Genomic DNA, 67,504 nt, shown 5'->3' with positions numbered 1-67,504 from the left:
AGGTGCCGTGCCAGCCCCAGCCCACCGCCGCAGGCATCGCACGCCCACGGGGGCTCCTCCAGGCTGGCACCGGGACCCTGCTCGTCCCCGAGCACCGAGTGACAGCAGCCGCAGCGCTTATTTCTGTGCGACAGCAAGAGGCTGCAGACAACATTTTTGGGAGATCGCCAGTGTCCAAGTGCCACCATTTCTCCGTCCCCGAGTGGGGCTGGGGGCGTCCGACTCCTCTGCGCTGCCATCCGCAGCGGGGCCAGGTGCCGGGCAGAGCACGTGGGCACAAGCCCCAGGGAAGGAGGTCAGCAGCCACCTCCACCTTTAGTAGCTGAAGGCATTAGGATGGCCCCGAACACGTAGAGGAAACGCTGCCCCTCATCACAGGCTGCTTGCTGTCAGGTCCGTGGGCCAGTACCGGTCATCCATGTACTGGTTGCTGTCTGTGGTGGGGTCTGTGAGGGGGCTGGGGGGCCGCGGGGGCAGGGTCCGAGCCAGCTCTGTCTCCCACTGCACCTCCACCAGTCTGTACAGCTCCATGGCCGTCTGAGCATCCTCCACCGACGAGTGCCCTTTGCAGCCGTCCTGAGCAAAGGCAGAAAAGCCTCATTAGAAAAAGGGTTTGGCAAAAATCCAACAGGTCACCTTGTCTGCTTGCTCGGAAGGACACAAGTGCTGGGGGTTTTGGAGACGGCAAAGGTTCGATGCAGCCCAGGAGATACATGCATCTCAAGCACTTTCTGGAGGGCACAGGTCCTGTCCCTGCTTTACTGAGTCACTTAATGGTCAGCTTCGGAGGTCCTGGGCTCCCCCAGCTTGATCATAGCTAGGAGCACAGGATGAACAAAGTTCATCTCCATCTCACAGAGAGCACCCACAGAGATGGGGGGACCAGGCTGACCACACAGGCTTGTAGCAAACCCAGGAACTGCTCCCCATCTCAAGGTTCTTGGTGCTTACCTGGATCTTTTTCCGGAGCAGGTGCCTGGCCAAGCTCTTGAGGGAGACGCTGGCCCTGACAGGCAGCCCTGCCCTCTGTTTCAGCACAGGGATCTGGCTGGTGTCCCGGGTCCTGTCTTTCGGGTGGAAGTACTTCAGGGCTTGGAAGTCATTGTGGATGGCGTGTCCTACCACAATCTTGTCTTTCAAGATCTTCAGGATCTGGAAGCGTCAGAAAGGGTTAGACAGGCGGCACAGCAAAAGAAACACTAATTAAGCATAAAATAAATCATTTTGTGTTAAATTCAGTTCCTTCAGTTCTAGTTTTTTAGGTTCCCAGAACAGAGCAGTAACAAGCAAACCAACCCACTGCATGGCTTTGGAGGCTCCCCGTCCTGTGCCCGTGTCTCTGCCTCAGAGCAGCTCAGCACAGGCCGCCAAATGTCCCAATTTGTGGCCGGCAGATAACACACAGCCTTTATTTATTTTTTTTTTAATCTCTCTCTTTTTCCTCACCTCCGCCTGGGCAGCCTTGAAGGGAATCGCGCCCTTCATGTGCTGCTTGGTGATGCCACTCCAACGCGTCCGGTAGTCCACGATGGGGAGCTCGGGCTGGACATACTTGTCGTAGATGATGTCCCCCTCGTAGTTCACCACGGAGCACCGCGCCAGCTCGCTCAGCCTGCCCCGAGGACCGGTGCCCACCATCTCGCAGTCGATGGCCACGTATTTGCCTGGGCGCAGGAGTGGGGAGGACGTCTGCACCCCCTTGGAGCTGCCATTCCCCTGGGACAGCAGCACGGAGTGGTGCCTGGCTATGCTCTCCGGAGAGGCGGATGGGGACAGGGATGGGGAGATGACTTGTTTGGGCTTGGGGACCTTCCCGCAGCGCGGTGCTGTGGTGCCATCCGCCTTGGTGACCGTGCTGCATGCCTCTGGCCCCACCACGGGGGCCTGGCTGCCCAGGCGCCGGTGGGGGCTCAGCAGCCCCTTCTGCTCCAGCAGTGCCCGACGCTCCATGAACCGCTGGTGCTTGCGGCTCTTCTTCTTGCTGCGACCCTGCGGCGTGCCGGGACTCTCCGGGGGCTGAGCGCAGTCCCCCGCAGCGGGGCCATGGGTGCCCTGCGGGGCGGGCACGGAGACCTTCGGGGCGGGCTGCAGCGGAGTCATCTGCCCCTTGCCAGGCGGCATCCCTGCTGGAGCGGGCACAGGGGGCATGAGTGCCATGCAGCCCCCGTGCCCCCCTGTCAAAAGGGACCCACATACCCCACAGCACATCCCCCCCCCCCCCCCGCAACATACCCCCCCCCCTCGTGGCGTGGGCAGGCACAGGCAGTCCAGGCAGAAGCCACGGGGCAGGGGAAGGGGGGGACACGGACACATTGTCACACCCTGTCCCCACGCCCTTGCCCCCTCATTGCCCCCGCCTGCCCCATTCCCGGTCCCAGGGCCCTGCCCACCCCTTTACCGATCCGCAGCCCCTGTTCAACCCCCCCCGCCTGCCCCTACGGCCCTGTCCGCCCATCACCCGGGCCCCCTCTGCCTCCCCCCCGGCCCCAGTCCCCTGCCCGCCCCACTGACCACCCCCAAGCCCCTGCCCGCCCCCGGACCCACCGCTCCCCGCCCCGACCCGGCGCGGCTCCCACGTGTCTCGCCCGGAAGCTGCCGCGCTCACATGTCCGGGCAAGTCCCGCCGTGGCCACGCCCCCTGTCTCCCTATTGGCTGTGTCGGAAGGGAGATTTGCATGCAGGGGGCGGTGCCGACAGCCGCGGCAGGGCAGGGCGGGTCTGCCGCCGCCTCGCTATAAGGCGCTTCTCGGCTATAGCGCGGGGGGCTCTTTTGGCTGGTGCTGGTGCTGGTGCTGGTGCTGGTGCTGGTGCTGGTGCTGGTGCTGGTGCTGGTGCTGGTGCTGGTGCAGCACATCACATCACATCACATCACATCACATCTGATGCTTGCATCCCAGACCTGGGTGCTGCTCAGGGACCTTTGGCCCTGACGGGAGGGGACCTTTCTGGGTGGTGGGTTTGGGGTGGGGATGCACCTCCAGTCCCACGCCCTGGAGCTCAGCCCAGCATCAACGTGCTGTGGTTTTGCTGTGCGTTCGCTGGGGTGCAGTGCTGACCCTGTGGGCATCCCTTCTCCTGCTGGGGACCCTCGGGCTGCTGGCTGGGGCAGCACCGCGCCTGCGGGGTGAGCTGAGGCACCGCAACGTGGGGTTTGCATCCTCCAGGCTCTCCCGTGGTGCTCACCAGGGTCGTGGGGGGCAGCTCTGGCCGGGGCACGGATGCAGACGGGGTTTCAGACTGGCCTCTCGTTGCTTTGCTCTCAAGGCTCACAAAAGCAACGGCCGAGGTGGTCAGAAGCAGAGAAAGGCCATGGCCACTGGCTTGTCCCCACACCTGCAGCATCGCCGGAGAGGCCGTGCACCCTAGGGCAGACTGTGACTTGTTGTGGTGGGATGAGCCATACAACAACAAAATCACTAGTCTTCCAGAGGGAGCCAGGCACCACGTCCATCCTTGTCCCACGGGGGGGCATTGAGCATCCCCTCTCCCCGCCACCGAGGGGGCTCGTGGGGACACAGGACAAGTGTTTTCACACTCCATCATTCCCCCTTTTTGCCTGGTCAGAATGAAAAGATTTAGATCACCCTGTGATTTATTTTTCTTCTATTACTTTTATGGTTTTCTTCTGGCTAGTAAACTTCTTCCTTAAATCTGTTGTTCTGTGTTTTGCATCTATTGCTTCTGTCCCTGCTGTTTGGCTAATTAATTCCCCCTAATGAGAGTAGTTCAAGTGTCCCACAATAACTTGCTAGAGAGCCCTGGCAGGTCTCTATGAAGAAATTTGTACCCTTTTCTGGTGTTTTTGGTGAAACTGTGCATTACAGCTCTTGGGGATGGTTCATTTGGGGTTCCTGGGCCTCTTAGCCCCGTTTTTGTCCCTGTAAGCGAGGTGTGAGCTGACTGTCACCACACGAGTGACAGCAAACTCGAGCCCTGATGAGAGGGAAATGGGCTTGCATTGCTGGTGGCATTTCTCCACCAGCTCTGTGTGGGCAAGGAGGTGGCATCACTGGCTGCTCTTCTCCCTCACACCTTGCGGTGGGACAGGAGGTTCAAGCACCTCAACCATTCAGGGCTTCTTCGTTGATAGCTTCTCCCCGGACACATTGCTGTTGCACTCGTGGGTCTTGTCAGTCTTGGCTTGTCCACAACAAACCCATCTATCTCCTCTCCTCTTTGCTCAATGACTCCTTCCTTCCCAGGCTGTATGTTTTGCAAGAGGCATGTTATTCTCTTTGGCAGTGCGGAGTTTTAGCTGTACCCTCGTGGTTAAAAAGAAACCTCGGACAGGAGAAATTATGGGCACGTGGGGAGGAAGGGAAAAACTTTTTCCGGTTTCCCAAGGCCACGATAGCCCAGGCTGCAAGAAATGGTGTCATTTTTCTCCCCTACCCCAGATGTAAGGATGGAAGTGGAAAAAATGTCAAAATAGCTTTGAATGGGTCCATCAGTGTACTGTGGCCTCCTCTGATCCCACTGACCTCCGGGTCATCAGTAGATGGTTCTCCCATGGTAGATGGTTCTCCCTTCAGTAGAAGCCTTGTGCTGAACAGGGATGCCTCATCTCCACAAGGTCCTGTGGCCTGGCAGGGATGGAGGGTTTGGCACCAGATGGTAGAAATCCCGTTTCAGATGTGGCAGATGAGCCGAGAGCCGAGATGAAGGCAGAGCGCGCCAGAGCCCGGGAGAGGTTTCTGCGGTGTTTGCACAATTTGAAATAATAATGAAATCTGTAAAACTCTGGGTAGAGCACGACTAGAATAACAGGCTAAATTTGTCGGATGAATAATTTACTAGAAGTGATTGGCCCTGCTCCAAGCGAGATGAGCGCGAGCCTGATCTCAGGCTGAGCAGCCTGGGTGGCTCTGTCCTCGGCCGGGAGCTGGTCCCTCTCCTGCCACCTGGTCATTGCTCCTGCAATAAAAGCTGGTCTCCAGCCGAGGTGCCTGTCCCCAGGTCATCACTGCCCAGGGCTGCAGAACTTCCTGCAGAGCTCCTGGTCCCCTCGAGAAGGTGTCTGCAGTTTATTTTCAAGGCGCTGTTTTGCAGAGCGGAGGTGGTGGCAGTGGGTGTCTGTCACCAGCTCCAGGCTCGTGGACTCACCCATCCTTTGCCTCTTTCCCTTCTCCAACCGCTTCTCCATCCTCGGCCGCGGTGCCGAGCGGATGGAGGAACAGACACATCTTGATGTTTGGGATGGGAAGGGAGATGAAGTCCCAGCGCTGGGAGGAGACGGCGACTGCGGCCGCAGCAGCCAATTAACGTGATCATGTTTATGAATGCGGATCAGTAATTCCAGGTAAACTCCCCGAGAGCAGTGCTGCGGGTGAACAAAGCCTCCCGCCTGCCCAGGAGCCTGCCGGCGGCCAGCGGTCCCCGACAGCGCCAGCACGTTCCTGCTGTGACTCTAAACCGCCTCATTTCCCGGTCCCAGCCGGGACACGACTCATTTTGTCTCCTATTACTGCAACGCTGGAGCTCGAGCTCATCTTTGCAGGGCAGGTTGCACCCATGTTCCCCTGGACCTCTCTGTCCCCTCTCTGCCATGGGGGACAGCTGGTGGGAATGAGGAGCTCAGGGATAAGGTAACTTGGAGAAGACAGCAAAGACCCAGCTTTGCCTCCAAGTGTGATAAGCTTGGAGGATGACCCCCAGACAGCTTCACTGTCCTGGGCTTTGCTGGCTGCGTGGTGCCTCCCCATCACCCAGCCACCCACCCATGGGTTGGGGCACCCCACGAGAGCTCCCTCAGGCTGCTCCCATCACTCCAATAGGCTTGTGGCAGGGCTGGTTTGTGTCCCTCTGTAGCTGGGGAGCTACAGAAGCAGGTCAGGGCAGTGACCAGTCCCTTGCTGGACCTGGTTTCCTTTGAGAAAGAAAGTCTCATCATGAAGGGAACACCTGGAAACGCCACCACCATCCTTCGGTGCAAGGGACCGGCTCGGACGGCCGATGCTCCTGGCTGCAGATGTCACCAGCTGCTGGTCTGAGGTCACCAGCATGAGGACATCAGAACAGATAGGCACCGCGGTGCTCTCTGGCCTTTGCCACGATGCACCTCGGAGCACTGCAGCCCTCTTGCTCTGTAGCAGAGGTCCAGAACAGGGATCCCCGTGGGACCTCTCCTTTGCCATGCCTCAGTTCCCTCTGAAGAGGGCAAAGCGGTTCATCCTCCAACACTTGGCCAGTCCTTGGCTTCTCTACTCAGCAGAGCTGGGCTGGGACTGGACATGTGTTTCAGGCTTGTGCTCAACCACCTTAAACCTGAAGGGCAGGAAGGCAAGAAATGTGTGGATGTTAACATTGGCTGCAGAAGCCTTGGCTTCTGCATCAGCGAGGACCTTTGTGAAGCAGTGAGGAGTCTCCGTAGGGTCTTGGTCGATGAGTGCTTTTCTCATTCCTTTGATGCTTCAGCTGTAGCTGCTCTTTGAGTTCCCCATCCTGAGCCGACTTGTGCAAAAAATCCAGGAGACCGTTACCCCTCCTGGCTAAGGACACAGATGGACTGGGCGCAACAGCACCCACCCAGCCTTGAAGAATACTCAGTGCTTGGAAGGCAGAAAACCTTTTCCTTTCCCTTGGAGCACCAACAGCCTCCCTCTTCCCCTGACAGCTCCTCCACCGCTCCGTGGGAATTGCCTGTATCCCTCCAACACAGACAGACCTCCTCCTTAACCATGTCCTGGTGGGTGCCGGCGCTCCGGGGATGCTGCCGGGGATAAGAAGGGATGCTCCCAAAGCAGGAGGTGAGGGCAGCTGATGCTGCCATACAGCTCCCCCCTCGCTCCCTGATTTCTGACTCGCCCCCAGGAGAGCAGTAAGCAATTACGGGCCACGCGGAAGCTTCATTATCGCCCTGTCGTGGCCTCATTTGATGAGACGTTTTATTGCCAAACTTATTAAAAGTGAAACTTGCAGTTTCTGCGCAGCAATTTCCTGTCTGCAGCGATAAGCCGGGCCCTGCCCGCTGTGTAATAAACAGTTATTTTTATGTACGGCCCTGGCTGGGGCGGCGAGGAGGAGAGAGGGCCCGGCTCGTGTTAATTGCGATGCTTAATGAGATCTATTTTGGGAGCGATGTGCGAGGAGGTGCGCGCCCTCCCCCTGCCACCGCTCTGTGGGGGAGGTGGCCTCCGGTGGCTTCGTGCTCTGGGTGCTGGCAGCGGGGACCGAGCAGGGTCTGCTCCCCATGGCGCACAGGGACAGCACACCCAGAGGGGGATTAGTCCAAAAACCCCTCACCTGCCTCGTCACAGCCCTTTGTCACAGCCGGGAGCAAACGAGAAACCTGCTGCGCACCCCCACGGCGTGAGACCCCCTCCCCTGCAAGGGCTGCCCCCGAACTCCACTGATCCCACCCCTGCGTGATGCTGGAGGGAGCCCCAAGACCCGGGGGCTTCGCTTCAGCCTCCCCAAATCCTCCTGTCTGCCCGAGAACCACCCCGTCTGCAGCGGCATTTGCAGGCGATGACGGTGGCCAAAGCCTGGGGCATCCATCACGTCGCCTCCCCGTCGTCTCTCCTCGGGCGCCTGCAGCAGGCGGGTGCTGGAGCGGCGACGGCAGGAGCAATGAATTCAAAAGGCCCTCTAATGTCACAGAAAACCTGTGTGGCTGCTGGGCTGGGACCAGCAACAATCTGATAAATATCAGCAAAGCTGATAAATATTGTTTCATTTTGTCAGAAACAAAATGTCATCGTTAGGTGTGCGGTCTGTATTTTGGTTTAATTATATCTTTTTAATACGTTTTGAAAGGAAACGGCTTTTTTTAAATGCAACATATCAAAATTGCATTTATAAAAATCCTGATTGCTTTTTTTTTTCCCATACCTGGCCAAAGCTATTAGCTGAATTCAACCTGAAACTGCATAACTTTTCCCAATAAAAAATTTGTTAGAAAAATTCTTCTTGGCTCTGGGAGCCCTGTTAGTTATTTGTCAGCAGTCAAAACCCTGTTGGGTATTTCCCATCTGACTTCTTTTCTTAACAGCATCTTTATTGGTCTGGGAATTAATGGCGGAAGATGCGATACTTGCTATTCATTGCAGTCATCCCAAATGCCACTCATTTCATCAGACCACGACTCCGCAAAGCAAAAGCCCTGCTCCTTCCTCCGATGCACCTTTTTTTTTGCAACTGTGGGGTATTTTACCCTCAATTTGCTCCCTGCATCCTCCCGACCCCGCAGCGTGCACTGCTATCCCCAGGCTTCGAGCCACATCAGGTCCCCCCATCCCTGTCCCCCCCATCCCCATCCCTGCTGCCTGGCTCAGCCCCTCGCTGGGTAAACTCCCTCCATCGCCAGCCTGGGCCCTCGTTAATTTGTATTGCAGCGTGTGTCGCGGGCTGACGTGTAATTAGAGCTCCTGAAGCCTGTCTCATGCTGTAATTGCCATGACAAGGGCCACAGCATATCCGCTTGTTAATTAGTAAACCACAATATCCCGGGGGCTCGTTGAGAGCTGCCTTAATTGTATTTCAGCTGGAACAGAGGGATAATTACCCTTCGCTAGCGCCGCCACTTTTTAATTCTTTAAAAAAAAAAAAAAAAAAGAAATAAAACCCCAACTTGAGCTCCTCTTCCTCTGGGTGGCCACTGCCTCTCCTCTCGGCTGCCCAGGGACCTGATTTTGTCCCCGGGTTGAAGGGGAAGGGCCGTGGAGCTCAGCGGCGTGGGGACAGGATGCCAAAAGCTTTGCATGGGGACATGCTCTTGGTCCATCCTTCAAACTGTGGTGGCTGAGCTGTCCCTGCTCAGAGAGTCCTTCTGTGTCCCTGCACATGGGATTCCACCGGGAACCCCGTTTGCGGATGCAGGTTGGCTTGCTGGGAGTCCCGTTTGCTGGGAATCCCATCTTGGCTGGCGGGCAGACCCCGGGCATCACCACTGGGCACTGCCTGGGCTCCCGGCACAGCTGGTTCGGAGGAACAGCCTGTGTCCAGGGAGGAGCGAGCCAAGGTCTCCAGACTTCCCACTGGACAGAGGGGCTGAATTCTCCTCAAAATGCAAGTGGAAGCTGCCGCGGGCTGCAAGGAGGCGGCTGCGGATCTAGCAGGGCTCGGTGCGTAACCGTGCGTTGCTGTCAAGAGCACTCTTGTATTTCACATCCCCAGCACAGCACCAGCATCGATTGGGACCTCAGCATGCTCGGTGCTGGAGGTCTCTGCTCTAGCAAACCCCATGGCAGCAGGGCCCCAGCCCGCTTGGCTTTGATGGACCCCAGAGGTGGGTCATCTTCCTTCTCGATTCCCTTCTTGGCAAACCTCACCTCACCGGGCAAACGGGAGTCTTCTGGGACCTGGTTAAAAGCTTTTCCCTCCATGGGAAGGATGTCCCTGCACGTATGAGTGTATCTGCATCTCTGGTAGTGGTCATGGGGGAACCACGGAGCTTTGGTGTGAGATGAAGGAGGAGCTGAGGCTCAGCATCACCCTTCTGCGGGCACCGCAGGCTCCAGAGCCCCTCTCTGCAGCGCTGCAGGGGAGCTATTAGGTGGTCCAGGATCTTGGGGGAAGGTTAACCTGGGAAGAGATGCTAACGCACAACATCCATCCCTTTTCCTATGCTTCTCCCCGAACTGACACAAAGAGCTTGGCCGCCATTAGCCCTGCTGATTCCTACTGTTCGAAAAATCTTATAATGGACAACTGGCCTTCAGGAGCTGGTTTGAGAATTGGTTTAAATAACAGGCCTGGCTCTCTCCTGGGAAGCTACACGGAGGTCAGCCTTGGAGAAAAGATCAGTACAGTAGCTCCAAGCATTAGCAAGAAGAAATAACTGAAGCAAAGAGCCTTGAACATAATTACAACTTAAGAGCTACGGTGGGAACTTGGCGACCTGAACCCATCTTTTGGACTTTAGTGCAATCAACAGATTGACACTGCTGGGTCCTGAAGGCTGGTTTTTGGAAGCCATGCACCAGGGTTGAATGCCAGAGCAGGCGGAGAAGCAGCACAGGTGCTCGTTCCAAAGGTTGGAGCTAGAAAGTGTCTCAAATGACATGGAAGAACCAGATGGAGGCAACCACTGGAACGCTCTGTGCGTAATTGAGGGCACCTTCAAGGGTGAGCGCGAGGTGGCTGCCCACCTCCAGGACGCTCTCTGCTGCTGCCATGCAAGTCACTGTCATTAGAGCTGGGGATGGAGTTTATAGCTGAGTAACCACAACAACTTCGCACAAATTAAACAACATACTGCAGGTTAATTAGATTTCTTACTGCTGCCTCCATTAACTTAGCCCTGTCATCTGCCATCAGAAGTGGATGGGACCCCTTTGAAATTCACAGGCATTATCACTCGGAGATGTGGATGGCTAAACCTCTCCCTGGGCAACCATACCAGTGTGGGCATGGGTGGGAGATGCCACCTTCTCTGCTTGGAAGCCCCTTGGTGCAGCAGATGAGACCGAGCAGGGACTCAGTTGTCCTCCACCAGCGCAGGGGCCGGGCTGGATTTCCCCAGCTGGCATTTCAAACCCACCTTCACATAAGATGATCTTGAAGAAAAATAGGTATTTTTGCAGCAGAGTCGCGCTCTCATTATTCCATGGGGCGCCGTGTGAATACAAATAAACAAAAGAGCCCCCTTTGACAACATCTGAGAATGCGGCTTCATATTTTTAAACCAATTTCCTTCGACCGTGTCAGGGCCTGTTTTGTGTTTGCTAGACAATTATGTGGCTAATGAGGACAGCCACGGTTACATCAGGCGGGATTAGGAAGAATAAGGCTACAAATGTTGCAGTGCTTAAGACAACCACTAACTAATGGGGGCTCGGAGGGCAGGCCCCAGGGGCAGGCGGCTCCTCGCAGGGCTCCTGGTGCTGTTTTGAAGGAGCTGGGGCAGGCAGCGGGCAGCGGGCAGCGGGCAGTGGGCAGCGGGCAGCGGGCAGCAGGCAGCGGGCAGCGGGCAGGCTGGCCAGGAGGTGAGGGAGACTCCTGGTCCCTGCATGGCAGCCGTGCCCATGGGAAATGAGGAAGTTTGATGGTAATTAGGAATATTTAAGGAAAACCATACCAAGCGCGTGACCCTGAGGTTGTCCCATGGAGGCAGAGACACAAGCCCTCCGATGGAGCAGGAGGCACCAGCCCCGCGAGGCTCAGCAAAATGGGTTCAAAAGCAATGGGGGAACTGAGCCTTGCAACGGAGATGACCGAGAAACTGGTATTTTAGCTGAAGCCATCCCGTCCCGACTCTCTTACGGTTAGCACGGAGCTTTGTGCGGTGTTTCTGCAGGGCTACGGTTGTCTCCCACCCCTCTGAAGAGGGCAAGGAAGGAAAGCAGGGAGGATGCCTGGTACTGCAGCGAGATTCCGCTCCCCGGGTCACCCGGGGTGACGCGAGCAGCCAGCCATGGCCTTCAGATGCCTCCTCCCAGCTGCCTCTTCCATCAGCTCTCTGACCGCCTGCTCCGCCACGCACCGGCTCTCCCATCGATCAGCCGTCCAGACTTTCCCTCGCCCGCCGGACGGCTCTGCCGGTGCTCCCTGCAGGTGCCGCAAGTCGTGTTCAAAGAATTCCTACAACCACAGCATCCCGCGCCACTCCACCGGGGGAGCAGCCTGGGCGGCCGTGCTGCTGCCCAGAGGGGTTTTGCTTTTTCCCCTTCAGACCCTCGTCCTCCTGAACCCTATCCCACATTTCGGCTGCATCTTCTACAAAAGCCTCTCGGCTAAAGCAAACCAGGACAGGTTCGCCTGCAGGCAGATGGATGCGCAGCCACGACCGCAGCAGGAGTGCCGCCACATGTCCATCTTAAGACCTGAGCAGGAGACTGTCCAGACCCAGCAACTGAGATGTCAACCATCCTTAAAACCACATTTCTGTGCCAGCCCTCCGATGCGCCCTCAGGTCGGATGCTTTCACAGCAGGGCACAGAGCCGAGCATCTCATCCTCAGATCCCTCTTCCTCCCCAATCAGCGCCATCAGGGAGCTCCTGCCTTTCCTCCTTGGCACGTGGGCTCGGGACAGTCGGGCACAGCCACCCTCCAAGGCTGGAGGAATCCCCTCTCCTCTCTCAGCTTTCCTGCTGGAAAGCAAAGGTGGGTGGTGAGGACCCTGCAGAAAGGGAGCAGCCAGCTCCTTGCTCTTCCTCCCACCCTTTCTGTTGCCATTTTGCTGCCATTTGCAGATTCCCAATGCTTAGTCTCGGCGTCCAGCTGACCACTGAGTCATGCCAAGGTCCAGCGGCCAAGGAGAAGCACGCACAGCTCATGGAGACACCCTAAACCCTCTTGCTGACTCTGCTCCGTGCCTGGTCCTGGGGTCCCAGCCCACCCCCACGCTGTTACCACCAGTCGCAGACCTTGGTGCCGCAAGGACCCTGCTTGCCCTTTCCCTGTCCCCGCCGCAGCCACCCCTCCTGTGCTTGCCACCCGCCTTCCTGGAAGAAGATGGCACGTGTGCTGAAGAGCCTCCCTTGAGCACAGCCACTGAATCGCACTCCAGATGACTAATTTGCGCCCTAATTGGTGTGGAAACGAATGCCAGAAAGCACTGGAATACCGAGAAGTGAAGCTCTCCATCTTGGCTTCCTTCAGGGAAATGGTCTTAATTAAGAGTCTGTCTTGCAAAGAGAGATAATTTCCAGCTGCGTGTTGAAACAGGAGCCAAGGTGGAGGTTGTCACTGAGACTGGCGTCTTCTCCTCGCTGGGTCCACTTGGCCATTGTAAAGCAGATCTGGGGTGCAGGTTCCTCAGACCTCTGCATGTCCAGGGCTTAGCCAGCCCTACCTAGACCTGCAGGACATCCCCATGGTGCTTGCACCTCCATTGGTGTTCCTCAGCCCCAAGAGCACCTTCCCATTTTTGTCCGCACATTGGGCCCCACCAGAAGCAGCTTCCGTCAGAAGTGGCCGTATTGGTTGCAGGAGGCCATTTTACCAGCCTGGGCTGTACTGGCTCCAGCGGTGTTGACTCCACGCCTATAATCTCCACCAGTATTTGCATTACAGTTGTTCAAACTTCATGTCACTCATTGATTGCCCTTGAGCTCTCCGTTGAGGCTTTTCCCTGGTGTATTTGCTCTGGACAAGCAGTCACATCCCCGCTCCCCTTGGCGGGTGGTCCTGGCCATCCCCCACATCTGGCACCCCTTCCTACCCTGGCCGACGGGAACATGCCAGGAGTGGTTGCACATGGCAAGCAAACTGGAGTGGCCTCGTGTTGCTTTGCTGGGTGTGCTGGAGCCCACGGCACCACGCCAGCACCGTGGGAGATACCCGGTGAGCCCTGGCACCGGTGGGAAAGGGATACAGGCTGCCATGGAGAGCTGCTGGACCTGGCGCTGCTGCCTTCAGAGCACGGCTGGCATTGAGACGCCCCAGCCCCTTCCCCATGGCCTCGCCGTGCACAGCTGTTCCCTTAGAAATAGCTGTTGCCATGGTTTTTCCAAAGAAAACACATCTCTCCCCCCCTTCCCCACCACCACCACTCCCCACCTCCTTAACCTTGTGACAGCAGTGATGACGCGGCTCCCTGAGAAAGGCCACTTCATGTAACTATGGTAACAATTAGCTTTCTCTTGATTTTACCTCGGGGGTGATGCTAGGGAGAGGGACCCAGAGCTGCTCTCCCGCAGCGGGTGCTTCCCCCAGCCTCGCACCCAGAGCTGCGGCTGGCACGAGCCAGCTTGCCGCTGCAGCATCCTGGGCAGATGCCTCACTAGGACTAGGGATGTCTGCAATCCCCCTTTATCTCGGGTGGCAGGGACATGCCCTCCATGTCCTTTGTAGTGGGATGTGCCCCGGGATCCTACGCAAGCCCTAAGCATCTCAGCAGGGCTCCGCCAGCCTCCTGCAGCGGCCGGTGTGGGGAACTGGCCAGGGGAGCATCCCCCAGGCACGAGGAATGGTGGGAGCATCTGCATCCCCCAGGCTCACCCCAGAAGTGTGGGGGAAGGAAAGGGGGAAGAAGCCGGGTGTGCCGGAGAAGGGCTGGGAGCCAACTGGGATTTCGGCGCTGGGGCACGTTGGGGACATCCGTAGCCTGGATGAGCGGTCTGCAACGGTGCCTCTGCTCCCAGCAGCGGGCGGGTAAACACGGTGCGAAGCTGCTCCTTGGGTACATCAGAGTCACAGCTGCCGACTGCAGCAACTAAAATAAGCGTTTGCCTGCTTTTTATTCCTCCGAGCCCAGCAGAGCCCACTCAGCGCCAGGAGCGGAGCTGGAGTCTATTCTTAGCCCTGCAGGGAAGGGAGCGGGAGTCCCTGCGCTGCCGCCGCGCAGGGCGGGGGGCTGCCAGGTCCCATCCCCTCCCGGTCCCCAGGAGCCTGGCCCGACCCCAGGGGGACACCGAGGCAGGAGGGACTGCACCCCGAGGGGGACAAAGTCCTACTTTTTGGTCGAGGAGGAGTTGGGGAGACAGCGGGAGGGAGGGATGCCCCAGCACCTCTCTCAGCATCGCTGCAGGATTCAGCGTCTCCGGGGAGTGGCTGCAATGCAGGCAGCTTTGGAAGGGGTCCCCGCTCCTGCAGAGCTGCTTTTCTGCCTGGGCATGGGGGAGAGTGGGGGACCTGGAGTCACAGCTCCTGCTGCCTCCAGGGAGAGGAGGTTTAAGGGGAGTTAAGGGGTCTGAGCTGAGAGTCACCCCTCACCCCATGCTGTGCCAGGATCAGACCTGCTTTGCCCAGACCCAGCCATGAGGTGCTGCTGCCTGCCCCAACGGGTTTCGATGTGTGCTGCAGCCCATGGTGGCTGGGGAGCCACCAGCCGCTAGCATCACCCCATCCCCGCATTGCACTGGGGGGCCTGCTCAGCAATGCAAGGAGATTTGAGGTGACCCCCAAACTGGTCCGGTGGAGCAGCGGGCACAGTACAGTGAGCAAAACACCCACGGTCAGGCACACCGCAGCCAGCCCAGCGCTTGGCTCCACTCTCCATCCCAGACCTGAGAGGACGAGGGCAGGGTGGGGGGCAGGCAGGGATGCAGCTGTGCACGGAGGGCCGGGGGGCCACGGGGAAGAAGCCCTGGCTCCATAGCAACAGGTACTTGCCACGTAATGGAGTCCTTTCCGCTCGGCCTCCGCAGCCGCCAGCCTTATTCGCATGGCCATAAATAATTCAATTTTCTCATTCACACACATGAATGCTGCGGGCCGGGGCTCCGGGTACGCTCAGCCTCCATCTGTCCAGGGGGGAAGGGGGAGGCAGGGCCTGATAATAGACTCCAGCATTTGTTTAACATGGATGAGTGTGGCCAGATGGCCTGGGGACGGGAGGTGGGGATGGGGAGGTGGGAGGTGAGGGATGCTCCAGGGTGCTCCTGGCACCCTGAGCTTCCCCTGGATGAGGAGGGGAGGAGAGCAGGGGACTGGTGCAGGGGTGAGCTCTGGCACCTCCAGATCAACCCTGGCACCTCCAAATCAGCCTTGGAGACATGGACTTTTGGGCTGGGAGTGGGTTAGGTGAGGCAGCCCTTCTTTGCACCGTGCCTTTGGTGCCTTCCTGACCGGGATGGGAGAAGTGCTGGGCTGTGCTGAGGATCACCCCAGTCTCTGGTGAGACCCCGTCTCGGTGTGAGCTGGGAGCAGGGGAGTCAGTCCAGAACTGAGTTAATTTGACTGGAGGTGCCAAAGGGGAAGGGGCAAGGGGTGCTGCCACTCACCACCCCGTCCCGCACTGCCGGGCAAGGGCCAGCAGCCCCCAAAACCACCCCAGAGAATAACATTCCCGGTGACGGAGAGACACATTGCAGCTCGCTAGCGCAATTAGCAGGCTCTGGGCCACCCCCTGGCAGGAACGCGGGGGGCTGGCAAGAGAAAACAAGGGAATTAGCGGGGTTAAGAGGCTGCGCTTGAAAAGCCTGCGATCGCTGCCGAGGAGCCGGCGCCCGCTGCGTGCACACGCTGAGCCGGGCTGGGAGGCGAGGGATGCTGGCTACTGCCCGATGGCATCGGTTCCTCACATTCCCCGCTGCGGCTTGGGCACAATCCAGCCCAAAGCGTGCCGAGGGCGGCGTGAAAGCCAGCACCTTCCTCCCCTCTCGGTGTCTGACCAGAGGGAGCTGTCGCTCTGGCACACGGCGACAGCCTGAGCCTTGGGTGGGCTCGGACCCCGATGAGAAAATACAGACCAGGGAGGAGCCTTGAAGGTGGAATTGGTCACTTCGCCTTAACTCTGCCTCTCATGGGCTCCTCGCCACCAGACCAAGGTCCCGACCTCATTCACTACCCGGAGAAATCCCCGTTGGAGACCCCATCCCTGCTCAAGACAGTGGCGAGCAGGCGCTTAGCCTCGAGCTCAGACGCCGTCTCGAATTGAAGCCTACAAAGCCGGCAAAGGAAATTCGGATGCTGCCAGAAGGAGGGTCAAGAGAGGAGCCCGCGCTCCGGCGGTGTTATCCGTCACCAGCATTGGAAGAGTTTCCCCCGTGGGAATGGGGGGAGGTGGAAGCGCCTGCCGGGGGGAGCTGGGAGTGTAACCAGCTCGCACGCTGGCATTCCCGAGTGCCGCGACGTATTTGGGTACGACACGTGTGTATGTATGTATATTTGGGTGCCTTCACGCAGAGCCATGAATTCTCTTCTGGTTACACGCTCTCGCAGAATTCTGAAGCAGTAAAAGAGGATCAGCTAGATAGCGCATCCCCGGCCCATCGGGCACGGCCAGACACTACTCCACAACTCCTCCCGCGTGTTGTACGTCCCCTGCCTGCTCCGTGTGTCCATCCGCACGGACCAGAGCCAGACCCCATGCCCCGGGTCTGTTCAGCTGGACTCGCACCTTTTAGCACCGCTGGAACAACAGGCAATCCACACTCATGCTCATGTAGTATTAAATTAACTCCTGCTTGCCGTGGCTGCTGCTCAAGCAGCCCCTGCCCCACGCACAGTGCAGGGAGGGGATGAGCACGACTGCATGCCTGGGAGCCAACCCCCCGGCAGCTCTCCGCCATGGACCCTGCACCCTGCTCCGAGCACCCCCCCGGGAGCTGCCCATGGAGCAGCAGCCTCAGCCTCCCCAAAGCCCCCCCTGAAGCAAGTCCCCCCAAAGCACCCCGAAGCACTACATGCTGGGGTGCAGAGCGCAGCCGGAGCTCCCCAGCTGATGGGCTGTGCCCATGGGATGCACTCACGGCAGCGAGGGGGGCAAAGGTGGTAGAGCATCGCAGGGGACCGTGGGCACTCCCCCCAAATCTCCCAGGCACAGCCGGGAGGCACAGGCTGTGCCCCTGCACTTTGGCTGCTGCCAGGTTGGGTAAATGCCAAGGCCACCCAGACAGAGATTTCCACCCATCAGACAATTTGCATTTTGCCTTTTCCACCCAAAAACCAGGCCCAGCCCAAGCCCTCTGCATCTTTTGAGGGATGGATGGCAGAAACGTGCCGCTGCTTATTCCTTCAGCTCCCAGCACTGCAGGAGCGGGACGCGGAGAGCCCAGCTCCGGCAGGCTCCTCTCTCCCAGGATGCCAGGGGCAGCTGCATTCTCAGGTCCTCAAGGATGGAGCTGCTGGAGCATGGTCCCCTTCCCCGCCTGCCCCACGTCCTCATGCCACCTGCCCCTGGGAAGGCTGCAGAGGCAACCCAGGCTACTAGCCATGGAGTTTGCCCCAGTTGCCTTGCTCCCATCACGGCTGCCGGTGTGACCAGCGGCTCTGTAGCTGCTGGGAGCCCACGCAGGCTCCAGTGGATCTGGATCTGCAGGCAGCTGTGGGCTCGGGAAGACCTGCACGGGCTGCCCAGTGAGAGGCGCCGGGGAGTTTGGTGACTTGCACGGTCACCGCTGGGATATGTCCCATAGGAAGGGACGTAGCCTTCCTCTCACCAGGAACGCACACGCCAATCCTTACACGTACATCTCCACCCTGCTCTTCTCCGAGCCTCTGCCAGGTCCCAGACCCTTTTTCTACCCCGCTCCTTACCCGCACATCTGAGAGACACCGAACGGAGGCACTTACCTGCCACTCGCCCCATCAGAGCTGGAAGGACAATGGGACAAAGCCCTGGGGACCTGGCAGAGATGGTCCTTCTCCCCCCAAGATGAGGAGGGCAGCTCCTCTCCCCCTGCCCCTGCCTGCTCCTACAACGTGCACCACAGCTCCTGGCATCACCCATGGCTCCTGGCATCACCCCTGGCCCCTTGGGTTGGGTGGGTTTCATGAGGGTCCCCTTGATGAGGACCACAGCAGGGACAAGGAGATGCCCAAGGCATCTGTCCAAAGGGGTTCGAGGTGGTCTGGAAATGCCGGCTGGCAGGGGATGAAGACCCTGTAGACCCCCAAACCTCGGTGCTACCCCAGGTGGGAGCATCCCACCCCCTTTATGGGAGCAGGGACTTGCCACCCCAGGGGTTTTGTTATCCCAGGGGTTTTCCTGTCTTCTGGAATAATCCCTGTGTCCTACCTGGAGGTATGGGGAAGGTGGCAGGGTCACAGTGGAGGACAGAAGTGACCGGTTGCAGGTGGGGGTGCCCCGTCCGGTGTTTGGATTCCCGGGGGACCCTGGCGGGCTGCAGCCCCGAACGCCGCCGGCGGCGTTCGGGGCTGCAGCCCGCCGGGGTCCCCAGTGGGATGGGGGGGTCATGGAGCGCGTCCTTACCTTGGAGGAGCCTCTACGGGGAAGGGATGCTGGACCTGGCTTGGGGTACCCCGGTCCCGGGAGAGCTGCGGCAGCGGAAGCGGGGATGGAGTGGGATGGGATGGGATGGGATGGATGGGATGAGATTGGGTGGGATGGATGGGTGAGATGGGTGGGATGGGGTGGGTGGGATGGATGGGTGGGTGGTCTGGGGGCTGCAGGTCCCCCCGCTCTCAGGTGCGGAGACAATAGCCAGGGCTCCTGTTGCAGCTGCAGACTGTCTCTTTAAACCCCTCACCAGCCCACAGGTGGCCCTGTCACCACCGTGGTCATCCATGACGTCATCGGGAGGGAGGGAAGGGGAGGAGGAGGAGGAGGGGGGAGAAACGCGATCCCCCTCCACAGCAAAAGTCCCCGAGCGCCCATGGCAACAGATTGCAAATGTCACTGCGCATCAGCCGGGAGGAGGCTGCCGGGCTGCCCCCCCCCACGGGTGACACGGGGGGAACAGGATTGTCACGCCTCGGGTGGCATGGGGGGGACAGGCCTGTCGTATCACGGGTGGCCTGGGGGACACACAGGGCTATCACTCCCATGGGTGACACGGGGGTAACAGGGCTGTCACGCCACAGGTGGTACGGGGGGGGACGACAGGGCTGTCATCCTATGGGTGGCAGGGGGGGACAGGGCTGTCATCCTGTGATGGGTGCATGGTAGGGTATAGGGCTGTCACCCCATGGGTGGCACAGGGGCAGACAGGGCTGTCACCCACATGGGTGGCACAGGGGCAGACAGAGCTGTCACCCACATGGGTGGCACAGGAGGGACAGGGCTGTCATCCTATGGTGGGTGCATGGGAGGGGACAGGGCTGTCACCCCACGCAGGGAGCTGGCTGTGGGCTGAGCAGGAGGGCAGGTCCAGCTCTCTCCACGGGATGTGGAGCAGCTGGGTGCCCCCCCCCCCGCCCAGACACCCTGCTGCAGGGGTGGGTGCTGGTCCCTGCCTGTCCCCTGCGCTTAGGGGATCCCCATTAGCCAGCGGTGGCACCCAGCCCCAGCCATCCCCATGGGCACCCCGGGAGGACCAGGCACCCCAGTGAGCCCCCAGCCCCTGGGGTCCCACCTGGGCTCTGCCCCTGCAGCAGGGTGTTTTGCAAAGGCCAGGAGAGTTTTGGAAGGTGTTTAAAGCAGATCTTGCCTTCAGGCAGAGACAAGACAACCCCGGGAGCAAGAAAAGGGGGACCCAGCCCCGCACCCACCGAGCCGCAGACCACATCCCAATGGTGATGGTGATCCCATTAACAGCCTCCAAAACTCACCCAGTTCCACTTCAAACGGAGCCTCTGGCACCAGTTAAAACCAGAGCAAGGGACGCTTTGATGGCAAAGAAAGGTTTCCTTAGTGCTGTGAAGGCCCACGGGTGTTGCAACCTGCAAACTTGGTTTTGACGGAGCCCCATCCCCATGAGACCTGCCCCTGGGGAGAGGGACCACAGCTCCCACGGGGTTTTGGTGGGGCTGGGGAGCCACGAGTCCTGGCCATGGTGGACGGGACCTTTCCATCCCCTTTATAAAATGGTGTGTGAGTGTGTACGTGGATGCCCATGCAAGGGGAGCCCAAAACTCTGCGAACATGAATGAAGTCACCCCCCAAGCTTGGGGAAGAACTAAATATTGGATTACATCCTTTTTTTTCTTGGAAAAATTAGAGACATCCACAGTCTCCCTCTGCTCCCTTTGCTCTTTTCTCATGCCAGCAAGGGTTTCCTCGACCGAAGTTTGTCGCTGCCATCACTAGGATGCTTCAGCCTAAAAAAAACCCCACGGAGGCAGCCGGCTCCCGCAGAGCGGCCGCACTCAGCCCCACACACGCCAAGGCTCGGGAGGACTGAGGCATCGCTCGGGGCCGGAGCGTTCCTCTCCATGCCAGGCTCTTGTGCAAACTTCACCCTCCCTTTTTTATATATAAAAAAAAAAGAATTGGTTTATTTTTTTTCCCCACCCTTGGCACAACGGGAAAGTCAACAGCGACCAAGCTCGGCGGCCGTGGGAGGTGGAGGGCCATGCTCAGGACCTGGAGGGCTTTCTTCCTCCATGAGCATCCCTGCGAGAAGATGGTCCAGCTTTTCCCTGCAGCAGTTTCGTGCTGGGGTTGTATCTGGCTGGTGGGGCAGGCAGGATTGGGAGCAGCCCGCCCCTGCGATCTCCCCAGCGCTGTCCTCCTTGCACACCCTTTCTAATCCCGGGAAAGCAGCCATGGGATCCAGAGCCGGGAGGCTCTTGGTAAACAGCCAAAGCAAGAACAGCAGAAGGGTCCTTGCTTCAGGAATGGGAGAAATCATCCAAACCAGCCCAAACGGGCTACAATATATATATTTTTTTTTTTAACCCACCTGCTGGCTCTTGAGAAACAGGCTGGAGATGGATGTGGCACTGGCAGGGTGGTGGTGGGGTTGGTGATGCTGCTCCGGCACCGGGGCCCGCCGTGAAGGCACGGAGCATCCCGCTCCTCGGCACGCTGCTGAAGCCTAGGTAAGGGACTGTCCCCCCCGGGAGGAATCCCTCATTTCTGGAGGAAGGGACACACTCGAGGCCATTTGGGGTGGGACAGGGGGATGTGCACAGGGGAGCAGCTGGAGCAGGGAGCTGAGATCTGGACGAGGGATGAATTGGGCGAGGGACACCCCTGACCACCCCGGCTGCCCGGCTGCGGGCTCTGACCTGGGGAGAGCAGGGCTCCTCTTTAGACACCGCTTCTTCCACCAAAACCAGCCCAATGAGACCCAAAGCCATGGACCCGCAGCTGCTCTGTGAGGCTGGAGGAGCCCAGCAACCCCCTGGACCAGCCCCCAGTAACCTCCGTACCCATTCCCAGTAACTTCCATACCCATTCCCGGTAACCTCTGTACCAGCCCCCAGTAACCCCAGCGCTCTGGGCTCTGGGCTGGGGCTTGCCATCTCCCCCTGGCCTGGGGACGTGCAGATGGGCACCCCACCTCCCTGCTGTCCCCCAGCAGATAAGGATGGCGTCAGCCACGTGTCCCCCAGTGCTGGACCCCCGAGGGGCGGCATGAAACGCTGCGGGAGGTGGGAAATCGCAGCCGGTGAAACATTCCAGGAGCCCTGAGCCGTCAGCATCCACCCGGGGGGGATTCTGGCCCCGCAACCCCCCCACATCCCGCCTCCCCCGGGACCAAAATAAGTGGGGAGTAACTTTGCCCCCAGCCTTGTGCCCATGATGAGATTTATTGCACAGGATGCAAATCCCTGGCGATGGATGACACCACTCCAGCGAGGGTCCCCCGACCCCCTCCCCAGCACAGGGGGGGCTGCGGCCGTGGAAAGATTGCGGTGATGAAGTTATTAGCTCCGGAAGCACTAATTGCTGCTGTATTAATGGCTCTTTTGTCCGGTGAGCTGTTTTTTGGTGTATGTGTGCCGGGCGGTTGTTTTTCTGCCAGCTGCTGTGTGGTTGGATGCTCTTTGGTATTTAGTTTGATCCTATTAAGGTGGATCTCAATTAATTAGGCAGGAGGCAGAGAGACAAAGAGAGACGCTGGGGCCATTCATTTTAGTCTTGTCATCGCGCCTTCCGCAACCGGGAGGCAGCGGGGAGAGCGGGAAGGGACACGGGATGTGGCTGCTGGCCATGAAACCACTGGGAGATGGGAACAGGGCGGGCAGGTGGGGTGGCAGCGGGGTCCCCCCAAGGGTCCCCTGGTCCCCCAGGGTCCCCTGCCCGCTGCACAGGAGTGCCAGACAGGCTGCCTTCCCAAGGCGGCTGGAGCCACCCAGGTCCCATCCGCTGGGGCAGTGGGGTCCTGCTCCACCCCGCTGCCGATGGGACCCTAAAGCGTCCCCCAAAACACACAGAGGATCCCTGAGAATTTCAACGGCGAGACGTTTGGCGCAGCGGGAGCATCCCCCCTCCATCCCGGTGCGACGCCGGCTGGGTACCACTGCCGCATCCCTGCAGTGCCACCCACCCCGTGGGAATGGGGTGCGCCTCGGCGGGCTCTCCAGCACCCCGGTTTGAGCATCCTGCCCCGCGCCCCCCACTCAGGGCTCCCACGCCCGCCGGTGGAATGGCTCCAAGTGCCGGCGCAGCGGCTCGGCCTCGGCGAGAGGCCGACAAATGGATCTCAAGGGCCCCCCTGACATTCCTCCTTCCTTCCCTTTGAAGGACAAGTGCCCCTCGGAGCTGCCCTCGCCGCTAATGCACGGGGCGGGAGGGGGGATGCTGCTAAAAGCCCGGGCGAGGAAAAAGCTTTCAAGCCCCTTGGAAAGCCCAAAGGGGTGCCCAGGGGTGATCCCAATCTCTGCCGCCGGTGCCGGGGTTGAGGTGTCAGGGTGCACCCCGATACGCTGGCTGGCAGCAGGTGTGAAGTCCCCCGGGGTGTCCCCGCATGGGGACTTGGGGTGCAGGGGGTGCCTGGGGTTGGAGGGGTCTGGGATGGTCAAGGTGCAGGGGGTTCAGGGGGTGTTTGGGGTGCGGGGAAGGGGGTGCAGGATGGTGCGGGGGGCTTGGGGGTGGTTGGATTGGGGTGTTGGGGGTGCTAGGATGGGGTGGCTGGGGTGCAGGATGGGTGCAGGGAGTGCTGGGATAGGGTGAAAGGTTTCATGGGGTGCCTGGGGTGCCCGAGGTGCAGGGAGAGAGGGGAAGAATGGGTGCAGGGGGTGCTGGGATAGGGTGCGCGGGGTGTACGGAGTGCAGGATGGGTGCTGAAGGTGCAGGGTGAGTGCAGGATGGGTGCAGAGTTTCAGGGTTGCCGGTTAGGTGCATGGAGTGCAGGGTTTCAGGGGGTGCACGATGGCTGCAGGGCTGCAGGGGGTGCCGGATGGGTGCAGGGTGGGTGCAGGGTTTCAGGGGGTGCAGGGGGTGCCCGGGCGCGCCCCGCAGCGCTCCCTCCCCCCGCCAGGGGGCGCGGGCGCCCCGGTCTGTTGACAGTCTGGCCCGCCTCGGCCCGCCTCACTGGCCCGGCAGCCGGAAGCGGAAGTCGGGGGCGTGATACCCTCTGGCCGCCGCCGTCGCGGCGCGTCGTCGTGCGGTGGCGGGAAGATGGCGGCGACCATAGAGTGAACGGCGGTGGCGGGACCCAGCGCCGGGCCCGAGCGGTGAGCGCAGCCGCGGCCTCCTCCCGCCCTGCGCCCGGCCCCACCGGGTCCTTGCCTGGCTAGGAGGCCATCGCGGCCCCCGGTCCCCCCGTGTCCCCTCACCCTCCGGGCCGGCGAGAGAGCAGCTGGGCAGGCGGGCCCGCAGCTTCCCCTAGGCTTCTCCTGGAGCCCAGAGTCCCTCCACAACCCCCGGGTACCCGGGGCTCCCTGCGGCTCCCCTCGGCAGGCCGCCCCTTTCCTCCCGGTGACCCCTCCTGTGCTTCTCCGCCGCCAGCTCCCTCCGTTCTTTCCAAGCTGCCCCCCTGTGCCAGCCTGTCAGCGAGCACGTCTGCGGATTCTCCCCAGCACCCCGGACTTCCTCCCCGGTGCCTGGGGGCTCCCTCCATTCCCTTGGTGCCCACCTGTGCCTGCCCCCCCTCCCCGGCTCCCTCCATCCCCCCCCCCGTGTCTCCCTCTTCAGCAGACAGACCTGCAGATCCTGTCACCCCTCAGCACACTGGGATCCCCTCTGGGCTCCCCCCGTTTTCCCTGGTACCTCCCACCGAGGTCTCTCTCCCAGTCCCTCCACCACTCCCCAGTGTCCTCCCCCCCTTCCAAAGGCATGTCTGCACCTTTCAGCTGACTGCACTGCTCCCTGGGTGCTACGGGGCTTTCCCCAGCCCCATCTTTGCAAGCAGGTCCCTCAGTACCCTGAATTCTGCTCCCCGTCTCTGTGTGGTCCCAGGGCACCTGTGTGCTCTCTCCCCGGCAGGGTGAAGATGAAGTAGAGCTCTTACCATGGACCATGACGCCCCCACAATCAGGCCCCGCCGCATCCAGAACCAGAATGTCATCCACCGCCTGGAGCGCCGCCGGATCAGCTCAGGCAAAGCCGGCACTCACTGGCACCAAGTCCGTGTTTTCCACCAGAATGTCTTCCCCAACTTCACCGTGGTCAATGTGGAGAAGCCACCCTGCTTCTTGCGCAAGTTCTCCCCCGATGGCCGCTACTTCATTGCCTTCTCCTCTGACCAGACCTCTCTGGAGATCTACGAATATCAAGGCTGCCAGGCGGCAGAAGATCTCCTGCAGGGCTACGAGGGAGAGATCCTGGCCAACGGCAATGACCAAAGATCTGTCAACATCCGGGGGCGGCTCTTTGAACGCTTCTTTGTCCTGCTCCACATCACCAACGTGGCCTCCAACGGGGAGCACTTGAACCGCGAGTGCAGCTTGTTCACCGACGACTGTCGGTATGTGATCGTCGGCTCTGCCGCGTACCTGCCCGAGGAGCCTCACCCTCCCTTCTTCGAGGTTTACCGCAACAGCGAGTCAGTGACCCCTAATCCCCGGTCCCCCTTGGAGGATTATTCCTTGCATATCATAGACCTCCACACGGGTAGACTTTGTGACACACGGACTTTCAAATGTGACAAAGTCATCCTGTCTCACAACCAGGGGCTGTACCTCTATAAGAACATCTTGGCCATTCTCTCTGTGCAGCAACAGACTATTCATGTCTTTCAAGTAACACCCGAGGGTACGTTCATCGACGTACGGACTATCGGCCGCTTCTGCTACGAGGACGATCTCCTGACTCTGTCTGCGGTGTATCCCGAGGTGCAGCGGGACACTCAGACGGGGATGGCCAACCCCTACAAAGAGCCCTTCATAAACTCTTTGAAGCACAGGCTGCTGGTGTACCTGTGGAGAAGGGCGGAGCAGGACGGAAGCGCTATAGCAAAAAGAAGGTTCTTCCAGTACTTTGATCAGTTGAGGCAGCTCCGCATGTGGAAGATGCAGCTTTTGGATGAGAACCATCTATTTATCAAATACACTAGTGAAGACGTGGTCACGCTGCGGGTGACGGATCCATCCCAGGTACTGCCTGCCTCCTCGGGCTGCTCGTTGCTTTGGGGCAAGTGCTCACGCAGGTGCAATGCTGTGAGCTGCGTTTCTTAGCTGAGCCTGTGAATGTTGTTTAGGATCCCCGGTACTTCATTCTTTTGTGAACATTTGACGCCTCTGATACTGAATAACTTTCGTATCTTTTGCTCTCATAATTACATTGCTTCCTTCTCAACTAAAAATGAGAAAGAAAAGATCTGACGTGATTATTGAGTCCCTTTCTCCAGGGAGTGGTCCCCGTGCTCATAGATGCTGTACAACCCTCTTCCCCTCCCAGATCCCCAGCTGATTTTTTTTTAGCTGGTATTTCATATAGTACACTTACATTGTAGAGGTAGTTTCTCCCTTTTCTCATGTATCTTCAAGCATGTTTTTCAAATATAATAGTCTTCATTTTTCCCCAGTAGAATTACCTTTTGTGCTCTGCCTACATACTTATTCTTCCAAGCTTCAGTGAGAGATGGTATTTATGATCTCTCCAAATTGGCGTAGCAGCTCTTAGATCTAGCTAATGTGCCAATTGCTTCTCCTTTCAATTTAGTACTAAAGAAGTCAAATTAGAGCAAATGTAGCTCAGTCAGTGCTGGGTACCTCCGGACGTTTCACCATCCCACAGGTTGATCGTCTCTTTTCAGTACTGTTAGAGTGGTGGTCAGGTTTTGAGCTCTGTGAAACTGAGAAGGTATTTTTTAACCTGTTCTATTCCTTTAATCCACTTGTTTTTTATTCTGTTGAAAGTATTTAGCAAGAATTTGTAATAAATCTCCAGTGTTGCATGTAGGTCTGATTGTTCCCTAGACATTCGTTTTTCTTTCATACCCTTCTCTTCCTCCCTGTCTGCCTGATCCAGGACTTAGATCCTGGAAGAAATGAACAGTAGTTCTTTGTGCTGCCTTAGTCTAATTCTTCCTGGAAGATAACTCTAGTTTATTTTTTTCTTATGTGGTGTTTGTTTGGGGGAGTTACTGGGAGGGAATAGGTGAGGCTTAATCTAATGAATTTTACCCATTTGTGTAAAATTGAGTGACTGTCTCAAAAACATTAAAGCTTTGTGGAAGTGGCCTGCAGCGTTCTGCTCGTTGCTGGTATCTGGAATGGTGCTCCTGACCCTGATGTAAATATTTGTGGTAGGCTCGGCTCCGCGCTCTGCTGTGGTTACCAAGGCCTGGTTTGCTGCAGCGTGCTCTTGATTCGCTTCACTCGAGGGTTACTTTTAAGATGCAGGTTGTGGTTTGTTTGCGGCGTTCCTCAGGCGGTGTGTTTTCTGCTGGAGGAAAAGCATCTCATTTTTGTGTTCTTTCAGGAGATAATTCCAGATGTGGAGCAGTCTCCGCAGACCTGCCTGAATGTAGGCTTTGTGTTAGGGCTTCCTGAAGAAAACTCGACTCACAAAATACCTAAAGCTCTGATTTTTCTTTTGTCTGTCAGAGAGGAACATGAGATTTCATCCAATTTCAGGCTCCTCTCTCCTCTCTGGCTTCTCTGTCAGGAAGGTTGAGGAAGTTGCTGTTCGTGCTTGTGTGTTGCTTGTATGTTGTCAGGGTCTGCGCTGAATCCTTCAAGATTTTTAATCGCGCGCTGTGTATATGTAGCTTGGGGTTTGTTGTTGTTGTTCTAGGCTTGTGTTGATAGACTTGACAGCTTTGCTGCATGATTTCTGTGACACTTGACTTCCGCCACCCATGCTGTGATGATGTTTTGCCTGTGTTACAGGTGCTGCTAAAAAGCAGTGAGGGTAGTTTCTCTGGTCAGGGGCATCCTGTAGATGGGTCTGTGTGTTAACCTGGCAAAAGAACTTTTTTATTTAAGGTTGGAGGATACTCCCTGCAATCTTCAATGATGTAAATAGTTTTTCCTTCTGCTGTCTCCTCTTATTTTCCCTCTGCTCCAACCCTGTATTTCAGAAGGGCTTCCCTTTCCTTAGGCAGTAGTCTAGTGAGTAACCTCATCTAGCGCGCTTCATTTTGACATGTGGGGGCTGGATTGTATTATCACAATTTATTTTGGGGCTGTAAAACAAACAAACCTTGTGATATTTGCAGGTGGGTGGGGTGGGCAGAGTGCCTGCTGTCATCCCTGAGCATCGTTTCGGAGCGGGAGGTGAAGCTTTTAGAAATTGTCTTTATTGACAGAAGATGTAACCAGATACGTGCGTATACCACGGGAATTAGTTACCTTTGAAGTAGGGGCAGGTTTTTACTTTGGGGTGCTGGGGTGTTAGCACTCCTGTCTCTTAACGGAAGCTGCCTTTGATGACCAAGGATTGAATCTGCCCTTTCCCAATGGGATGGGAACGTCGTCTCCTTTTGATGTAGCTGACACAATGTTACCTTTTTCCCGATTTCTTGCTTGTTCATGCCATGAAATACTGCCATTGCCAATCCACAGTGCGGTACCTGGGCCTTCTTGCACAAGAATGTCGGCATTAAAAAGAAATTAATGTCTTTCAGATTTTTATTTTTGTGCTGGCAGGGTACCTGGAGGGCACAACTTTTTGTGGGCAGTGGTGTAGTGCACAGTACACTAAAAAGGCTCATCTCTGTGTGATGGAAATATTAAGAAGGGGAAGAAAATAATGTCTCTACGCAAAGGAAAAAATAATTTGTGGCCAGCTAGCACTGGATTTAAAATCATTTTGTCAGCAGGAATGAAAATTAAATTTGGCACTTCAGAAAGTGTTTTGGATTTGGTGGAGGGCAGAGAGGAAGAGAAAACAGAAATACTGACATCCAGTTTGAGTTGAAAAATTGGAAACCCTTTAAGTTTTCTTCATAAATAGTCACAGTTAAGAGATGGATTATTTGGTACCTGTTGAGGCATTTGAATAGTGGAATGGGTTAGTGTGAGGATGTGGGGTTCTCCTGCGCTGCAGAGAAATTTGGATAAGGTCTGCGGTATCGTGTGGGGCAGAAGCAGGGGGAGAAGGACGGGACAGCTTCCCCACCTGTGCTCTCCTGGATAACCTCTGCCTCTCTCCCCAGCCTTCGTTCTTCGTCGTGTACAACATGGTGACCACAGAGGTTATTGCCGTATTTGAGAATACGTCGGATGAGCTGCTGGAGCTGTTTGAGAATTTCTGTGACCTCTTCAGGAATGCCACCCTGCACAGTGAGGCGGTCCAGTTCCCCTGCTCAGCTTCCAGCAACAACTTTGCCAGGCAGATCCAGCGCCGGTGAGCCATTCGGAGCATGCTTTATACTGTATAGACACACGCTCGGCCCCGTCAGCTGAAGGCTAGTATCAAATAACGGCAACCCTGAGAAAACCAGTTCCTTTAGTCTCTGGGTGATGCAAGGGTCTGGCTTGTACGTGGTTCATCGTGCAGCCTCATGCATCTCATTTTATATTCCACAGCATCTGTCTTGTTACAGGAAGGAACAAGGCAGTGGCAATCCAGTGCTTAGAAGAAGGAAAAGGAATTTTGAGGGAAAGAGATGTTTCTGGCTCTCCTTGAGCAGTAACTCTTCTGGAGGTTATTGAGGTGTTACTGCCCAGTAGCTTAGGTCCCTGAAGATAAGATTTGTCAAGATGCTAGCGTCATCTAATTGGACATATTTTGCCAAGTTGCATTCTCTGAATATAGTGTGTATCAAACTGTGTTCTGTAGCATTTTCTCCAACATCAGTCACAAGCTTGTGGTTCTTGTCAAACTGTGCTAGGAGAAAGAAAACTCATCTGCCTAGACCTATTGTGAAAGCTGAACAAAATATCAAAATAACCTGGGTTTCTAGAATGTGCTTTAACAGTCAAATGTGGTTTTAATGAGGCAGTGTGTTATTTCTCTTGGAATATATTTTTATGTGACTCAGGGTGTTTTGTTCTTCCAGTGACTTGTTTCACATCATCCAAAGTACTTGGCAATCACTTATGGGCATGAAGCTTCTGTTGATTTTAGGTTGACGTCACGTAAGTAAGAGGAAGTTGACTGTGTCTGTAACTCTCTAGAGCTGTCTGTCAGGAAATCCATAATGCTTGGTGGGAGAGAGGATGAGAGAGCTCACCGCAGACACCTGAAGAACAACTCCTGCCTTGTCTTAAAGTAGAGAAGGGAATCTCTTCATCCCCTTGGCTACAAGGGCCTGTAACTGGAGTGTTTAACTTCCATAGCAAAGTATAATAGAGCATAATCCACAGCGACCTGGCTTTTGGCTGAGTGTTTCTGGTCAAATGGAAATGTTTTACACTCCTTGATGTATGACATCCATGCAACTGATCTGACTGTTCTTGCACATGGAAAGCTCAAATTTTACTTGGAAAGAGAAATCCAGCCTGTGTTAATCTCTCTGCCAGGAAGAACTTTTTCAGCTCACTGTAGTTTCTGAAGAGCTTTAGGCTTCTTGTCAGGGTTCTTTCTCATCTAAGGTTTCTCCCTTTACGCATTTAAAACAGCGGCTAGAGAGAGGGGGATTCTCAAGTCAACATTAAGGGCTCAACTGTTACTGTGAAACCCTCTGGCTTTTGCTTATGCTGTTTCCAGGCTTCATGGTAAAACTTGGATTGACTGATAAGCTGCTAATCCATCTCTCCCGGTTTCTGATCCTGTTCATTTCCTGTGCTGCAGAGCAGCTGGGGCCAGACCTTGTGGGTAGGCACAGTCTTGTCCTTCTGTCAGCTTGGACTTTTAGAGCAGAAACAGTAACGATGAGGGAGGATAAAAAGGTCACCAGAACTGGTTGATGCTTGAATCACTGTGATACGTCTTTGGAAATGAGCTGGTTTAGTTCTTACACTGCTGCTGTTTTTCTTTCCCTATCAGTTTTCCTCCTTAGTTTATTTAAGCTGTGCTGTTCACCTGTGGCCTTTGTGAATAAAGCCTGTTTCTTGGTTTGCTACAGGTTCAAAGACACTATCGTGAATGCCAAGTATGGAGGGCACACGGAGGCCGTGCGGAGGCTGCTGGGCCAGCTCCCCATCAGCGCCCAGTCGTACAGTGGCAGCCCGTATCTCGACCTCTCCCTTTTCAGCTATGATGACAAGTGGGTGTCAGTCATGGAGCGGCCCAAGACCTGCGGTGATCACCCTATAAGGTATGGAACAGGCCAGGAAGCTGTATGTGAGGAGAGCCGTGCAAGAGTAACGCTAAATCACCTCTGCCATGTGGCATCAAATGCGCAGAAAAGGGAGTAATCGAGGCCTTTCTCTTATGACATCCTTTCACCAGAGGGTTTATTTCAGAAGTCCCACAAAGCTTGGCCTCTCTCCTTGCGGTAACTTCTATCCTGCAAGTGTGGGAGGGCTCTTCAGGGTTTCTCATGAGCTGCCTGGGGAAGGTTTGGGTAGTGAAGCCTGAGCCTTTTCCGTATGAATGCTCTTGTTCTTCCTCTTCTTCCAGTCCTGCCATTGTGTTTGGGCTGCAGAGTGATATGGTTCTGGATGCCAGCTTTCCTGTGCTGGAAGGATCTCTTTTGAGCGTGCGGGTTTAGCTGGCAAGGATGATCTTGTTTGGTCCTGTGAATAAAATATCAGCTGGGTTAGGTGTTCAGAATGTTTGTGGTATTGATTTAGCTATTTTCAGACTTTCCTTGTTTACAGTTCTCACCCTGGGAGCTGTATTCCTTTTCATACCCCCCTTCTTTCTGTGATCTGTAGGAAATTTCTTTCTGTAGTAGGAGTTTTAGCCAGGTGTAAGGGCCATTCTGTGCCTCTTCTGTCTGAGTCTTCGATGCTGGCAGAAGGAATAAACCCGAGCTTGGGAATAAGGAGGTTTGCAATGCTGCTTGCAGAAACACCAGGACTATTTATTTCTTTCTGTTGGCTGCAGCCATGGCTGCAAGTAGTAGTGGTTAAAAATCCAACATCTCTGGCCTGAAAGGCTCAAAGAGGCTGAGTTCTCCAAGCAGAATAGTCTTTCCAGTTATAATACTGCAAAAGCAAACCTACGCTCTGAAAACAAAGAGAGCCTTCAATGCCTAAGTACTTTGTTTAGTGACTGCACACATGTTGGGGGCTCAGGCAGCCTAGGGAGACCATTCTGGCTGGTTTCCCAACTTTATTTTCGTCAATGCATTCTCAGAAAGTGGTTTCTTGTCTCCCCTGGCCCTGACTCAGGTGGCGGGGAACCTCTGATTATTCCTGTGCTCTCAATTCCCAAATTATGTATATTTAATTGATTTTTCTGCCTGTGTGATTTGGTTTGATCTCCAGCTCCCATGTTATCTGCAGAGAAAAGTCTGCCCTTTCCCCCTTGTCATGCTTGACGTTGGGAAAACTTGCAGGGCGGCAGTTGTCTGCCAGTGCCAACCTGCGTATGGCTCCTGCAGACAAAAGGGAGCAAAACCGCAGTCATTTGCTGCGGTTACGTCTTTGTAGTAAACAAAGCGAAGTGCCACCTTCCCTCCCTCCCCTGAGCAAACCGGCATTTCAGAGCCAGAGCTTTTAAAGCTCAAAGCTGTGCAGAGTCAATTAGGACTTGAATAGGGCCTGGGAGCAGTGGGGCTCCTGGTTTTTGGAAAGTAAGCAGAAGACGAGGTGCTAACCTTAACCATTCAGTAGCTGAAATAGTGCTGCTGTTTTTCTCACATGCAAAACAAAGGGATTAATAAAATAATGCCGCTGCCTGTTGTGGTTAGAGGGCTTGGAAATGAAGGGCCACAGGATTTGTAATGTAAGTCCTATAATAGGCTGGAGTGCAAAACCCTTCAGCAGCTAAGGGTGTTATAATCTGTGTACAGTTTCCTGGCACGATGTGCGAGATAGGAAGGCTTCCATACCTCTTACATATCGGTTTCAGCGCGCCTCTGTGCACTGTGTCCTTTTAACCCTTAGTGCCTTTCTGCATCCCGGAAGGTTCAGCTCTCGTCTCTGGCTACTTGAGAGACCAGTGGCTATTTGCTCTCAGGAGGGAAGGACTTTAGGTTTCACATCACCGCTGTCTTACAGTATCTTTTCAGGAGGCTTGAAGAGATATTCACTGGGTGAAATAATGGCACTTGTGAGGAAGAGGCTCTAACAGAGCCTTACCTGTAGTAGGGGGTCTCCAAAATCTATCTAGATGGCTAATAAGCAGCCATTTAACCAAAAAATTGGTCTGCAGATAAATCTTCCATTTTCATACAGTTTGAAAAGGCTGGTCTTGCTGTTTCTGTTGACATACAATTTTATATTGCAGTGCCTAATTTATCCCCAGAGTGAGAGCCCATGGAAATGGCCTCTGATTGCAGAGCACTTTTAAAAATAGATTTAAAAATACCAAACTGAGCACATCTTTGAGATTACAGGGAGCTTCATCTTGAGTAGTAAATTATTGTGAATTGGGGAGAGAGAGGAGCAGACGGGGGACTGTGCTTTATTTAAAGAATGACCCTCTGCATACCCAGCCTTGTGTAGGAGGGAAAGGGCTTTTTGAAAAGCCAAATACCAAGATTGTGACTCTCTTGCTGGGTTCTTGTGTGCAATTTTCAGGCAGGACTGGCTGGCACTTTGATTGAGAGGAAGGGAGACGAGAGTGGCCCTCCAGGAAGAACATGAGGTTCTCGGTAGGCTGTATTGTTAAAGTGTGGAGTATGTCTGCTCCTGAAACAGCATCGCCTGTATCTGTCATCACCTGTTCTTCCAGGCTGAGAGCTGAGTGCTTCGTATTGCTGTCAGGGGATAAATGTCCTCTGATATTAAAAGCATTCTCTGAGTTAAAACCAGAGGAAAATGCAAAATACCCACATGTACTTAGTGATGGTGGAAAAGGAAACAGCTGGGAGGCAAAATGGCAATTCTGTGCCCGAAAGTGAAAGAACAGTTAAAGTGGTCTAAGGAACTGAGACAGCTTCAGGCTGAGGACTTGAGTTAGAGCCCAGCTGCTTTATGAAGATACCACATCCCAGAAACCTCCTCTAGAGTCCTGGGGAGAGGGGCGTCATCACAGACAGTCCCCTGTACCCACAGCAGCACAGGACAGCAGTGTTATCTGGGCTTATGTTGCTTACACAGAGTATGCAGAGAACGTTAAAGAAATAAAGAGCTTTCTAGACTCGCCGGTCTCTTCAGCACTCTTTTCCTCATCCGCTCGGCAGTGTTCGCTTTGTGCTGAAGCTGTGTTCCAGAGCTCACCTGTTTGGAGGCACAAATGAGCTTGACCCACAGGCATGTTTGTGGGTGACAGCAGAAGGACCAAAGGTTTTCCTTGACCTCTGCTCTTGCTGTGATTGTTGAATGCTATCTACCAGGTACTTCCTGCCCAGCCTATCTTGTTAATGCTTTTTTGATGGAAATCTAAAAGGAACTGCAAAGCCTTGCTTGAACTGTAAAGTACAACGTGGCACCCTTGAGCAGAACTGGATCCAGCTGTTCACCTTCCTTGACTGAATGAGGATGTAGCGAGGCACAGGAGCAGCAGTGTAAAGCCTACCTGGCAGCAGCAGGAGAGGAAAGGAGTGGCCTTACACCCGGAGTGAAGGCCGTTGCTAAGGGCAGTGAGCGTAGTTCACGCAGGGATCAAGGGGAGCAGCTTGCATTAAGAGAGGATGGAGAGCCAGCACAGGTGGGGTCTGGACCAAACTTATTCCCTCCTGTGAAGTCAGCTATGTCCACCAAAATTACAGACAGAATTCTCTCACTGATGATACTAAAATGAAGGCAAGCTTTTCTAGACAGTGGAAAACTAGCTGCCCCAGGATGGACTTTCCTGTGTAGCCAAGAGCCAGACACCCAGGTGAGGATCTCCTGCCCCTGAGGGAGTACCAGAGATTGAACAAGGCACTTGCCTCTGTGTATGAAGAGCCCAGATGGCAAAGTCAATAGTCGGGAACAGCCATAATTGACTTTCTCTTCCTTTCAGATTTTACGCTCGTGATTCTGGCCTCCTGAAGTTTGAGATCCAGGCGGGACTCCTGGGGCGACCCATCAATCACACAGTGCGACGCCTGGTTGCGTTCACCTTCCACCCCTTCGAGCCCTTTGCCATCTCGGTGCAGCGCACTAACGCGGAGTATGTGGTTAACTTCCACATGAGGCACAGCTGCACGTAGTACGACACGTAGCCGGGGCGGCTGCTCTCCTTGGATCTGGGCCTCTGCCACAGACGCACCAAAGCCAGACGCTTGCGCCTTCTAGGAAACCAAACCATCACTCATGTCAAGAAACCGGACCTGGGAGCTCCTACCAGCTGGCATCTTGCGGGGCCTTCAGCTGTTCCGCTGATCCGCTCAAGTTAGACCTGTGAACCTTTCTTCTGACCCTGTTTGTGCTGTGGAGGTCCCCGCTGCATTAAGCGCTGCTGTTGTTCCCTATTCCTGTTGATGAACAAAGTGTAGCTGAGGTTCCTTTCCTGGTTTCCCAGAGGCATGTCCATTTTTTCTCCTGTTGTAGGCTGTAGGATGGCAAAGAAGGAGCTTGGCAACACATTTGCGGAGTGCTCCCTTCTGCACTGGTGCTCTTCTACCTTGTTGACACAAACAGCCTGTTGTAGAGGGTGTGGATGGAAGCCGTGGGGAGGGCTTAGAAATACAGCTACCTGTGTTTGTATCTTCAGTATTACTAGGGACATGAAATCCTGTTCTCATCCGCACAATCTACTCATGTGATTTTAATATGCAAAAGGTCAGGAAAAAAAGGTGTGAGAAATCACTGCAATTGAGAGACATGAGATGCGTTCCTGACTCTTATGCAAGTCACTTAATCTTTGTGCCTTAGTATCTGTAAAAGCTCCTAAGTGGAAGGTGGTGTGTTAATACCAGAAAGCCAGGGCAGCTGGCTGTGCCTCTAATGCACGAGGAGGTGGGCACAGAAGGAAGATGGGTGGCTGGGAAGGGTGTGGGGAGCAACAGCAGCTCCTTGCTCACGTCGGAAGGACTTTTGTGCAGCACAGAGGTGAACCTTCACGGCCATCTGCAGCTTCTGCTGAGGGGAAGGGAAACCCAGCTGCTGGCACCCTCCTGCGTGTTGGAGTACGAGAGTGGAGAATTAGCGGCATTTGGGTTTCCCCAGAAAGGAGGGAGGAGACCTGAATTAATGTGCGTTGCTGCAGGTTTGCAGTTAGGAGACGAGCCTGTTGACTTAGGTCGCTTACCTATCCCTGTTTGATACGCTGTTCTCTGTGAGAACCCGATTTGCTGTTCCCAGGCTTCAAAGCACAGCTGGCTGGTGCGTCGATGCTGACTGGACCACTGCGGTGTTTATGCTGCCGATAAAATAAGCTCCTGGGTGTAACATTACCTGCCGCTGTGGGCTGGTGAGGATGCTGGCCTGCCCTTCTCTCTTAAAAATGGAGTTTTTGGTTGTAGGCCAACATTTGGGTTTTTCTGCACACAGGCTGGTTTATGACTGTGCTGCCAGGCAGTGCAACCATCCCAGCATCACGAGGTGCTCCGTCGGAAGCTGGAGTCTGCTGTTGTCCCATTCCCGTGGGAGGTACAGAGGGGGCATTAGAAAATTGGTGCTTAAACATGGGAGACCCTCTACTTTAAAGGACCCCGTGGGTGTCTTTTTTGGACCAAAGTGAGCTGTGGGTGATGTGTTGTGGCCACATGCCTGTGAAGAGCAGTACTGAAGTCATGCATTCATTTTGCATGGTAATGCATAGGAAAATAACTGTGTGGGTTGTCGGTGCCTGCTTATAGCATGAATAGTGGACCTCATAATGGAGGGTACCCTGGGGTCCTTGCGTCAGCCTTTACTCTCCGTCTCATGGTACTTCTCTCCTCTCCTGGCCTTGCTAAACATATTTCTAGGGAAAAACATTGTATTTCACCGCTCTTTTCCTGGTGTTTGCACTGTTGGTTTCTCAGGTCTGTCAGGAGCGACTTCAGGTCAGAAGACTGCTAATAGAGGAGGTGTCAGGCAACGCGTGCTTTAGTTCCAGGTTCCTCTCCATCTAATAACACTATTTGTCAAGGTTTTAGGTTTTTATCCTGTGATCCGTTCCTCAAACATTCAATTAAAGCTCGAAGTGGAGAATCGTTTGCACATTGTAGATGATGGATTTACCTCCTTCTGCTCCGCTCTAGGATTTGTTCATACTTCCAGTATGAGACCTTTTTTTTTTTTCTTTTCCAAAGCTCTCAGCAGCTCCATCCAAGACTGGATTTACTCAGCGTCACAGCCTGGGAGGTCAGTGCTTACTAAAATAGCTGTCAGATCTCCATTTAGCTTTTTTTCTGGTGGCAAAACTATAAACCATTTCAGCATTCCTGCAGTCCGGGCTTTTGCCAGATTCAGGCTGTCCTGTGTGAAGCAGAGAGCATGGCATGGATTGTTGGCCTTGGGGCTGAGAGACCAGAGACCTGTTCTTAGCTCTGCTGTTAAATTGTTCTGTGACTGGGGGCAAATCTTTTCCTGTTCCAGCTGGTGTTTTCTTCTCCTTAAATGAGGCCAAAAACATATTTTCAGCTTTTGTAAAACACTTTGAGATTCATGGATTAAAAATGCTGGATAAGTGCTAAGTATTTTCTTACTATGTTTGCAGACAAACTGATTGATCATTCTGGGTACTAATTGCCTTGGAGTAGCATAGCAGATCCTCTGGTCTTGGCTGCTGCATTTTATATCTACAACAGAGTTAATTTTATTACAGAAGTGTATTGAAAGAAAAGTCTCTCATGCTTGAAATTTTGATTCTTTTATTTAAGAAACAAAAAGCGTGTGTGTGGTGGGGAGGCTGGGAGGAAAGGGGAGATATTTTCTACCTGATATTTTTCCTAGGCTAGGATGAAGATTTGTTAGCAACACAAGACGAAAGTGGAATAAACAGAATTTGCTCTAAGAACCTGATTTGTTGTCTTTTTCTTCCAAAAATCTTAATGGTGCAGATGGGAATCCCTTTGCTCAAAGAGACAGCAGGGGTGTGCCTTGGCCTACACAGGCATATCGCATGTGAGTTTTCTCCCTCTTCCTGGCACTTGGAGTACCAGTGTGCTTAAGGATGCTCTTACCGGAGGCATTTCTGTAGTTACTGCAGATTTCTCAAATTTTTGTCTACGTGAACTAATGCTGGGGGAAGAATTCTTGGCCTTCAGTTACGTCTTCCCTTTTGTATCTTATTACTAGTCCAACTTGTATTCAGAGACTCTTCCTTTTTTCCATTTATAGCATTTGTCTAACCTTGCGGTCATTTTCTGCTGATGCTCCATGATGGAGAGATGAAAGTTGAATGACACACTTTGCTTGGCAGAAGAGCCATCACCTACCACTGCGATGGGTTGGGCTAAGGCACTCAGATTTTCGGTTGCCTGCTACTCCCAGCCACGATGCAGCTTTGCAGAACATTGTGGCTGGGAACATGTGGACAGGACCTTCCCGAAGTCTGGGATCGCCTTGTAATCCGTTGCTGCTCTGTAACAACCTAGCAGCATCCCTGTTTGTGTTAGTTCCTCTAAGCGTCCGCATCTTGGGCATGAAAGCCACTTTCCTTTGAACCCTTCCTCCGTTTTCGTGTGTGCAGTTCTCTGATGCTTTCTTTTGGAGACCTTGAGTGTGTCAGAAAGCTCTTCAGCCTGTGGCTTTTCAGATAGGCACTAAGTGACAAGGAGATGCTTGACTTGGAAACCACGTTTGACTGGCAGCAGAATCCCATCTTTTATTACTTCTTGTGCTGCCTTTGCTTTTAGGAAAAAAAAAAACAACTAGTAGAAGCAGGACGCTTGCAATATTTCTTACATAAACCACATTAGACAGCGAGCCACAGAGATCCCATTAGAATCAAACCTATGTATCCATTAACGATGTGTCCCTACTAAAGACTCCTTTCAATTAACCTTCCAGCACTGAGTGGCTGGCCCTGATTTAGCTCCCTGATGTTCTCGGTGTACTTATAGGACCTTCTTTTTGCTCAGGTGCTGGCATCTATTATGCTTCCCTTGGTCCTTTTTGACCCAGCCAGAAGAATCAGATTTCTGATGCTTTAAGAAGTCTTTTTGTCTTTCTTGTTTGTGTCCTCTGTTTTGCTGCTTTTCTGCCAGCTTTTCCTGCAGGATCTCTCAGGGCTGTGGGCAGAGAGATGGTAAAAGCTGAATGGCAACGGGACATGTGGCCCTCCGACAGCTTTTGTCCTTGTGTGAACCTTTATCAGATAGGTGCACGCTGCAGAGCAAATAGATGGTCCTGGGGGCAAGCAACGGGACAGGATTTTGTAGGTTTGCTTTTGGCTTGCTTTCCGAGTTTCAGAGACCGGGTCGCTGATGTGCCTGAATCCTTGTGCTTCCCTGTCTTGTTATATGGTTGTAAAAGCTTTTCTGGCCAAATACTCCTCAGGAGGAGGGAATGGTGAAAGGGCTTTTTTTTTTTCTTCTTCTTTTTTCCGTGCTCCAGGGCTGCGGAGGACGTGGGCTGAGCTGTGCAAAGTCAGTCATTGTAGCAGTAACAGCCTGGCACTACCTGCCCACCAGGCTGACTGCTCATCAGGCAGCAGCGTCCCCTGCTAGAGCTGTTTGCTGGCTAAGGTCTGATTTGCCTTTGTTTCTCTTGGGGAAGAGCTGTACTTACTGCGTAAGGAAATGAGTTCTCAGAAAAATACCGATGTGGGAAAAACCCTGAATTGCACATTCTTTCCCTGATGTTTTGACATAAAAATACCGCACCGGTTTTAGACTAGCAATCAGGAAACCAGTAGTTTGTGGGCGACTGCCGTAGTCCTGCATGTGAGGAGAACTGAAAGGGGGCACAGTGTCCCTAGTCCCAGCCGCTTAGGGCTGTGCTGCAGCATCTGGGTAACATGTTGGCCCTCGCTTGGTTAACAAGGAGTGGAGGACATCGCACAAGCCCACAGGCTTTGCTGCATTTGTGCAGAGGTAATTTTTTTACCGTCTCTTGTTTCTTTCCTCCCAGAAGTCAAATCCCTTCCTAGGACACCTTCTAGCTGTTGTAGTTTGCTAGCGGGGCGATTGCTGTCTGTTCTCAGTTTTGTGAGGATGCCAAGTGCACTTGAAAATTTTAGAGGAACATGGCAGGGAGATGCTCGGTGGGTGCCCGGGGCCCTTGGCAGGCCAGGGGGAGGAGGACCACAGGGAGAGATGCCTCCCAGGGGAGCTTTGCTAGAGGAGGAGCAGCACAGCACTTGGCCACTGTGGAAGAAAATCCTATAGAAACTGCAGCAAGGCAATGGAAAGTCATGGGTAACGCTACAAAGCCCCCAGCATTTTCCACATTCTGCTTTTTCCAGGTATGAACTGGAGCCTTTGGAGGAGTTTTTCTGTGGGTGACATAACTAGTTCGAATTCAGCCTTTTTAAGGCCAGGAACATGCTACTTTTACGCTCCGTGGCTGTTCTCTTTCTCCCCAGTAGCTTTGCAACATGCTGTGTGTGGGCCGGAGCAGCCCTGGCTTTGCCCGGAGGACCCCCTGAGCCCCTGCTCTTGGCAATGCACCGTCCCCCTCTGAAAGCTGCTCTTGCACAGGTTCGTCCTCTCATCTTCCTGCCAGTGTCCTTCCTCCACCCAGGCGTGTTGTGACAGCCTCAGGTAGGGAGGCAGAGCGGTACAAGAGAGAGCTGGGTGCTCCAGCACCCTGCCTCCATCCTGGTGCCTGATGAACTGGGCGGACACCTCTGGTTGCGTGGGATGGGGCTGGTGAGGATGTGCTGGTGGTGTTGGCATCCAACCCCGGGGCCTGAGCCCTGCCAGAGGACAGCCCAGCCCCGGGGGTGCTGGAGCCAGGGGATGCGTAGGACCGGCTGTGCGAGAGGGCCTGGGGGGACACAGCCAGGCAGGTGGCAGGGAAGCCCTGCCAGAGCCGGCTGGCCGCTGTTCGACGTGATTTTAAGGTGTTAATAAGAGCAGCGGGCAGCACTGCATCCCTCCGAGCGCCTGCTCGCTGCCACCGAGCTGGTCATTTGATAGCTCCTCGGTGCTCCTCACAGGCATAAAATGGAGCAATGCTGGATTAGATGTACCCGCTGCCCTTGGCAAGCACCGGGGAGATATGGTCCTCGCCCTCCCGCCTCCGGCCTGCTGGTGCCCAGCACCGTCGCCATGGCAACAGGGAGAAACAGCCATCCGCATGGAAACGGCCTTGCTGCGCCCAGCAACCGATTCGGGGGAAAATGGTTCAAATGGTGAGTTTGGAGAGGTATGGGGCACTGGCACCCCTGCGGCAACTGGCGGGGAGCCCTGGCCCGTGCCGCTGGGCTGAACCCGCATCCTGCGGGATCTTGCAGCGTCGGCACCGTCCCCACGGTGGGACACCCCTCCTGAAACGCCGGCATCGCCCCCGTCGCAGAGCCAGTGCGCGCTCTCTCGTCTCCGGCCGTGAAGGATGGTTTTCATTGCTGCTGCCCTATTTTTTTGGGGCTGGTCCCAAGGTCAGGGTAAGGTCCAGATTAGCTGTGCTGATATCTGCAGCAGCGTAGGTGGGTCACTGGTTCAGCCCTGACCGGTGAGTCCTTAATGCTAATAAAATCCCCCTTTGTAAGGGAGAAGGGGCAGCAGGCAGCCAAACAAGGTCTCCTGTAACATAGGGCAGACAAATGTTGTGTTGACAGTGTGATTGTGCAGAGCAGCCTGTCTGGCTTCGGGCAGCAAAGTCCTAGTTAATCTCTCCTCGTCCTGCCTCCTGATCCCCCCCAGACAATGGCTTTGCCCACGCCGGCTTCTTCCCTGGAGAGGGCTCAGATTTGGAGATGTCAGTGCCAACCCGCTGGCTCCGATAAGGGCTGGGGAGAGCAGCTCTGCCGCGCGGGTGCTTGAGACCCAGCAGGGTTTGTCCCAGTTTTACACTGGCCCTTTGGTGACAGCGCTACTGCTCTTGGCTGCAGGATCGCTAGGAAGGGGATCTCCCCAGCTGGCTGCACTTCTTCTCTTGCAGGGATTTCGGTAAACAGGGCTGGTTTTACAACCATGTCCAAGGGCAGATCCTTTCGGAGCATCTCCCAGTGCTGGAGCAGGCTGCTTCCCGGCTGTTGGCATTAGAGAGAAGCCCAGAGGGCTGGCCGGTCTGAAGTCATTTGTATACCTTGGTCGGTTTGACCGTGGCAGCTTAGGAAATGGATAATTTACTTCTGTGGATTTGGCAGGAGCAAAATGAAAGGCAGCATCTGGGTCTTGGGAAGGGGCTGCATGAGAGCCATGGCTGGCAATTAGGAGAGCACGTTGTTTGCCTGCAGGTTGGTGCATGAAGAGATGGGAGTCCTATTTCACCAACTCATCTTGGGACCTGCTGAAGGGGCTGGAGATGAGTGGCTGGGGGGTGAAATATGTGTCTTTCTCCTGCCTGGGGCCCCAAGTTTTATTTGTTACCTGGTGTCTTGCGTGTGGTGGGAAGGCTGGCCTGCTCCTGCACGGAGGAGCAGGCAGAGGGAGAAGGGGCCAAAAGTTGGAGTCTTTAGCAATGTGGCTGGGAGGTACGGTGGACATCAATCCCGGCCGCTCTGGCTTAGAGTTTGGCTTTGCAAAATGAATCGTTAAGTGGCGAAGTACAGAGGAGGGATTTCGGAGCCAGCTTGGAAGGGGAAGGAAGGTTTTGAGGACTGTCATTGCTGCTTGGAGAGGCTTTGGAGCAGTTTGTAAATACAGCTTTTTGTGCCTTCTTTAAAATGGTGCAGTGAAAGCCCCAAAGAGCTGGTCATGCTGGCAGGGAGGGCTCCCGAGCAAGGCCACCCTGTGCTTCTGACGTGGAGGTCTGGCTGGGACAACAGCAAAGGGGAGTGCGTCTAGCCCGATCCTGAAGCACACCTAATGCGGGAGAGCCCTTTGCATCCTTCTCCTCATCTGTGCTGACTCTTGGACCACCAGCTGGGAGATTTTAGCCTTAGAAAAGGGTTTTTTTAATGTTGTATTTTCCTGCATTTTTGCCTCCTGACCCACCTTTTTGTTGCCCACTTCTTCGCTGAGCATTCAGCCTCTCGCACCCAACCTTTTCTCCCTTCTGCCTCCTTTCTCTAGAAAAACAAGCTGTGAAGCTGCTCCTGGGAGCAGCTATCCCGAGTAACGGCTGTTGGGGCTCTGTAGCTGCCGAGAGGTTTGGGTCCACGTCCCGGATCTGTGCACAGCCTCCGACTCTCAGTAGATGTGGGTATAGGAAGAGAGTTATGAACTCCAGAGAAAGGAAAAGACCCTGCCAAGTGGCGCTAGCGCAGGGGGAGCTTGGAGAGCACAGCAGAGGAGGCCTGAGTGGTTTCAAAAAAAGGGAATAGCCATCGAGGCTTGGCTCCCTTATGCATCTCCCCGAGAGGACCCCACAGCCCTCCTTCACCATCAGCACGGGATCTTGGATGCTATTAGGCAGTTCATTAGTAAAACCTCTGAGCACTTCCCACTGCCATTGAGTACCCATTAGTGCCTGTTGAGGGGAGAGGAGTACATTGGAAAAGCACAAAAACAATCTGAGGGTCCTTGATCTCCTTTTGGTTTGAGAGGTCATGGGCTGAGTTTGGAGGGGCAGCTGGGAGAGGAAGAGGGGCCAGGCAGGGACGCCAGGCATGAAAGCAGCACCGTGATTATCTGCCAAAGTCTGAGTGCAAAAACATAACCTGACTTGAACTGTTACTTCTCAAAGGCTCCGGAGGGGTGCTTTAGGGTTATAAACACCTACTTACCGACCCGCTTTGTGCGCATCCCAAGCCAGGTATTCCCGCACCAGAGGGAAAGCCAGCAAAACCTGCGCAGATGTCCCCAACAGCTGCAGCTGGGCTGCGGTAAACCACCCCTGCTGCTACAGTTTATTAGCGCTGCAGGGTCTATCCCCTTCTCCTTGCTTGCTTAACAGTCAGCTGTTAAAGGACACTAACATCACTTAATTAATGGTTTAATTGAATCTTGCAAAGGGATCGAAATTGGCTGCCTGACTCTTGTCACTGAGATGCTCACGTAAGAAACAGTAAATCACCAATTCAGCAGATAAAGCTGCAGCTCTCGATAGAAAGTCCTTGTTGCTGGGGATAAGGAAATAATTCCTCTTTGCAGAATAATATACTATTAGGGAGAAGGCTTGGGGCTATTTTTCCAAGCCACCAGGTGCCATCCCTGTCCAAGGGAAAGGTAACTGAGTTAGACTAACTCCCCAAGGTGGTATGGCACTCATTAAGGGGTAAACAGACCCGAGGTGGCATTTTATCTGTAAGTCTGTTTTGTATTTCACCCCCTATGCGATGGAGAAAGGTCCAGGTGGTATTTTAAAATGGAGGGCAAAACCCCAGAAAGACCAGGGTTTAACCAGGATGAACCTTTGTGGTCAGTAGCAGCTTCTGAGCTTGTTTCACAGAAAAAGGCTTCTTTGAGAGTAGGGAATCAAAAGTTAGGAGGGAGTGGAGAGAAAAATGTCCCAAAGCAATGGGGAAGCCCAAAGGGAGTGGATGCGACCCTAATGAGGGTGCTACAGTTGTGGCCGTGCTACTGACAAGTGAAGTAATTGCTGCTCAGGAGGCATGTGAGCCAGTAGAAAACAGTATTCCACCCAGGCGCCAAGAAAAGCAATTAGAACTGGTAAACACCAGTGGCTGACTAAAACCAGGCCCTTAATTAATAGTTTCAACTGAAGGGTAAGGAAATCATTATGTGCTATTGGTGTCTATTAATTCCCTGCAAGACGAACAACAATAGAGTGTTTTAAGACTTCTTTCACCGTACAGTGCGTGCAGGAAGGAGCGACTGAGCCCTTGCACAAGGTGGGAGAGCTTGCGTTGTGTAGCTGTGCTCTCTCACTTCGCTGACAACTGCCCCAGAGGCCTGGGATGTGCTGCAGAATAAACAGCTCAGACTGAGCATTTAGTTAGGACATGGCTTTGGGGGTGCTGCATCAGGGCGGGAGAGAAGGTGGGTGGAAAATGTGACTTCTGCACAGCTGAAGCACCGTGCCGGAGAGCTCAGGGAGGGTATGGGGAGCTGGGGGTTTGGAAGACAAACAAATATTGCATGATGCTGTACAGATCCAGCCACTGAACCATGGAAAATAGTGTCAGCCTCTTCTGTCCCGGTCGGAGAGTTCTGTATAAATGTCAGTTGGAGGAAGAAATAGGGGTAGGTACCAGAACTAGGCAGGGCAGACAGCGAGATAAAACTTCCAACTGTATAAGCAGTGGCGGTGTATTGGTAGACTTCATAAAATGTTCACAAATGCTCAGAGACCAAGAGTGTTAAGGAGTGGCCTTTACAAAGGGCACAGCCTTGATTCTAAGTCTGGATAAGACAAAGATTTATTCTCGTTGCTTTCTGACTCTGGAGTCATCCACCTACTCTTCCCTGAATTTCGGAAGAACCACAGATCTCTTCCCAATCTTATTTTTCAGTTTGTTCTATCATCTTTATTTGACGTGGGCACTTCTGCATTGATGCAACGAGCAGCTTGTGCTAGAGAACGGTAGTGTTTGGTTTTCTCAGCGTGTTAGACAGTACATCGCTGACAAGCCTGCCAGCGCGGGCTGGCGCTCCTCCTTTCTCAGGGCTGGTCGCTGTGCTCGCCACAGAAACCAGTCCAGCCTTGCTGTGGGGCACATCAGTGTTCACACATGCCTTCCCAGCTAGCTGCCTGGATACGCGGAGAGTTAATCTTTGCAGTTCATAGCTGACCTGGTATCTTCCCCTCAAAAAGAGGAATATGAAGTCACTAGAAGCTCAGCCATATTCCTGGAGCGAGGGGGAAGCTATTCTAGCGTGTCTAACATCTGTGGAAGAACCGCTCTTCCTCGCTGTTAAAGCTGTGATAGCTCAAGGAACTTCCTTTAAGATAACCTACCCTCTATTCAAATTCAGACAGTTGGAGTAAGGTAGGGGATTCATCTGAATCTTGTTTTCTTCTGTCAAATGCAACTCAACAGGCTCTTCTAAGCAAACGGATTTCTTTCAAAACCTGCTGTATGCCATTCAGCCCCATGAAGGAGGTTCACTGCCTTGTTGCCATGGTACCCTTTCTCTAAAGAGGAAGGGAATAGTTAATTATGCAATTTAAGAAACTAAGGAGGAACGACAGAAGAGAAATAATAGAAAGGAAGATTCTGGGTTTGTGATAAACTGCTGGCTGCATCAAAATACAGTGTTTACAGGTGAAATATTTGCCCAGTGTATGCTGCATACAACCAGGGCTTCTCTGGCAGCGTGGATTTCAAGGAGTGCCCTTGCCTAGGCAGTGTGCCTCTGCCATCCAGGAAAGCAGTCCTGCAGTCAGTTACTGCTGTTACCTTTCCTGGTTAATGCTCCAGAGAGCCCCAGATGTATTTTTTTGGCAGAAATTTTCTCTGGATGGAGCTGGGACAGCAATAATACATCACAGACCCATGATAAGCTCATGCTGCCTGTGGATACACAGAGGTACAGTTCAAGACTTAAGTGTTTTAGATCTTCTTGGCAGCATTTCATTGTTCCTCAGGCCTACTAACCCCCTGCTTGCTTTCCCCAGGACCCGAGAAAATCCAGTTCGTGGTGCACAAGGCAGGACCAAAGAGACCGCAAGCATCAAAACTGGCAAGATCCCAGCCCCTTTAGGACTGGCATTTCCCGTTTGCCAATAGCACTGGCAGGCCAGCTACAGCTTGGGCGAAACAAAGCACTGCAACAGATCTTTGCCAATTATGGATCCAGACTAGTGCTCCATCCTGTGTGAACAGGGAGAGTTGCCTCTTGCGCAGCACACTGAGCTCTGCAAGCCAGGGGAAGGGGAAAAGTTACCCCATGCCTTGTTTCCAAATGTGCAGTGAGAGAAAGAGGGAAGGAAGATGACATGACCCCATGCAGTTGTTTACTACAGATGACGAGAAGGAGATCTAGACCTCGAGCTTCCCTTCCACCCAACAAGGGCAATAATAGCACGGAGGGCTAGACAAGAGCCACATACGGTGGTAAGAGGAAGCGAGCAGTCAAGAGGCAATAATAATCCAAAATACTTCTGGGAACACAGCAGGAATGGCTGTCAAAAGACCAACATTTTAATCAACAAACTTTGTACACGAGAGGCTTTCCACTAAGGGAGTACACATATTCCTGCTTTTACCAGCTTCTACCACCTGAGTTTTTAAGGCCCAGGATGGTCTCTCTTCTTCAAGCTTCCTTCAACAAGTATTTCCAGGGAGGGTGGCTTTCCAGAATCTGCCACAGGAGCAACATTCAACCCAGTCCCTGTTGCATGAACTGATGTTGAAAGCTGTGTGTCTCTTCCACTCCCCTCTCACATTCGCCTGGCTTTCCGTGGGCGGCAGCCATTGTGTGGAACCGGGGTGTTATCAGTGATGGAGATGACCTCCAAACCTCCCATAGTCAAACCCTTGATGGCAGCCTGGAAGAACAAGACAGCAAATGACACGCTGTTATCAACACATTGACCTGCAGAGACGAGAAAAAGCTCAGGGGAAAATAGTTTGGTCCCCCATCCGAAAATCAACTTGTTCCAATGTTCTACTTTGTAATTATCTTAAAAATAAGTAATTTGTATCAGAAAACGCAGTTTAAACCTATCTGTTCCAGTCCTTTCATCAGCATTCCCATCAATTTTCCTACTTTAGTTGGAAGAAGTCCCAAATACAGCTTTTATTCTGCCTCCAAAGTGATATTACTCTAAAATTCTAATGATTCTAAAATTTCATTGCTAGGCACTTGAATGATGGATTCTTTACATCACCTTCAGAAAAATCAAGTTAATAGGTATAGTCACGAGACCAGCCTGAATTTAAAAAACCTGAATGATGCCTAAGAAAGAAAAATACGAAAAGAAACTCCAACACCTACTTTGCGTCCTGGTCCCAGTCCTTTCACCATGACTCGTACATGCAATACACCCTTCCCACGTGCTTTCTGCGAAAAGAACAACTCGTTAGTGTTCTCTTTGATATATCTACTGCTGCTCTGGCTCCCCTGGAGTCTTTCATTCCCTTTTGACCCACTATGGTAGTATTCTTTAAGTAAAAATAAACAGTAGGTAGTAATGGATACAGAAGACAAATATTATTGCACAAAGACACTAGGAGAAAAGGAGGCCTGGATACAGCCGTGGCAGTTTTGGTAGAACTCCTGTGCTAGGCTGTCAGCTCTGCATACAGAGGAAGCTTTAAGATCAAACTACCTGTGACCTAAAGCCAGGGCAGAAAATGACATATCCATGGATACGTGACTGAACTGGCAAGGGACTAACAAGGACTAACTCAAAGCTGTTTTCCCTTCTCTAATGCAGCGACTTCGCTCCTGTGATCAGTGGATTCCTTCTAGAGGGTAAATGAGAAAAGCAGGCAGGCTTTATATTTGCTGTGCAGGAGTCCACACCTTCAGTGCAAAAATTCTAGGGGCTTGCAAATTGAAAATGAAAAACACCTGCTGCAAAGCATAGCTGTGCTGCCACCATGTGGGTGGAGCTCCTCTGGGTCTCTCGCTTTCTGTGTTCTGGTGCAATTAATGTACTAACAACTTTAACAGTGACAGAATAAATCTGGCCAAGCACAGCTATGCAGCTGTTATGAGGCCCTGATGAGCACAGATTAATAGTGAAGATGTTCTTATATTTCTCTGAGTCAACCACAATAAGCTGTTGGCCAGCAGTAGCACCAAACACCTCTGACAGGAAAAGCTAATTTAAGATGAGGATTTTCAGTTTAACCTTGCCTCATTCTGCTGTAATGAGGACCATGACACAGCCAGCCTCATCTTCTCCTGCCACCTGCACACCCAAATGGTTTTTTAGAAACAATTACAGTAAACTGTATGCAGCTGGAAACTACATGTGCAAGGACATCACCTTCTCTGACTGGAACTGCTGGCAGCAGCTCAGTTCTCCTGTGGCAGAGAGCAAATATAAAACATTCAGCCAGTAATTACAGCCGCTGCTCAGTCCCCTACAGTGCAAAAATTGAACTGTTGCTGATTCAGGGGCTACATTTCCAAAATGGCTGAGAGATGTTCACTTAGAAAAAAGGAGCTAGAAAAGGATAGGCTCCAAGTTACATTTCCCAATCACAACCTGCACAGCTAAGTTCACCCTCTGGGCATTTCTAACTGCTGTTTCAAACACGCTTTGTCCGTGTGAAGATGTGCAGTGTGTCAGATGAAGCTAGAGAAACTGTCAGCAAGCAGCAGTGTGCTGCTCGAGCGCTACGGAACAGAGCTTTGGACTGCTGCCTGCGAGCAAGGCACGTACCCAGGTAGTGGGGGAGGCAGTCAGTGCTCCCCTCTGGGAGGGTGAGGATCATCAGTGCAGACTCACCACTGCTGCTGCCATGGCTGCGGTCTGTGCCGCGATGGCAGTTCCCTTCTTGGCATTCTGGAAGCCTTCTGTGCCACAGGACGTATGGGCAAACGGCCTGTTGTCAAAGCTGACCACTTGGATGTGGGTGCTACAGAAAGAGAGGGGCAAAAGAAAGCAGCAAGCTACAACAAAGCTTTATTCTCCAGTTTCTTCTCGCTCACCTTCCTGGCATGGGTCGCCACATTCTCCAAGCCACCCTAACTCAGCAGTCCCTTTCGAGGTACCCCACTTACACGAACCTGCTGCAGACATCTCCCAGCGGTGACCTTCTGGTCACCCTAGAGAATCTGAGTGAGGTGGCAAAACCTTCCGGGATAAGGTATACTTTATCCAGGTACACCTCAGATACCGCTTAGCCCTTTCAGACCCACCTCTCACTGTGAGCATTTTACCTCTTCCGTTTATTAAAAAAATGCGCAAAACATTTCTAGAACTTGAAAGAGCCTTAAGAAACAATAAAATATCACACTAGGGATCACTAATGAAACACAACCATCTCTCATGGAGAATATGACAATTTTTTCAACAGCTGTACAGCAATAGTGCTAGAAGTGGAGGGCTGGAAGTAATCTGCCATTAAAGCTGTCAGCATCTAATGATTCATATCAGAATGTAGTCAAAACGTGTAATAACAATCTTATTGCTGTTAAAGACACTATAAGGACAGTTATGCTTCCTGAACAGCACTGAGGTTTGAATTCAGTATTGTTACTTTCCCAGTCATGAACACCACTCCCCTGGCTTTCTTCCTTTGAGCCTTTTGATCAAAACGCTGACTGGCCAAAGCCTGGGTATGTTATAAGCTTTTATTTTGCATGACAGCAGGGATGGAGCAGCTCATGTGCTTACTTGTTGTATGTAGCTTTGATGTGAGCTATTGGGATCTCTTCATAGACCTTTCCATCCCATCTCATGGAGTTCCTCTGCAGGATTAAAGGGCTGAGGAGCAAAACAAGAGTTATCAGGCACTCACTCTTTAAATTTTGCAAAGTTTTATTTCACATTGGGAAAGAAAGAAGGGATCAAGTCTCCAGAAGACACAAGCTGCGTTTGTGATTGAGTCAAGTCACCTCCTTTCCTTCCTCGGCTGAAAAACCACCGAAGGCGATAAAACCTCCCAGCAAGAGGCAAATGGCAGAGCCCTCCCCGCGCGGCCTGGCCGTCTCACCTCAAGTCGGTCGCGCTCTGGTTCTCCGCCTCCTTCGCGGCCGCCGCCTCCGCAAGGTCCTGCAGCCTCTGGGGGCTGGTGCGTAGACCGCGGCACAGGGTGGCAGTACGGCCCCTGCGGGAAAGAAACGGCAGCCGGCGGTGAGGATACCGGGGCCTCCCCGGGCGCTGCTTGGGGGCGGGGCGGGGCCGGGCCCAGCGGGGCCTCCCTTGCCGGCCGCCATCGCGGGGCGGGAGGATCCCAGCGGTCAGCCCAGAGCGAGGGGGATCCGGCCCGGTCTCCCCCCTCTTCACCGTGGCCCGCTCCCGCCGCCGCCGCTGCCGCTCACCCCCAGGCCGCTCCGAGCAGCCGTTGCCAGGCGACCGCCAGCGCCACGCTCATGGCGGCTCCCGTAGCACCCCCGATGAGGTCGCCGCAAGGCACGATGGGAGCGAGGAGGAAAGATGGCGGCGCGCACCGCGCGGTGCATTGTGGGCTGCGCGGCAGCATAATGGCGGCGCCCACGCAGCGAACGGCCGGTTGGGGTCGGTGGCTTTGTACCGCTGCCGCGCCTCGGCCGTGGCGGCTCTTCGGGGCAATGTGTCTGCTACGGCTGCCCCGCATCACACAGCCCCTCGAGAAGGAGGAGGAAGAGATGGCGGCCCTCATGGGGCAGGTAGAGAGGGGCGCTGGGGGCTTGCTGACAGGAAAATGGCTGCCTCAGGGCTGGAGTGAAGAGCACCCTGTGGGGCTGGTAGTCGCGGCCAGTCCCCGGTAGCGCCTTAGGCGCTACCGGGGACTGGCCGCGGCTGTCAGCCCCGGGGGGTGACAGGCCGGGGGCTGGGAGGAGCTGACGGCCCCGGGGCTGGGGGCACCTTGGGTGGTGTCGTTCCTCGCCATGAAGCAACGCTGGGTGCTCCGGGGGCAATTTGCTGTCTGCACCGGCTATCGTGGGTCTTGGTAGTGCTCCCGTGGTCTTCCTCAGTGCTGTTGGTACCCCTGATAGAGGCTCTTGCTGCGAGCAGGGAAGTCCTGCTCAAGCTCAGGGAAATTCCCATCATTTTGCATTCACTGAGGTAGAAATAATTTAATTTTGCTTGCCAAGTCCAGCCCGTAGCGCTGGTTCCTTAACAATTTTCTGTGTTAACCTTCTAGATAGAGCTGGAGAAAAGCCACTATTCTGATCATGAAATCCGCAAGCTGCAGGAGGAGGAGCAGCTCAGGAGGAGGAAGGAAAGCACGTACGATGATGATGAAGCACCCGGCAAAACGGTCATTATGGCTCAAGACCTGGAGGACAAGTGGGAACAGAAGTTACTGCAATTTGAAGCTGCTCCGCGGATAACAGGTACAGGCTGAAGTTCATGGTGGGTGAGAACATGCCGATCATCTGCCAAACACAGCTGAGTGCAATTGAGTGGAGGGGAGGCATTTGCTGAGTCTTTTTTACACAGCTGAGTGTAATTCAGTGGAGAGAAGGCATTTGCTAAGGCTTTTTTGTTTTAAAGAGAGTCTTGACTCCACGGCAGCACCGTTAGTGCATGAGGAATTAACCGGCTGACAAGGGAGTCAGTGTTCACATGCTGCAAAGTGCATGTTCACACAACCTTATCAGAGCAAAGCAATGAAAATGGACGATGTTTCCAGACATGGGTTGTTTGGTTCCTGAGCTTGCCTTGCGCTCTTGTTGATTTTTGTTAAGCTGGAGATCCAGGCTGCTTGCTGTAAATTCCCTTTGGAAATGAAACAGGTAGAGTGCAATCTAGCAGTGGGTTCCAGCTGAATCCTGCATTGGCTTCCAGAGTGACTGAGAGCATTTCTGTCTAGATTTTTGTCTTGTTCTGTGTATCCATGTTTGTGTATTATTGCTGGAAGGGTGTGAGACAGAGAGAGGTGATGAATCAAAGGGATCAGACTAGTGCTCCCAGGGGATTTTGTTGCCAACATGTGTTGGTTTTTGGCAGATGCTGATAAAAACAACAATCGAACATCGTTGAACAGGAAGCTGGACAGTAACCTGATGCTTCTGGTGAAACAGAAAATCGGTAACCAGGAGCTGTGGCTCCTGCCTCAAGTGGAATGGCAGCCTGGAGAGACGCTGCGAAGCACAGCTGAGCGAGCCATGGCTACGTTTTTGGGTGTGTAGTTTGCCATGTGCCTGGCCCTCCCTCCGCTTTGTCCCAGTGGTTTTCTTCCCGTGCCCTATCTGAGGGGTATTTGCCATCTGCCGTCAGGAAATCACCTCCCATCTGCTGGGAAAAGGCATCTCATGGCAGAGGGACGGAGCTCGATGGGGTGGGCTTTCTGGCAAGAGCCGTGATCCTGGGTGATCAGCTCTGTAACTGTGTCCCATTGCAGAGCAACTGCAGCATGTGGGGGGCTGACTGGGCTGGCAGACTGCAAGTTGGGATCTCTGGCTGCCAGCAGCTGGCCCTCGCTGTCTGATGCTGGAGCATCACCAGATGCCCCTCGAATGGTCTAGGCTTGCTCCAGGTGTACGGCTTTTCTTTCCCTCTTGTAGCCCCGTAGCGGCTTTTGTGGCAGATGGGTGGTGGCAAACCCACGTGTTCTTGCTTTTCACTGTGGCTTGGCCAAGCTTGATACCCTCTCCCTCCCTCTGTCACTCTGAGAGGACTTGCTGGACTCCAGGGCAAGCTGTTTTTTCATGAGAAAACATTACAATTGGCAGTATTTCCGCTAAGAAGAGGGAACAGTCAGTCTGAACCAGATACAAGCACTTACTGTTGCTCTGTGTTCTTATGTCTTGTTTTCTGTTTTCTTTCTCTTGCGTTGCTGTGGTCTTGCAGGAGATCACATTCAAGCCAAAATCCTGGGGAATGCGCCATATGGGATTTACAAGTATAAATTCCCCAGGGCCATCAGGACTGAGGATAACATGGGAGCCAAAGTATTCTTCTTCAAAGCCTTCCTCCAAAGCAGTGATTTGTCCCAGGCAGAGCTGAAGGAAGACTACCTGTGGGTCACAAAGGATGAGCTGGGAGATTACTTGAAGTCAGAATACCTGAAAAAAGTCAATCGATTCCTTCTGGACTTATAAATGGTAGGCTGTGCTCCAGCAGATGGGGAAGATGTGGGACATGGCTCCAGGGAGGAGCACAGCTGCTGCTTTGTATAGTCTGTGTGTGTGGGATGTTAACTCGGGCTCTGGAGGAAAACTTGCGTTTGCCATATTTCCCAGTTCTCTTCACTGGGCCTGTACTAAATAAATATTAAAACTTCTACTTGGAAGTGAAGCTCTCCTCAGGGAGTTCTTTGCTCTTGTTGAATCCTCCTCCACCTCTTCTGGAAATCCATGTTGTGATCTTTTCCTCTCCCAAGTGTGCAATTCCCTGGGGTTGTAGTAGCTGGGAGGCTTGCTCTCCTCACCAGACTCCTGTCATAGTCTAGAGCTCAAATGGTTTCTTCTAAGCAATGGCTAATGCTTGTTTCTGGCACCTGCTCTTTAATCAGAGCAGCACTGGAGGGTTATCTGTGTGTTCAAGTGGGAACAGACCCTCCTGGACACAAGGCTGGGCAAGGTGGGTTTCTGGGGAGCTGGAAGCTGGGATATTCACAGTTTATTTACGTTTAATCTGTGTTGGAGCTGCCTCTGGCCTGGAGCCCATGACACGCAGTGGCCGAGGAGAACACGGATGCGTGAGGAATAGGCAGCAGCCCTCCTCTTGAGCCTCAAGCTGTAGCAACAGACACTGAAAGAGGGTAACATTTGAGCAGCGTCACTCTGTCTGGGCTGAGAGGCTAATTTTTGCTGGCGGGGGAAGGCTGCTTTAGCATTGCTGCCTCCTGGGAGCAGCCTCAAAGGTGGCTCTGGGGAGTTCTCAGCTCCCATTCCGGCTGCGTTAGGCTAGCACTGCTAATGCAGCCCAGCCAGGTCTGCCTCAGGTAGCCTGACCCTATCACCCCAATTTCTTTATTAGAACATCTATCCTGGGCTTATATGGTGCTGTCTCACTTCTCTGGGGCTGATTCTATTTCTTGGAGGGTTTTTTCTGGTTGTAAATGTTGCTGTTTGGTAGTCAGAGTGTGGACCCAGTGCTGGCTGGACCTTGCAGAGAATCAGCCTTCTTCAGCAGCAGGGAGAGAGGGAGCAAATAGCTGCCGTTAATCATCGGGAGAGAGTTCGACCTCCAGAGGTGGAACTGGAGATTGCTATATGTATTTTATCAATCCTTTGGGAGCTGTTGAGCTGCAGGCCTCAAATTAAAGCTATCCTTAATCACTCCACAAGCCATTGGTGTAGGGGCGTAGCACAGCAGCCTTCTGTTTTCTAACGCTGGGCAGTTTGGGAGCTGCAGGCTTGCCATAAATTACCAACAAAACAAAACTTGGTTTCTTGAAGCACCCTCGCAGGCCTGGGGAGGAGGCTGTGTCTGCGACAGAAAGCACTTGCAAAGAGGAAATAAATGTGGAGCAGAATATGTGCCTGACAAACTGCAGATTTTTTGGCTTCTGTCTGAGGTCAGCACTGCTGAAGGGGAGACGATTGCCTTCTCCGGGACTGAAAGCTCCTGCAGAGGGGAGAGGTGGGTCCTTCCCCTCAGGCTGTGCCCCACCAGCCTGCGGGGCCATGGGTGCAGTCAGCTCAGGATTAGGCTTTTCCCTACCACCCTGTTTCAGGCCGTCGCTGGCTCTGTAGCGCACAGCCGCAGAGCAGAGCTTTGTGGGCACAGGCTTAGGGCATGCCCTTTTCTAAGATCTCTGCCCCATTTCCCATGCTAAAGGAAGGTTTTGTGTTGCTGAAATGAAGCTTTCAAAGTGTATAAAATGCTGTTTAATCAGTGCTTATTTGCTCTCAAAACGAGGAACGCAAAAGTGAGAGAAGGCTGTACTGGAAGCTTGCTGATCTTCAAACCCAGGCAGTTCTTATTCTCTGGCTTGCTCAGGCTACAAGTCTTTGGGCATTGTCTGTGCTGAGAGAGGTGTAGCTCCCTCCAGCAGTGGAAAGCTCAGAATCAACAGCCTCCTTCATTTAAAAAATTTTTTTCCTTGGGCTCAGGCCTTTGTTCTTACAGGTAGCAGGTGTGTGAGAAGCTTGGTCTTTTCTGGAAGCTGAGATTGTTGTTTTCTCATCACCTAAAACACAAATTCCTGCTCGCAGCTTGCATAGGAACAGCGGCTTTTTTTTTTTCCTGTGGTTGATTTTATTTAAAAACCCTCAACCAGTTGCTGCAAACAATCCCAGATCCTGCAACTCGTGTGTGCTTTTGCTCAGTTCTTCTTTTGTGTGGCCTGTTCCCCCTTGCTCCGACCTCAGTGAGAGGGAAGGCAGAAGGATATCATGCAGATTTCCTAGCAGAGAGGATGGTTTGTATCTTCTCACCTCCTCTCTACTCCCAGAGGTCCCGCGGTAGATCACTGAGGCTGTTATTTTTCTTTGAGAACTTGTGGCTGCAGGCAGGCTTTCCACTCAGTGCAAACCTATACCTGTACTCCTTGCAGAGTAGCAGAAGTCTGATCAGGCAGGCTGGTGGGATATATTTTGCCGGTAACTAGTGAAAGGATAGCACAAAGCCTTAAAACCTTTTCAGAGAGCGCTTTTCTGTCGCCTGGAACAGAAGCAGCCTGTCAAGTTGTGGCTGGGAGAGAGCTGCCGCAGCCGCGGTGTGCCTCCTGCGGTCCAGCACAAAGAACAGGGGGAGCATTTAGCTTGTGTTGAACACAAAACGCAAAACTCCCCTTGCAAACGTGACTGAGAACCAGGCGAGTGTATGCCTGGGTGTTGGGAGAGTCTGGAGCTTGTTTGCACCCAAAGCCTGGAGGGTTTTTCTCACCTGGAGGCAAAGGCCTCCTCACACGAGATCTCTCTACCAGAACCTGAAGCCACAGCAAATACCTGGGAAAGCACCGAGTTTGCTGTGGCTCTGTAGTGCAAGACACAGTCAGATCACTCAAGGAGCTCTCCTGTGAAGTGTGCACCGGAGAGAGGTGTTTTGGAAAGGACCTGTGGCTTCTCGCTTTGAGAGCAGCGATGTGGGGCTCATCTAAGAAGTCCAGCGTCAGATCAGTGCTGCGGCTGCCAGCGCCAGCGTCTTGAGCGTTATCTTCCCCTGACTGCGCGCATCGGGGAGGAAGCTGGAGACCTGTCAGACTGCGGAGACTTTCTGCTCCTCAAAGCCATTTTCAGCACAGGATGCTTCCATCCATGAGGGTGATATGCAAAAGCCAGATCCTTCCCTCCTTTGACGGGGGAAGGAGGCATATCAAGATGACCTTTCCTTGGTGCGATGCAGTCCAGCAGCTGTTGCTAAAAGCCTCCAGGAGCAGAAACAAATGGAAGGATCAGTTGCAGTCTAAAACTCCTGTATCTAAGTCATTGCTTAAGCCACCATGTTAGAAGAGAGAGATGAAGGTTTTCTTTGTGACAAGTTGGATGCTAGTACTCTCTTCCAGTGAAGGAGAGATAACAAGTCCTAATAAAAGCACTTTACAGCTTCACAGGTACAGCTTTCGTCTACTTCCCCTACAAATACCTTCCCTAGCTGATATGCCTCCCTGTCTGCGGGAGTTTCGGGGATTGGCGCTCCCTAAGCAGAGCCCCGCTCGTGTGTCTTGTGGTACAGTAACAGTGTGAACTGTTCAGAACTGCACGCTTTCTCACATAATAGGAAGCTGTTATTTGTTGCTCCTCCTGGCTGGCTCCAAGCAACCAAAGGCTTCAACATTTGGAAGATAAATACATGCAGAGCCAGGAGAGGCTGCTGGAGCCACGGGCTATACTGCTTCCTGCTCTCTAAAAACCTGTAGGAGGAGAGATGCTATTGCTCCCAAACACAGCCATGAGCTTCTTAGAGCAGGGGAGCTGCTCCGGTGCAGGGAGCACGCTGCAGCATCCCTCCCTGCCGGGGCAAGGGGTGGGCTGGCTCGGGGTGGGTAGGAGTTAGGCTATCCCAGCTGGGGCAACCTGTGGGCTCACTCCCTGTCCTGGAGGATAAGGCATCTCCAGCAGCATCAGTCACTTTGCTTTTGTTCTGTTCAAGCTCCCATGCTTGTGCTGGAAGGGATCTGTCTCCTTGGAGGGAGTTTTTCTGGCAGTGCCCGGTGTTTCTGTGAGCGCTGCCTATTCCTGCTGTGCTCAGCAGCCTGCAGGAGGAGCAGCGTGGGGTGCTCTGCTTGTGGCAGCCTGGAGACCCAGCAGAACATGGCATGGAAAATCTGTTTGAGGTCACCCATGATATGAGTGGATTAGGTCTCATCCTTCTGTTTTGAGGATACCTTTTACGTCCCTTTTCTTGTGAAATCATCCCTGTATTTTGATATAGCCAGCATGCTGGAAGGACGCAGAGTGGGGCAGGCAGAAGGCAGCGCTTGGGTGAATCTCTGCAAAGGTAAGAATGAATATAAAAGAAGGGGGGGGCTACTGGGAAACTTGGACTCAGGGTAAAAGTACTCCAGAAGTTTTGCTGATAATACCCAATCCTTAACACCACACCCTCAAAAAGCAAAGTCAGGAATTCATGAGGTGAGTACAAAATACTGACGGCAGGAAGCCCCTTCAGGTAGTTCTAGATACAGCTTTGCTGTCAAGGGTACTTTTCCCTAACAGATCTTTGGGGTGTATAAAATCCTTTGTCAGGACTTCATAGGCAATGATCGTAGATCCAGGGGCATTTCTCAATTGAAATATGAAGGGTTATTCAGCAACATTAAAATGAAGCTTCTTCAAAACCTAGGCAAGGCAATAAAGCCTTTATGCAGTGTATACAAGGCTTTAGGACTCACCATCACAGCCTACTTCAGAAGCAGGACAGTGTGCTAGCAGGAGCCAGCCCTTTACCTGGCTACCCATGAACATCCAATCTCTTAAATAACGGAGGCAAAAGTTTAGGAAAACATTTTACAACTAACAGTTTGCAGCTTAAGCTGATCTCTGCTGGAGATGAGGGTGAGAGCCCATGTTGGAGGCCAGTTATCTTGGGTCTAAGGACTGCTCTTCCTCTCAAGCGTCAGGGCAGAGGGAAGCTGGGGACGTCGGGGCACAAGGCACGGGCCAGCGCTGCTGCTGGGAGGATGGCGAGCGATGTCAGGGGTGAGCGTGTGTGCTGCTGGCCTGTTCCCACCACGTGCTGCCTGCCCGCTTTCTGCTCTCTCTCATCTATCAAAGTAATTATGCCCATTACATTTTTCCTTTCAGGTTTTACCCTCCCAAATGTTATTCCACAGCATTAAACCCGTGGGGGAAGTGAATTATTGGGGGAAGTAACTAGATATAATCCAGGTTTAATGGGCACATAGAAAAAGCACAGTGGGTTGGGAGGGTGGCTCAGGCAGCATCCTGCTTCTGCAGGCAAATAGAAATTTATCTTGATGTGTGTATATATCTAGCTTTGTGATCTGTGAGCTCTTAATAATTGGTTTGGTGACCTGCCGGCAGTATTCTTTCTCTGTAGAGCTTTCCCCAGTCCCTGGTTAATATAATGGGTCACAAATCCCATTTGCTTTTGAATTCTGAGTAATCCTTTTGTTAATGTCGCCTATTGCTTTTCTGGAAGCATTGGAGGAAATCGGAGCCATGTGCTAATCAGTAAATCTGGTTCTGGGTGTTTGTAAGCTGCTGCCCTGCCCTGCCCGCCTTTTCCAAATGACTAGTGCAGCCCATTTGCGTCAGACCCAAGGCGCCCTCTGCAAAACAGCGATCGTTTCCCGAGCCGTGGTATTAGCAAATGGCACAGGCTGCAAATGTTGGATGAGCTTGAGGAAAGCGGCGGGATGTGATGGGGAGTGGGCAGCCAAGTGATTAGGGGCTTGGTGAGGAGGGAGGCTGGGAATTTGGGATGTCTGATCCCACCAGTGCCCTGTGTGGAGGGGCAGCGAGTTCCCCGTTTCAGGGTGCAGGACAGGTGACTCCTGGAGGTGGCACCCATGGGGAGCCACTTTTCCATTCCTGCTCCACCAGTGCTCACAGCTCAACATCCCCTGCTCAGAAGTAGGGGATGTGGCGCAGCAGAAGGTGCCCTTCCAGCAGCATGCTAGAGGATCCTGATCTATCAGGGGCTGGAGGCAGTGAGCAGGACAGATGTTGCCTATCCCAGACCTTTCCAGACTCCATATCCCTTAATTTTCTCTGCCTGGAAACAGGACTGCGGTGAGCTGTATCTCTCTTGCCTGTTCTTTCTTGCCTTTGTGGCTGGGTAGGTATCAGAGCTCTTTCAGAGGGACAAGAAGCTGACAGATGACCAGTCCCTAAGATGACCACAGATATGCCTCTACTGAAGGGAGGGTAGGGAGAGCATCAGGCCCCCAAATTGCCTGGAGACCTGCAAAAGACTCCAAATCACTTGCTGTTGGTGCTGACCCAAAGGCTACAAGTAGCTTGTAGGGTCTGTGTTCCTGCTGCAATGGTTGCTCATGGATTGAACTGAGTGGGAAACTCCAGTAGTGTCTCCAAGTGCCAGAATATCCAAGTCACAAAGTCAGTGTTGCCTGGTTATTTTTTGTTTGTTTCCTTATTTTCTGTAGGTTTTCAGTCTCCCACACAGCTGACAAGCTTCACCCTTTGCCCCTTTCCCTTGCGCTTCCATTTGTCTCCCTATTTTTTGCCCGTCTGTGGCATTCTTCATGCAATGTCTGTGTGTACTGCTTTGCTTGGAGCTGCTGACGATGACGACACGACCGTGAAGGTAACAGTGTGCGGTGAAGCAAGATGTGTTGTATTCAGTTAGCGTGCTGTAGCTGGGCATCACGTTTGCAACCTGGGCAGGAACACAGCATCACCTCTCCTCACTCCTGGGCTGTTTGCCCTGACAGGTCCCACCAGGATTTGGGCTGCTTGACTCCAAAACCCTCTCCCTGGCCCTGGCCCAGAGTGAGGAGCACGTTGGGGAACTCCCCAGTGCTGATGAGCAATTGTCCCAGGCTCTAATTTAAGAGCTAAATTCCCCCGAGGATGGAGGCAGGTGTCGCTTGCTGCCTGTGAAACCGCTCGGTGCTAGGCACTAGATGGCAGGCAGTGACTGGGAAATCCTGTCCATGGAGCTTTCCTTCCCTTTCACCCTTAAAATCGCCTCCTGCTCCAGCTCTCACACTGGGTTCCTTCCAGTGTAGGAACCTGGAGCATGGAGTAGTGACCACCAATTTTTAACCGCTGTGCCCAAGCTTGGTACCTTGCTTGTTGAAGGATTCCAGCAATTGGCAGAGGGTTGTCTTTGCTCCATGGAGGCTTGACAAGTAACCGGAGGCTCAAAGGAGTCTCTAGGGCAGAGAAAAGAGGCAGGGAGCAGGCAGGCAGCATCCGAGGGTGGATGGTGGGTGGGTGCTGAGGGCTGCCTGGGGCGCTGTGCAGGGGTTAGGGAGGGATGGGGGTGCAGAAAGGATGCATCCATATGGAGTAGGGGTAGGGGGAAAAAATGATTGTAGGTGTTTGACACAGGCAAGGAGAAGTCAAGAAATCCCTGAGGATGAATTTCCTATGGCCTGGTTGTGCAGCACTTGCTTTGGAGAGGGCAGTGAAGGTATTTCCAGCAGTGTCCAGGTTTCAGCCACATGCTGTCCCTCACCTTGCGAGAGGGAGCACGGTTGCCAGACCCTGGCTGTGGGGCTCAGTCACCAGGGAGGGCCTGATCCTCTCCGCAGGGTGGCACAGCATGCCTTTTGATTGGGTTGGGCTTTTGGGGGTTTATCCCCAAAAGTGGGCCTAAAAGTGGGTTTACCTAGAAGAGGGGATGTATCTCCCCCCCTACGCCCAGTGATGCAGCATGGACTCCCATGCACTGTTAGGGGGCAGGAGTGGCAAAATCCTTTCTTTATCTGCCAGGGCTCTGAGTTCAAGGTGTCCCTGGGCCCTGCTATGTGCTTCTCCCACGCCTATGAAGCTCAGGGCAATACAGCCCTGCGGTGCCGGGTGCCTGTTTGTCCTCTTCCCAGGCACCGGCGCAGAGCCGCAGCCCCTGTGCCACGCTCTGGGTGTCGTAGGTCCCTATAAGCACCTTCCAGCAAAAAGGGGATTATCTATAGCTTGTTAGAGTCCTTGTGGGGAGGGAGAATAAGGCTCTTTGCTCTGAAACATTCTCTTCCCTGGGATTACAAGATAATGCATATGAAATGACATTAGCTCAGCCAGGTTTATGGATTATTTGAAAATCAAATTCTTTTAATCTCATCCACCATCTGGCACCAGCGTAACAGCCAGCAGCCAGCTTGCTGCCACTTCTACCCTGACTGCGTCGGAGCGACCGGAGTGCCAGAGCCCGTGAGGGGACATCAGCAGCCCTGATCACCACCACGCGTGCTGGCACCAGCACCCAGGTCAGCCTTGTCCTGATTTCTTCCCAAGACAGCGTGGAGGTAACACGTCTCTGAGGAGCTGGGGGCTCTCCTCGGCGTCACTGGGAATGACCAAACAGGCTGGGAACATCTCACTGCCTGCGCCTGTGTGACCGTGAGACTCAAAGCCAGCAGCCAGAGGGGTCCCCCAGCATCGGAGAAAGGTTAAGATCCCAGCAGGGGACCTGCCAATCTCACTAATGTGATTTGCAGTGATCCCCTGGCTGGGCAGGGAGGGACGAGGGCGCGTGAGCTCCTTGCAGGATGCTGATGCAGAGCTTTTTCCAAGGAGATTGTGCTTCCCCTTGAATATTAATTGGGAGCTGCCAGGGTGCATCTGGGCTCTGTCATGGGGCTGGAGGCTCCTGTGGGTACCAAGGAGCCAGCGACAAATCGCGCTGTTTGCGGGGGACAACGTGAGCGGGCACGCTCTCCCCAGGGAGCAGGGCAGGGCGCAAGAGCACATTGGAGACGCAGCATGGAGCGCTTGTGAAGCATCGCCGTCAGCGGCACCGCGGAGGCCAGCCTGGCCCAGTCTGTCTGGCTTACAGGTCGGGGAACAGATGGGACTGGTGAGCGGTTGGGAACCACCATGGGAAGCTGGAGCGACCAGAATTGGGGACATGTGAGTGTGCGAGGGGTGTGTTGCTGGGCACTGGTGTCCCCACTCCGTGGGTACAGTTAGCACCTCCCTGGGGCGGGGACAAGAGTCCTTCTCCCAAGAGTGAGCCAACCCCCCAGCTGAGTTTTTGGATGTGAAGCCAGCCATGCTGCAGAGCTGCTTGGTTCTCATGTTTTTGGTTTCTTTGCTGAGCCCCAGCAGGACCATCCGTCTTCCCTTGTCTCCTCCAGAATGCTTCTGCACCTACTACCACGGAGCGCTCTAATCTCAGTACCCATTTAACATGAATAAAAAGCCTTCTGGGACAATAGGTCACGGTTATACAATTTAGCTCAAGTAGAGAAAAGGCCTTTATAGCTATGAATACATGAATACTTAAAATATATATATAACATTGGTTAACATCAGGACATATAAGCATAATATATATATAGCACTGGGCTAACAGTCTGTTCCTTGAGTCCCTCTACAGAAGGCTGTAGCTGTTCTGCCTGTCAGCTCTGTCCCAGCGGCTCTTCGTGGCTGGAGTCACAATTTGCACTGCTGCCCACTTTTGTTCAGCTCTCGGTACAGAGAGCGGCTGTTACGGGCAGAGGGAGGCTGGGGAGGGAGGTCTGGGGTCGCTCCTCGGTGGGCATCGGTATGCGAGAGGTGAGGATGTGGCACCTCTGCCCGCAGGTAAGGAATCGCATACAGAGCCAAGCTGGTAGCTGATGCACCACGCAGCAATTCGCTCCCATGGTTTGTGTGCCCTGAAGACAGTCGCATGCAAGAAAACAAAAAAGAAAAACAAGAAAATGAATAGCTTTAAAGAGAGGAAAGTGTCATTTCTGTAGGTAATTAATTACTAATTATTCAATCACGGAATTGTCTGTATCATTAAAATTACTTGGTTTTTCAATACATTGTAGTTTAATTAAACAAATCCTTAGTTGTTTTTTTTCTCCTCCTTTGTAACACAAATTCATTTTTTTTATTAGTGCCAAAGAGTAAATTAATTGTGTAATTAATGACTATTACTTTGTCACTCCTGGAAGGGTTATTTCCAGGTTGTATACATGCAGTGGCTGGGGAATGGTAATAAAATGCTGTTTGATACCAAGACTCCCTGGAAGTAGCTGTCTGCGGCTGGGGATACTGGTGGAAGTTGGGATTTGGCAGCGCTGAGACACAGCTGGCAAGAAGGGGGGTGAAAAGCTCTGCCAGGGGTGGCTGGAGGAGGCTGTCAAACACTGACACGGGGTATCCCCTTGCTTACATGCATGCCTGTGAGTAAATGTGTTTCATTTTGATGCAGAAATGCCCTCCAGAAGGCATCCTCAGACCCTCCAGAAAGGAATCGGTAGTGAAGCTGTGGCTGCTTCCATGTGCTCCCCCTGGTACAGGTGAGGAAGAAACCCCAGGGTGGGATTTTTCAAGCGTGCACCGTCACAGTCGTCATTACAAGGGGCTGAGGGCTGCCGAGGATGGCAAGTCTCCCCCTGCCCCACAACGTGTAGGGTACGCAGCAGATTCCAGGCACGAAGAGAGGAATTTAGCATGCAGCTAGTGATAGGGTCTTAATAGATCTGCACTTATTATTTGGAAAAGAAAGAATCAGGATTACAGGCTTATGAGCGATTAGCAAGCATGAATGCATATTTCTGCATATACTGCTCCTTTTGTAAACCCATTGTGCCGTTAGGCTGATAGGGAGTTGTACCATTACTAGCATGACATCAGTGTATCACATAGTCTTGATTATAAGGTCCAGCAGCTGTACCAAGGAAAACAGGGCTTTCCCACTGGCCTGCTGATCCTCTCCCGTTTGTAGCTCGTGGTTGGGCTGTGAAACCATCTTGATTTGCAGACAGCATCAACACCACCAGTAGGACAGACACCTTGTGAGCATTGGCTCACCTCCTGGGGCCTGTCAAAGTGACCAAATTGAGGCTTTAAATGTTTCAGCTGCCCTCTCCTGGGGGTGTTAAAGCAGCAGAAGGAAAGTGGATGCTTGAGGATTACAGTGGTGGAGGGAGATCTTGGACTGCTCAGAGGAGCTCAGGTCACTCATGGATATATGTGCAGGGGTCTTTCAGTGTGGCTGGAACTGCGCATTTCTGGTTTTAGCTAAAGTACAGAAAGATCCTCGTAAAGGTGGTGTGTCTGTTGGCTTCAAGTACTGCGTGCCCTCAAGGGCGGTAGCTGCGAGGTCTCAGCTCCTGGAGCCTGGGAGGTGTGTGAGCTACCTGGAAATGTTAATAAATCGTAGGCAGCTTCAAGAGCCTGCCTGTACTTCATAGGCTGCAAGTCTTGACCCCATGTGGCTGGCCACACAGTCAACATGGGTAACCTAAGAAAATTGAAGCCTTTGCCTGTAGGCTTCCCTGGAGATGGTCTTTGTAAGCAGGGATGTGCTGAGCAGGAAGCCGGGATGGAGGAGCGGGGAATTGGGTGGTTATGAAACGTCAGAGCCTCTGTGTGTGTGAGTGCAAGTTTTGATTTTCACTAAATATTTTCCCCTTTATTTAAACCATTGTTTTTTTCCAGGGAGATATAATAATAAGAGCCCATGTGTTCCTAACTAAATGGCAGTCTGTGCTTAGTAAACAATTTGGGGTCCAGTTTGGATAGGATCCCTGCGTTGATGTATCTGGAAATCAAATAACAATCAAACTAAGGCAACTTGTTCCTGGAGCTGCCCAGAGCTGTTTGCTGCCGGAGCCAAAGGGATTGGGAGCCCCCGCAGCATCCGAGTCCGCAGGCAGCTCTGCGTGACAGCAGGAGGTCCCTGTGCTGCTCAGACCTGGCTCCTTTCCCTGATCTCTGTCAACCGTCACTGTACAGGACAGCGTCCCAGGAATGTTCCCAGCCCTGGGGGCAGCCAGCTCCATCCGTGGGCTCCCCTAGCACTGTTGCTTTCGCACCTTCTGCCTCTCCATTTTCCTTTGGGCGTGATTTCAGCAAGGAAATTTGGCTTCTCCTGCCTCTGTGGTCCACAAAGGCTAGATGCATCCACCGAGAGCCATCCCACCTCCGCACCGGGATGGAGAGCATCCCACTATGGCAGACAGAGTGGGCAACCTTCTGCTGCCGGGTGCGCTGGTCCCTTGGGCAGCCACTTCCATTTTGCCTCATCGTCTTGCTGCAGGTTCCCTCCCCAACCCCTGCACATTAATGATCTCCTGCAACATCACTTGTGTTGCTGACACTGGGCACTTTGGACTTGAACTGGGACCAGTTACCCTATTTATCTTGTCAGGGTCCTGGTGCTTTTAGTACTTAGATTACTTTTGAGTGTGAGATTCCAAAATCACTTAGAATATTTGAAAAATGGTGTCTATTTTTTTTCTCTCCATTGGAGAGAATATCTGTGGGGTTTTTGGTTTTTTTTTGTTTTTTTTTTTTTCTTGTCCACGTTTAAAATTTCTTTTGGCCATAATTTCTTTTTGTGATGTAAGTGTTCTGACAAACTTGACCCTACGCTACAAAGCAGTTCTGCATGAATGAACCAGGTAGGTCAAGCAATCTTCCTCTCTGGTTCCTTCCCCTGAAGTAAAAAAATGACCCTACAACCACAAACCCAGTGCATAGAACCTGGTGCACGCAAGAGACCCTACAATAACAAATCGGTGTGCACATAGCCCACTGCGGATGAGCGCTGACATGGTTTCGGATGTATTGATGCCCCTGCTGCTGTGTCCTTTCTGAGGGCATCAACGTCAGCAGTCCTTTTAACTGTGAAACGAGGAGGATGACTCATGAACCATACAGACGCAAGCGGTGTCAGTACCTCGACGGTCCATCAGGTTTCTAACCTGCGTCGGCAAAATCAGGGGTGAAGAAGGAAATGAGAATGACAACCCAACCTGAACTTGAGGGGGAAGAGGGCAAGTGATATGGAAAATAAAACTCCCCCTCAGACTGTGTCCCCATTCCTTACCAGACACATGCTGCAGGGAGACCCAGCTCTGGAGACCTTCAGGCATGGGCTGTTGCTGTCATTTATAGATATTGGAAACATTGACTCTTGTCGTGCTCTCCAACAGGCTCTAACTTTTTCCTCTGCCGATAGCCTGAGACCTTCTTCCTTGCCTCTCTCTGCAGAGGCTTTTGGGGGACTGTTCCTTGTGGGCTGGCACCTCTGTCCTGAGTTCGCCATGAATATTGTCTCTGCTAGTGCAAGAAACCCTCCTTAGAGGGACACAAGCAGACCAGAAGTGCTTAACAGTCCTGAAGCTGAGAAAGCAGATGAGAAGGCTGGTAAAAGCAAACTTAAGACGCTGTGAACCCGGTTGTGATGATTAATGGCTCTTTTTTTCTCAGGGTGCTTAGAAACTGTCATTTTCTGAAGAAACAAGAGTGAAGTCTTTGGAATAAACTAGGAAGAGGTTTTTTGTTTTTCTTTTTTTAAAAAAGATGTTTCGGCCAATACAAGCAATTACACATTCCTAGGTGTCTCTCCCTGCTTGCAATCTGTTACAGAAGAAAAACCATTGAGAGACAAATAGCTTAGTTTGGGTCAAGGGACAACCTGAGTGGACCATCGCCTGCAGCTCAGGTGTGGCCTTCACAGAGTGCTGAATTGGGGTGATGAACCAGCCCTGTTCTCGCTGCAGGGTGCTGCCCCATGTGTGCCTTGACAGCTCTCTGAGCTTCCCACAGCTGCAGGGACAGGAGATACTGAGATCCCAAGAGACAATCTCAGCTACCACCTCTACCAGCAGCCCGGTGTGCACCTCTGCTCAGCCTGGCAGGCGCTCCCAGTCCAGCCCGCCCTCCCCAGCATATGGAGCAGTCAGCATCACCAGCCTCAGCACCCACCTACAGACCTGCATCCTTTGAGCCTCCCCCATCCCTCCCTCCATCACCACCCAAAGGGGTGGGAAGCAGCCTGGAAAGCTGGTGGGACGTATCCCCCCCTCAGATGCTCCGAGATCAACAGCGCTACCCCAAAAGCAAATCTGATATCGCAAGCGAGACCTCTCCCAGCGGGCAAGTGAGTAATGAACTGGAGCTGGGCTAAAATGATTTTTAAAAAAATGTTTTTTAAGGCTGGCAGTCGATGCCCCAGCTAGATCTTAAAAAGGGTTTCATTGTTCCTAGAGCAGAAAAACAAGAGAGGGCTTTGCATCTATTTGCTATGCAGAAGGGTCAAAAATGGCCCTTCTTCCTCCTGGGTCCCTGCAGCTTCTCCAGCAGAATTAAAAGCCACACGTGGAGCTTCAGCGGCAGGGTGGAGAAGAGAGGGAACAGACGAGAAGAGCCCTCTGTTTCATCCAACCTGCTCTGTGATGGTGACTTGCCCCGAAGAGTCTCAGGAAAATCCTGTGTAAATGGAACATAAATGTTTTATGAATTCAGCCCTGGTGGAGTAAATTAAAGGGTCATTAATGGCCTCATTAAAGAGCTTTGCACTTTGTTCTGAATTATGAAAGCTATCATGCAATGTTAAACTAAATGGAGTTTTCGGCGAGATTTTAAAACTCTTTAACTAGTTCTCTCTCCCCCTCTGTCTCTCTCTATTCTTTTCTCCCCCTTTTTTTTTTTTGGTCTCTGAGAAATGTCTTTCGAGGGAGCCGCCTGTAGTGCTACAAACTAGATTTCAATTATAAATCTTCTTATGCTCCACTAATTGCCCAGAATTTTTCTCGAGAGCTGCCTGAGGTTAATGCTGATGAAGAAAGAGCCCTTTTGTCTTTTCTTGAAATGGTGCCTCCCTCCCCCACCTCTGACGAGACGTCAAGCAGGGAATTACCTATAATGACACCCAAACGGGACGCGGAGAGCTGCCATGTGGGAAGAAAGACAAGTTTGCCGTGGCTTTGCCTTGGCTTGCTGGGGAGAAACCTTTGGCTCCGTCGGCATCTCCCAGCAT

General features: G+C 53.2%; 4 protein-coding genes across 15 annotated transcripts in view; 2 read left to right on the top strand and 2 right to left on the bottom strand.

Moving 5' to 3' along the window:
• The window catches only part of AEN (apoptosis enhancing nuclease), a 2,892-nt gene extending 276 nt beyond the window's left edge, over positions 1 to 2,616 (bottom strand). The window contains exons 1-4 of one of the 2 annotated variants that reach the window (XM_075159897.1): positions 2,545 to 2,616; positions 1,447 to 2,123; positions 952 to 1,152; positions 1 to 576 (exon numbers count right to left, since the gene is read on the bottom strand). The exon at positions 1 to 576 is cut by the window's left edge and continues 276 nt beyond it. In XM_075159897.1, coding sequence (XP_075015998.1) covers positions 373 to 576; positions 952 to 1,152; positions 1,447 to 2,121 — 1,080 coding nt within the window. In that variant the 5' untranslated portion in view covers positions 2,122 to 2,123; positions 2,545 to 2,616 and the 3' untranslated portion in view covers positions 1 to 372. Of the gene's footprint in view, positions 577 to 951; positions 1,153 to 1,446; positions 2,127 to 2,544 lie in introns of both variants that reach the window. The other variant, XM_075159898.1, reaches the window with a different exon arrangement.
• A 20,868-nt stretch (positions 2,617 to 23,484) lies between these two features.
• On the top strand, positions 23,485 to 46,032 carry DET1 (DET1 partner of COP1 E3 ubiquitin ligase). Of its 5 annotated transcripts, none has more exons than XM_075159886.1 (6): positions 23,485 to 23,632; positions 24,384 to 25,492; positions 28,501 to 28,691; positions 30,355 to 30,546; positions 36,508 to 36,559; positions 45,770 to 46,026. In XM_075159886.1, exons 2-6 carry the CDS (start codon positions 24,410 to 24,412, stop codon positions 45,971 to 45,973), a joined length of 1,722 nt encoding a protein of 573 aa, XP_075015987.1. In that variant the 5' UTR covers positions 23,485 to 23,632; positions 24,384 to 24,409; the 3' UTR covers positions 45,974 to 46,026. The 5 variants fall into 5 exon arrangements, with proteins under 5 accessions (XP_075015987.1, XP_075015991.1, XP_075015990.1 ...); XM_075159890.1 differs by lacking the exon at positions 45,770 to 46,026 and adding an exon at positions 37,151 to 37,186; XM_075159887.1 differs by having other exon boundaries at positions 23,503 to 23,632; positions 24,357 to 25,492.
• Positions 46,033 to 46,271: 239 nt separating this feature from the next.
• MRPS11 (mitochondrial ribosomal protein S11) lies at positions 46,272 to 50,180 on the bottom strand. The gene is made up of 6 exons (XM_075159896.1): positions 50,095 to 50,180; positions 49,767 to 49,880; positions 49,448 to 49,537; positions 48,557 to 48,686; positions 47,092 to 47,157; positions 46,272 to 46,642 (listed from the first exon to the last, which is right to left on the bottom strand). The coding sequence occupies exons 1-6, from the start codon at positions 50,145 to 50,147 to the stop codon at positions 46,535 to 46,537; spliced, it is 561 nt and encodes a 186-aa protein (XP_075015997.1). The 5' UTR covers positions 50,148 to 50,180; the 3' UTR covers positions 46,272 to 46,534.
• Positions 50,146 to 67,300, top strand: MRPL46 (mitochondrial ribosomal protein L46). 7 transcript variants are annotated; one of them, XR_012675207.1, is made up of 7 exons: positions 50,146 to 50,421; positions 50,901 to 51,093; positions 51,710 to 51,883; positions 59,223 to 59,383; positions 60,880 to 61,189; positions 61,315 to 62,483; positions 62,945 to 67,156. XR_012675207.1 is itself a non-coding variant. In XM_075159892.1 (5 exons), the coding sequence occupies exons 1-5, from the start codon at positions 50,146 to 50,148 to the stop codon at positions 60,973 to 60,975; spliced, it is 900 nt and encodes a 299-aa protein (XP_075015993.1). In that variant the 3' UTR covers positions 60,976 to 62,751. The 7 variants fall into 7 exon arrangements, 4 of the variants coding, with proteins under 4 accessions (XP_075015993.1, XP_075015996.1, XP_075015995.1 ...); XR_012675206.1 differs by having other exon boundaries at positions 60,880 to 62,483; positions 62,945 to 67,155; XR_012675208.1 differs by lacking the exon at positions 51,710 to 51,883 and having other exon boundaries at positions 60,880 to 62,483; positions 62,945 to 67,300.
• The last annotated feature ends 204 nt before the right edge of the window (positions 67,301 to 67,504 follow it).

This window comes from Calonectris borealis, chromosome 11 (genome assembly GCF_964195595.1).
Source record: "Calonectris borealis chromosome 11, bCalBor7.hap1.2, whole genome shotgun sequence".
NCBI lineage: Eukaryota > Metazoa > Chordata > Aves > Procellariiformes > Procellariidae > Calonectris > Calonectris borealis.
This window is presented reverse-complemented; position numbering and strand designations above follow the sequence as displayed.

Excerpts from the sequence above, each read along its gene's own strand:
- MRPL46 (XM_075159892.1), top strand. The coding sequence starts at position 50,146 with ATGGCGGCTCCCGTAGCACCCCCGATGAGGTCGCCGCAAGGCACGATG. Across the intron at positions 51,094-51,709 it reads AGCTGCTCCGCGGATAACAG|ATGCTGATAAAAACAACAAT; the intron begins GTACAGGCTGAA and ends GGTTTTTGGCAG. Across the intron at positions 51,884-59,222 it reads AGCCATGGCTACGTTTTTGG|GTTTTCAGTCTCCCACACAG; the intron begins GTGTGTAGTTTG and ends TATTTTCTGTAG.
- MRPS11 (XM_075159896.1), bottom strand. The coding sequence starts at position 50,147 with ATGAGCGTGGCGCTGGCGGTCGCCTGGCAACGGCTGCTCGGAGCGGCC. Across the intron at positions 48,687-49,447 it reads ATCAAAGCTACATACAACAA|CACCCACATCCAAGTGGTCA; the intron begins GTAAGCACATGA and ends CTCTTTCTGTAG. Across the intron at positions 46,643-47,091 it reads GACTGGGACCAGGACGCAAA|GCTGCCATCAAGGGTTTGAC; the intron begins GTAGGTGTTGGA and ends TTGTTCTTCCAG.
- DET1 (XM_075159886.1), top strand. The coding sequence starts at position 24,410 with ATGGACCATGACGCCCCCACAATCAGGCCCCGCCGCATCCAGAACCAG. Across the intron at positions 28,692-30,354 it reads GCCAGGCAGATCCAGCGCCG|GTTCAAAGACACTATCGTGA; the intron begins GTGAGCCATTCG and ends GGTTTGCTACAG. Across the intron at positions 30,547-36,507 it reads TGCGGTGATCACCCTATAAG|CTCTCAGCAGCTCCATCCAA; the intron begins GTATGGAACAGG and ends TCTTTTCCAAAG.